The 66,155-nt window shown below is 42.3% G+C and overlaps 1 protein-coding gene and 1 long non-coding RNA gene across 2 annotated transcripts; both read right to left on the minus strand.

The window, feature by feature from the left end:
- Positions 1–11,525: 11,525 nt before the first annotated feature.
- LOC115032759 lies at positions 11,526–23,135 on the minus strand. Its single transcript, XR_003838358.1, has 4 exons — positions 22,837–23,135; positions 15,125–15,337; positions 13,601–13,708; positions 11,526–12,611 (listed from the first exon to the last, which is right to left on the minus strand). It is a non-coding gene; the product is annotated as an uncharacterized LOC115032759 (long non-coding RNA).
- Positions 23,136–23,944: 809 nt separating this feature from the next.
- Positions 23,945–51,873, minus strand: Ddx1 (DEAD-box helicase 1). Its single transcript, XM_021178799.2, has 26 exons — positions 51,766–51,873; positions 48,660–48,711; positions 48,320–48,383; positions 47,595–47,624; positions 46,490–46,586; positions 44,924–44,971; positions 43,466–43,549; positions 43,174–43,257; positions 42,231–42,307; positions 41,846–41,918; positions 40,469–40,545; positions 39,955–40,069; positions 38,565–38,703; positions 36,639–36,699; positions 34,070–34,168; positions 32,941–33,030; positions 31,898–32,086; positions 31,746–31,797; positions 29,980–30,126; positions 28,051–28,142; positions 26,569–26,641; positions 26,420–26,492; positions 26,300–26,342; positions 25,380–25,475; positions 24,994–25,114; positions 23,945–24,277 (listed from the first exon to the last, which is right to left on the minus strand). Exons 1-26 carry the CDS (start codon positions 51,779–51,781, stop codon positions 24,147–24,149), a joined length of 2,223 nt encoding a protein of 740 aa, XP_021034458.1. The 5' UTR covers positions 51,782–51,873; the 3' UTR covers positions 23,945–24,146.
- Positions 51,874–66,155: the final 14,282 nt, after the last annotated feature.

The raw sequence follows: 66,155 nt of genomic DNA on the forward strand, positions 1-66,155 counted from the left end.
TCTTACATTATAACTGAGTCATTCATAGCTTTGAACATATACAGTCATTGTTTGGCTTTGGGCCCTTGAAATGAGGCTAAAGAACAAAATTTGAGGGGCTGGAGAATTGCTCAATGGTTACAGTACTGGCTGCTCTTCCTGAAGACCCTAGTTCAATTCCCAGTACTCACAGGGAAGCTCACAACTGTCTGTAATTCCAGTTCCAGGGAATCCAATACCCTCACGCAGACATAGATTCACTCAAAACAACATGCACATAAAATAAAAATAAATGTCATTCAAAAAATCCAAAAATGATAAATTTAATTATCATAGACTTACAAGTAACATACCACATATGACTAGTCACTGCAGTATTGGATGGGACAGAGTATGCTTGTGACCAGATCCCTCTGACTATGACCTCAACAAGAAGCCTCAAAGTAAATCAAGATTTCCCAAAGTTAATCATTTGGATGGAGCTTGTTTGGAGACAAAGGATATGGCACAGGAGTGCCCCTTTCTAGGTACTCTGTGTGTGTGTGTGTGTGTGTGTGTGTGTCTGTGTGTGTGTTATTAATTGTCTACATGATTGCTTTTGTAAAGGATCTACTTCTCTGAGCCCAGAATGAGGAGCTCAGAATTTGAAGCCATTTATTAGGCTTAAATTTATGTGGTGTGAAATCTGTTAGATCATTTGCTCATCAGTAGGTTGTCTAGAAGAAAGGCCCATCTACAAAGGGTTTGTGGGGTGAGGGTCACTGGTGTAATCAGAAACATACCAAGCCTGCCCTGCAGCTAAAGGGTCTGTGCTTTCAAGTAAATCTTGAGTTAGAGAAGTGGCCTTTTGAAGACCTTCCTATTGGCAACATTTCCTTTCCTTTTTTTAAATAAAAAAAAGAAGAAACTAAAATAATTATTTTTCATAATTGTTTAACTTAAAAACTGAAAGGTGGAAGCCACTAGAGGTTCAAATCTAAAACCATAGAGCCAGTGAAGCTGCCACAGTGGAAGGAAACTTTCCAACCTAATAGGCAGGTGATGGGATTAAAAAGGCTTGAAAAGGATTTGGACAGAATGGTAATAGGACGGACCAGCCAACCTCAGCCGTCAGAGGCATGCACAAAACTTCAATATTCCAGAGGAAATAGTCACTGTTGGTTTGGAGGTCAGCTCATTCATCTTACAAGTGCCAGCCATGGGCCACACAGGTCCTGAGCTGCAGTCTGGGAAAAGGGTTAAAATGTAGCCGTTGCTTGGGGATTCACAATTCTAGGATAGCCCAATGGGAACCTGCAGTATGTCGTCACTGGGAACCGTGTGCCTCAAAGTCAGCTGATGGAAGCATCTGAGCACTCGGTAGAGACCATGTCTATCATGCACAAACCAAACATGTTGGCTGCTCATACTTGTAATCCCATGTTCAGAAGGTACAAGGGGGGTTAATAGACATTCAAGTCTATCCTCAGCTATAAGAGATTTCAGGGAAGCCTGGACTAGAGGCACAGTCTCAAAAGAAATAGACGAAATTAATTTTAAATAATGAATAGATCATCTGAGCAGCAGTTTGAAAAACCTGGTCGGTCTCTCTCTCTCTCTCTCTCTCTCTCTCTCAAATGTTCTTATTTCATAGTTCTAAGGCAGCCCAGAAAAATCATTAAGAGTTATTTGGCCTTTTTATTTGTTTTTGTTTGTTTATTTTGAAAGAATAGGTTTTTGGCATATAGCCTGGCTTGTTTCTAGACCCATTCACGGTCTTTTGCTAGAGCCTTCCAAATGCCAGGATTACAGATGTGTGTCACTATGACCACCAATAAGAAGAAATGCATTCACACTAGGAGCATTCAGATATAAGAAGCTCTCAGAGGAGTCTTAGTATGAGACATCTTGGGACAGAGCAAAGGCACCATTTCTCAATGCTCATCACCCCAGTTGCTTCAGAAAGACTCCTTAAACACCCACATCAGCAAGCCCAGAAGTTTTGTTCCCCTCTCCCCGTTCCTTGAATCCTTCCTTCAATACATTTTACATGGAAGGCTGCTGCCGTCTTCCTTTCTCGTCTCTATTTTGTTGGAAACACATCTTGGAGCTCTCATGACTTCCCCACACATGATATTGAATGAGCTTAAGTATTGCTCATAACCATTCTACAGCCCTGACTCCTAAGGAGCAAGCTTCTGTGAGCTGGCTCTGTGCTCTAGACAGACCTTTCTGTGGCCCCTTCTTTGCATGTTTAAGAAGAGAATGAGTCTCCCTCTTTCTGAACCCACCAAGAGCCATCACCGATGCACGATCCCTATGAAGCCCCTCTGCATCCTGTCAGGTCATGTCACTTGCCCTCCTACCTCTGCTGGTACATCTGCCTATTAGGTCTGAAGGTTTCATTTCATTGTGAGAATATCTCTGCAAACGGACCAGGTGGTCAAAACATAGGTAAGGGGATAGTCCCACCAGAACATGATCAGACACATAGAGTAAATTTGAGTCACAAAGAATGCTAAAAATGGGCATAGAGTTGATCTCATTCTGTAGAAATGGGAAAGGAATAGACAGAGATGAACTCACTTGAAAGGGGGACTAGACAGCCCTAGACAGTCCTCTGGCTATTATCCAATGACTCTTCCTATTTTAAATTTTGAAAATTGTCTGACAAATATCCCAAAGTAGCCCAAATACTATAGGAAACTTCACTGTGAATGAAGAGTGAACCATTCCACTCGTTCATGGGATGTGGAGCCTCAAGTATGTATGTATTGAAATCCTTGTTGATGCCCAAGCCCTGTCCTTCCTGCCAGCTCTATCTATTTGTGACTGACATCTTCCCCCCAGGCTCTCATTCCACCTAGCAAAAGCAGCCCGTGGAGAATAGAGAAGTACATCCGGTCTGAGGAGGCTATCATCATCTACACTATCCGGCCAAGCCAGTGAGTCACACGCCGACACCGTCACCTCCTCAATGATCATTTAGTGTGGGAAGTTTGAGCAGAATTATATACTGAGAACATTAAAATAGCGGTCATTTCCATGAAGCTAGAGAGGGGAGGAAGATTTGAAACCTTGATGCCAAGCAAGGTATCTTGGAGGCCATGGATAGACAGTCCACAATAGGCTGAGATCAGCAAGATTTTCTGGGGACAGGTGACATAAGAATCAAAGCAGGTAAATGGGGACATGGTAGATCCACACCAAGAGCCCCAAGGCTCTCATTGATGACTGGCTGAAGTTTGGCAGTCAGCTAGCAGTAGCGGTTAGAGTCAAACCTCCAGAGTCAAGCCCTTGCCCCCCACAGCCTTTCTATTAATGCTAACCACCTGGTACCTGCCATTTGGTGGCCTGATGCTGGCCAGACCTCCTCGGGCAACTTTCATGTGACATTCCTCTCTCCTCAGCTTTCACAGGACACAGGGTTACTGCCTGTAGTGCTGGGAGATGAGAAGCAGGCCTCAGGGGTGAGGAGGCGTCTAGGGTGATGCCCCAGGCCTCCCTGAGGTTCCCACAGAGCTGGCTTTCAGAACTGCTGGGACAGTGACAGGAGGTGTGAAGTCCATAGAAGGCCCAGGGCTTATCTGCAATGAGACCTCAGCGCAGGAGCCCAAAGAGGCTGCTGCTCCTCACCACCCTAACTGCAACCACAGGCATGTCACCAGCAGGATAGGAGAAGGGTTTCTCCCATGGCCTTTTCTACCCACGCTGACAGAGGAACCCAGGACAGGCACTGAATGGCCATTGGTTCTCAAGGCGCTTTTCCCATCCAAGGATGGGCTTTCTCTCTACAAAACATATATGCAACACTGCCTGCTCCCCAGAGTCTCCAGATAGCTAGGGCTCAAAGTATGAGGTATAGTTGTTAGTGATGTTCCTGGTGGGCAACAAACAGGCTTGGAGGTTATTAACAATCTTAAGCAAAGATCTCTTAGAGTCAAAGCACCTCATGAAGTAGGCAGATCCCTTGTGGAATCAGGCAGAGCTGTCCAAAATCTCAGCTTAGCGTGGGATCTCTGTAATTCCTCCAAGGAAGGAGATAATACCTATTTTGACAAAGATTCTTCAGTTTAAATAGGTAATGTAGAGAACATACCAAGTACCTTATGACGAGCTGGAGCAGGGACAGAGCTTGTGTTTTCTGTTCATGTGTCATGAAGTGATTCTGTGCACTGCTAAACTAGGTCTTCATGGCCACCCCTTTATTACTGATGGACATGATACTTACACTTTTCCCACCTATGTCCAATTTACCCACAGCATCTTGTAAAACGATGTGCGTATGTTAGGTCCTGTAGAGACCCCGATCTGAGATTTGGCTGAGAAAGGCACTTCAATGGGGCAAGTAAGCCTGTGAAACCTCTGGGCAGATGAGTCCCAGGGTGTGCTCACCCCCCACTTGTGAGATAACAGGGAGGTTTGGAGTGTGGTGTAGGGTGTCCATGGGAATCTATGTTTGCTGGTCATTTGGAACTGTTTGTCTCTAAGGGTGATTTACTCCTCGTCCTACTGGCTGTTTGATCTCGAGCCTGACGGCTGAACACATTAACGTGTCCACTCCACCCCCACCTCATGGGGCCCCTGTGACCAGCCTTGGATGGTGTGGCTGGCATGGTCTGAGAGCAATGGGTGTCTGCTCAGGCCTGACTTAAAGCTGCCGTGGACAAGCGAGAGAGCTTGCAGGAGGGATGCCTATCAGTGTTCTTTCCAGTAAGGCAAGGTGGTACACTGGAGAGCCAGAGCACCCTGGGTCAGAGACATGGCACTGCCAATCCAGGGCCTGGGCCATTTTCCAGACTCTGAGCTATTGCATAACTTGTCTGAGCCTTCATTTCCTTGTTTGTAAAGTGTCGGCAGTACAGCCTCCTTGAGGAGATCAGGGGAGGCAATAAAGATAGATAATGGGTCCAGAACCCTTGGTTTAGAAAAGGCACTCATAAAAAACCCTATAAATTGTGTTGTTATTTAGTTGGGGGAAAACTGAGCCTATCACAAGGATCCATCCCTCAACATCAGCCTATGTGTCAGGCTCATACTAGTCACCAAAAGGGAGGTGACAGGGGGCTTTCTTTCCAGATGGACCCTAGGGGTCTCACTGCTGAGAACAGCAGCAGGCTGATGAGGATGAGAACTGGGGAGGTGGGCAGGGTATAGGGAAAGCAGGAGGTGGGGGAGCTGAGGCCCCAAGTGCCTCTTCTGCTCCGTGCCTTAACTGTCTGCACCAAGCCACAGTAGAGGTAGAGAGGTTGGACCAGAAAGAGTCTTAGATGAGACAATGCTGAACACAGGCTGCAGGGATGTTCCCACCCAGAAGCACTAGCAGACCCTGTGAGATTCTTCATCATTGCCATTTATCCATCACGGACACAGTGATTTCTAGGAGTGTATTTGGACGTGGTATTGAGCCTGTAGTGCTGACACTTGGGAGCTGGGGCAAGAGAATCTCATGAGTTCAGGAGTTCAAGAACACCCCAGCCAACTTAGAGAAGTGTCAGAGTGACCTAAGAAACTACAGATGCAGAGAACTTTTACAAGGAAGGCTGGGAGAGCTGGCAGGGATGCTCCCTGGGAAATTAGCCTTTGTTTTTAAAAGGAAGAAAAGCAATGGCTTAGTGGAGTAGGCAAGGCAGGTGTTACAAAACCACAATCTACCTGGACAGAGCTCTACCCTCAGGAAAGGCAGCACAGGATGCTTCCTCTCCATCTGGTGAGCATCAGAAGCTCCACCCCCACCCCCCTGCTCCCTCACAAGGAAGTAGGAGGCATTTACTGCGATTTGTCACCTCCTGTCCTAAGTGAGGGTCCACCAGTCCTAAGAGTCCCTGTTGTATACTTCGCAGCCCAGGGTGCGCCAAGACTGGCGCCTGCCCTATATATGCTGAGGACCTCCTAAGAGGTGTCATGCAAGTCCTTCTAAGCTGTTGCAGCTTTCTGTGACTGCAAGTGAGATGCTCATATGGAGATGAATTAGGGAAGAGAAAGACCACCCCGCCTTCGCAAGTGGGTGACTAGATACAAGGACAGTGTTTGGTTACTGAGCTAGGAGAAACAGGTAAACTATGGAGGAGGGAGGAAGAGGGAGGACAGAGAAGGGGAGGAGGGAGGACGGAGGAGGAGGAGGCAAGCATAAATGAGAGCAAAAAGAGTAGGTGAGAGAAAAAAGAAATAATCTTCGTCTTACAGAGGAATAAGGTAACCCATGCTGTAAGGCCTGTGTATTGTTTCACTAGAAAGCCCACAGGACACCTCGAGCCTCAGACCCTGATCTCATTTCCAGCTGCTAGGGGAGGCTCTCAACATTGCATGGCCCACCATTCTGGGGCTACAAACTACTGGTGATCTTAGGGAAGATGAAGTGTGACCCTGAAAGTCAGATGATCAGAAACTGCGAGATGATCATCATTTTTTATTCCAGCCTTTCCTATGAGTTTATTTTTCTCCCTCCAGTCATAGTAATGTGACTTTGGCTTCTCTGACAGGTCTGTAAACACAGGCTTATCTCTCCTACTTTCAGGCAAGACAAATGGTGCTTCTTGAGGTGGTCCCACCATGAACTCCTCTGGTCATCCAAACCTTCTCACCCCTTTGCCTGGCTTTATCTTTGCTGAAGCCACTTCAACAAATCCCATCTAAGACTTTTAATGTTCCATGGTTTCCATGATTTTTTGTATCTTCCTTTTATACTGCATTGCTACCATCGGGGCCCTGAGACTTCCTGAGAGCAAGGTCACTCCGAGAAGCAGCATCTTCTTTCCTCCACTTCTAGAACCACTTTTTCCCTTGGGTGAATCTTCTTAGCTTTCTGTTGAACTCTCAGCTATCACTATCATCCTTTGTGAGCTTGAAGCCAAACACTAGAAAGAAAAACAAGAATTTCGTTTCTATTGGAGTTTTGTAGCTGTTAAGACCGCAGAATCCCCATCGTGCAAAGGTAATAGAAGTCAGATGTCCATGTCTGGGCAGATGAGGACCCTACTTTACTCCATATCTGCCAGACCCAACTTGGGGTACTGGGTTGAGTATGGGTTCTATCTTTGATTATTTTGACCCAAGAAGAGGCCTTGAATGAAGTCACATTAAAGAGGCAGAAATCAAAGGGTAGGTGTGGAAAAGAGAAAACTCAGGAAGTAGGTTTGTTGGGGGGGGGGGTTGTGAAGTGCTAGGAGACTCTCTGGTCTAAAGGAACAGAGAGTGAGAAGCAGAGAGAATAGGAATTGTTAGTGTGTGAGCACTGACCTGCCCATGGAATCAGGCCTATACTAACCAGGCCTGTGAAAATCTAGCCCCAGAAACCTGCAAGATGACTTCCCCTCTGGGACAGCTAGAGAAGGTATGTTCTGTGTAGGGTAGGAGGTCAAGCCCTTCTTTTCCCCCTGTGATGTTGGCATTCTATGGTGCCATGAGATCTTCACTCGTGAAGCTCTTATGTTTCGACCCTGGCAATGCCTGTCCAAGTGTAGAAGTGTGGCCCAAATATCCCCAAGCTCAATGCAATCTGCAGTTGTTATGTGTGGGGTGTGGCTCCCACCAGGGGTGATGTCACTGTGAAAGCATGAATACCATGCCCCACACCTTTCCAGGTCACTGGGCTGTTCCTGTAGCAGGAAGACAAGTTTCCTGGCTCTGGTCTCCTCTCAGGGGTCCCCAGTCCCAGTATCCTGTCTCTGAGCTGTCAGGGCATCCTGTGCTAGTCCCTAGACCTGCTGGATTCTTGCAGGGGCTGCCTTGGCTGAGCCTTGGTGTCAGCCATATGAGAATATGGTACTTGGGTTAGCAAGGTGGGGGGATTGAAGCAGCCTCCCCATGAGCACCATCTGAGGTGGCACAATTCCTGAAGGAGCAGGACCACAGCAGTGTCTACAAGGCAGGGTCAGCCAGAGCTGCGAGAGTGGTCCCTTTGCCCTCCAGCCACTGCCCCTGTTCCTCCTCAGCGGATTCTCTCATAAAATCTTCTTCCCGATGTTCTCAACACTTTTAGGAAAACTGTTCTTATCACCTTCCATAGGCTGGACTTCACTAGTGTGAAGTCCTAACAGGGAAGGCTGGGATGCAGGCTCTGTCAAAGTCACTCTAACTTTCTTCTCAGGTAATACTCCATGTGGAATGACCCTCAATCCTGGGGCCAGAGAAGGGGTGTTTGTCTCCTCAGAATGAGGCTGGATGAAGACTCAGTGATAAAGTCCTCACGGAGACCGTGGATAAGACCCTGGATTCCACCCCTCGCTCTGCCACAGAAAGTCGGAGGCGGGGGGCACGAGTGCAGCGATGGAAGGTGGACTGAGCTGGGGGTTTCTGCTGTCTGCCAGGCCCTTCCCCAAGAGACCCATGATCTGTGAGCTCTGAGATGAGAGCAGTCAGGCCTAAGGATTGAAGATGCACAATGGAGTTTCCCAGGCTGGGAAGGTGGAGGTGGAGACAGACAGGCAGGCAGGCAGGCAGGCAGGCAGACAGACAGACAGAAGACAAACACACATACACAGAGCCGAATGGACGGATGGACAGACAGAAAGAGAGAGACAGAGACAGGGAAACATCAATATGTAGGAAGTATTTAGGCCATTTTTGTTTCACTGGAGAAGCTGAGGCCTTAGTCAAGCTAACTCCAGAATCACTGGGCTTCTTGCGGGTTAAGGTTACCACCCCTCCACTCCCACTCCAACCCCACCCCGCTTACACAAAGACCTAGAGTCACCCTTCCCTGAAGTATGGTTTTACTCATGGGGGGAGAGGTCACAGTACTTGCCTTCCCACTTCTCTCCATTGCTGAGCCCTGGGATGTCCCCTGGGAGGAGCAACTACTCCTGGGTGGCCATTCTGTAAGAATGTAGTGGGGAAAAAAAGTGCCAAAGCCTAGGGGATGCTGTGTGCTGGCCCAGCATCCCATGCTCAAGGCTCATTTCCATAACAGCTTTGCTGAGTGGTAAAGCACATGCCCTGTGTGTCACCCTGATCTGGTGACAACTCAATGTCTTTTAATAAATTCACAGCTGTAACCATCCCTGCTGCTGTTAGAGCGTACCCATTCTGATGGCTCTTTGGGAGTTTGCTTGAAACTTTCATTTCGTTTTTACTTTTTTTTTTCATTTCATTTTGGTTATGTGTGTGTGTGTGTATGTGTGTGTGTGTATGTGTGTGTGTGTGTGTGTGTGTAGATATATAGATATAGATAGCTATTGTGGATAATGCTCTTTAGGATCACTGGTGTATATATGTCTGTGTTCCTGTTTTCAATATGCTTGGTTGGTCATAGGCCTAGACATGGAATTGCTGAACATGTGAACATGTTGTGGCATTTAGAAAGTACTGACAAGACAAGCAAACCAGTAGTGACCGAGTGAATAGGAGATGAACAGGATTTTGACCACACAGGACCTTGACTATTACATGCAACCGGGACATGGATGGCCACTAGAGCAAGGGGGTGCCTCTTATCTCACTGCATATTATAATAAGGACAGCCACAACCGCAAGAAGGCTAAAGCACAGGAGACAGAAGTAGCGAAGGTTTGAGATCTCCCCCATCAGCACCCACCATGGTCCCACTGACAAGTGCTGAGGGAGAGAGATGGCTTAGGAACTAAGAACCCTGGCTGATTTCCTGAGGATCCAAGCAAGTTCCCGGCACCCACATGGAGACTCACAACAGTCTCTAACTCTAGTTCCAGGAGATCTAATGCTCTCTTTTGGCCTCTGCAAGAACTGCATGCATGCCATATGGCACACAGGCAAACATACATATTGTCTTAGTCAGGATTATTATCGCTGCGATGACACACCATGACCTGAAGTACCTTGGAAGGGGGAGGGTTTATTTGGCTTACACTTCCACATCATATTCCATCACTGAAGGAAGTCAGCACAGGAACACAGACAAGGCAGGAACCTGTAGGCCTTAGCTGATGCTCCAGGGGGCCCTGGAGGAGTGGGGCTTCCTGCCTTGCTTTGCATGGCTAACTCAGGCTGCTTTCTTATTGCACCCGTCCAGGGATGGTCCCACCCACAACGGGATGCCACCCCACTCCCATCAATCACTAAGAAAATGCCCTACAGCCGGGCGGTGGTGGCGCACGCCTTTAATCCCAGCACTTGGGAGGCAGAGGCAGGTGGATTTCTGAGTTCGAGGCCAGCCTGGTCTACAAAGTGAGTTCCAGGACAGCCAGAGCTATACAGAGAAACCCTGTCTCGAAAAACCAAAAAAAAAAAAAAAAAAAAAAAGAAAATGCCCTACAGTCTGAGCATTTTCTTAGTTGATGGTCTTTCTTCTCCAGTGACTCTAGCTTGTGTCAAGCTGACATGAAATTAGCCAGTACAAAGGACCCCATTTCAAGATGGCACACAAACACATTACTATTAAGCCACAACCCTTTCTTTCTTATTCATCCCCAAGATCTCACAATAAAGACATAAATAATTCTAAAAGTCTCACAGTCTTCACAAATTCAAACAAACTGTAAAATTCAGTCTCTTTAAAAATCCAAAATCTTTAAAAGTTCAAAATCTCTCAACTGTAGGCTCCTGTTAAAAAAAAAAAAAAAGTAAAAGTAAATTAAATACTTTCTTACTTCAAGAGAGAAGAGCCAGAGCACAGAAACAATCTGAACAAAGCGAGACTCAACTCTACTGTAAGTAATGTGTAAATAATTGTTGTCCAATGTCTGGGATTTGCTCCCCAAAGGGGTAGGGTCACCTCTCTGGCTCTGCTCTCTGCAGCACACATAGCATTGTCTTCTAGGTTCCAGATGGCTTCAGGTCACTGTTGCTGCTATTCTTGGTGGACATCCCATGGTACTCACGTCTTCAAAATACTGGAGTCTTCTGCTGCAGCTGGGCTGCTCTTTCACCAATATCTTCCTCTGAGCTCTCTTCAGGTTCTCTGGCCCTGTCACACATTGCCAAGCCTCAACTCTTCTCCATGACCCCTTCATGCCTTCAAAATCAATACTACCTGGGTGATTCTTACACTACCAAGTTCAACCACCAGCAGGAAGTATAACCTTGGTCACTTCTGGAACACAGCTTCTTTGGACTGACTCCTAGGAAACGCTTCCTAGAAAGTTTCACCTAATGATGCTGGCCTCTTCCTAATCACAGCTGATTCTTTAGCTCCAGCATCCATTATCCCAGCAAGACAAAGGTTTCACTGTAGTGGTTCTTGTCTCTTGCTAAGCACAGCTCATTCTTCATCTCCAGCTAACCAGAATCACAGATTCTTTGCATAAATAGCCTGGTGGAGTTTTTGCTTCCCTCTGAAACTTCACAATCCAGGCCCTCATCATCTGTGCTGCTCTCAAAATTATCTTCCAAGCTCCTACAGAACATCCCACAGAGCTCTCAACATTTAATCATTTTTCTAGCTCAAAGTTCCAAAGTTCTTCCACAATCCTCCCCAGAACAATATGATCAGGTCCGTTGCTGTAATACACCACTATTATCCTTGTACCAATTTCTGCCCTAATTAGGATCACTATTGTTGTGATCAATCACCATGACCAAAAGTAAATTGTGGAGGAAAAGGTTTATTTAGCTTACACTTTCATATCACTGTTCATCACCAAAGAAAGTCAGGACAGGAACTCATACAAGACAGGAACCTGATGCAGAGACCATGGAGGGGTGCTGCTTACTGACTTATTCCTCTGCTTCTCTATAGAATCTAGGACTCCCTCCCAGGGACGGCCCACCCACAATGGGCTAGAGTTTCCCCCATCAATCACTACTTAAGAAAATGTCCTACAGCTTAATACTATGAAGCTATTTTCTCAACGGATGCTCTCTCTTCTCCAGTGATTCTAGCTTATGTCAAGTTGATGTAAAACTAACCAGTGGATACATAACATTTTAAGATAAGTAAGTCTTAAATAAAAGACAGACTACAGAAGATAGCTTGGGAGTGTTGAGCCCTAAGTAGGACATCTATCACACACACATACAAACACACGCACGCACACCCCTTGGGAAATATAGAAGAGGGGACACAAAGATCCTAAGAGATATATATCTTCTGGGTATGGCATAGCCATTGCATTGATGAGCTTGCTCACATGAAACAAGATCAAGTCCTTCTAGCAGGGATGGAAAAAAAAAAAAAAGACATGCTAATCCCCACTCCTACCTGCAGAGCTTTGGCAGTTAGAAGCTAGTGGTATCAGGAGACTTACTTTTCTTCAGGAAGTGAGTGGCCTGTGTGCCCAAGGATGGTCTGACACCTGTGCACCCACAGACAGTGCTGACTGGACTCGGTGACTTATGAAAAAACGGACATGAAATTGGGACCAGGGTGTAGTGAGGGGAGTGTGGGCTTGATGTGATCAAAATACATTGTATCCCTGTGTGAAATTATCAGAGAATTAATAAAAAGAATGAACTCAGAAAGGTGAAAGGTCATTACTGAAAGTTTCCAGTGCTCAGTGACAGCCATTGTTCTTAACAAGCTTTATTCTCCGGTCTCCTTTGTAACTCACGGAGGTTACAAAAGCCATGATAAACTTGTGATTTCCAACTCTGCAGCCCGCTGGGCAGCAGCCAGCACAGATCAAGGCAAGAATCATTATTTATTCATTTTAAAGTGATGTATTGAGCGTCTATGTCATGCCAGGAGTTAGTTACCTTTGGTTGCCCTGGCAGTAACTTCAGTTGAACCCAAGCAGGACCTGCAAGCACCAAACCAAGAAGCTAAGTAGCATCCAGGGCAGGATGCTGCCAGGCAGCAGTGGTTAACAAAAAGAACTCAAGCTTTGCAGCTAGAGAAATCGGTGCTCAGAGCATAGCTTGTCAATCACAACTATGCATAGCTACCTTATCCTATATTCTTACTGTTATCAGGGTCCTGACAGCAATTCCTTCTACACCTTATTCATTGTCTTTGAACCCCCTGCCTTCCGCTCTTAAGTCCCACTGTGAACGAGACTCAGTTTCCAACAGGGACTCCAGTTCTAGGGAGGTTGTAAGCACACAATCCAGTCTCACCAATCATTACTAAATCCCCTATCTAAGTGTCACCACGGGACCGAAAATCTGTCACAATTGGTTGTACTCTATTGTGGTTCTTGTTCAAAATCATCTCTATTTCTGCTGGACCCAGGGGCCACAAGCCTGGGACTGACCAGCATAAAAATGTCAATAAAGCCACCCAGAGGATAGCAGAGGCTAGGAACTCAGAGAAACCACATCCCATTGCCATCTCACACATTCCTTCGATAGATTCCTTCTAAGGCCACTCTCCTTGGTGTTCCCTCAGATGTGAGCTCACCCCTTCTCTTTTGTGATTAAGCCAGTTTAACTGCTGCTCATCCCTCCTCCGAACCCCTGGGGTGGGCTCCTCTGAGACAGCAGCTGCCCTGAGTCTCTGCTCCTTCTGCCATCCTCACACTTGTCATTCTCTCGTGTACCCTCTCTCTCCTGTACACCTCCCGCACTGGGAGGAAGGCGCTGCTCATTTCTGTGGCAGAGGTCAGCGTCAGCATCTTCCTCCATCTCTCGCTCTTCATCTGATTTTTTGAGATGGAGTCTCCCACAGAACCCGGAGCTCTTGGATTCTGCTGCTTGTCTGGGAGAGAATGACAGGGATCCTCCTGTTTCTGCCTCCCCCAGGGTTGGCCTTACAGGACTGTAGTGCCTGCTTCCAAGCCCAGCTTTTTACCTGGAGGCTGGAGCTTTGAACACGGGTCCTTACACTTGCGTAGGCAGCACTTTGCCCACCGAGCCATCTCCTGCAGCCTTAAAGTAGCTTCTTTGAGGAAGGCACAAGCTTAAGGAGAGTAAAACAGAAAACCAGAATGAACCTGAAGAGCTGATGACAGAGTGTCAACTTTATCAGCTTCAAACTAACAGTTGCCTCTGTACCTCTTTTCAAGAGAACATACAATGAGTCCTTTGTGCCTGGGCTCCTGTTGAGAGTACAGTGGTATGTGACGGCACCTAATACTGATGAATCTACTAGTCACATCAGTATTCATGGGTTTCATTGTCTGTCTTTCCAGTCTCACCATTCTCATTATAAAATGAACCAGATCCACGCTCAACATTTTGAGCAATGGATGGGAGCCAGATACTGAGGTAGCATAATCTAGGAACCATTTTACAACTGATCAAATACAAATGTCTGTTCATCACTTTCTTGGGGGCAAAAGGTGGATTTTTTTCTAACTTTTAATATAGGAATTTGAGATTATTAATTTCAAAAAAGAATGAAAGCTCCTTTTAACGACAAGCTAAAGACCTTCTCTGCACCCCATAACGGCAGGTGGGAAGGTTCTGGGGATCAGGGCCACTGCCCTGCGCCTTCCTGTCCAGAGCCCCAGGGGATCAAAAGGCCGAGAGAATGGGAGGCGATGCTTCTGCAGAAAGGCCCCTGGCTCTTGAAATGAATGACCAACTTCTTTAACAGACTTCTCCCTCCCGGCTCACATTCCCCATGGTTGGTGAGGCAGAAAATTCACAAGAACAAAGCTCTTGCCCTAAAAAGATCTTTTCAACTTAGGGTCAATTCCACATCTGAAGCTTCCCCGGGAACCACCTTTAAATTGAGACGAGGGGGAAAGCAGCTGTTGCCTTTGCGCCTGGGAGAACCACACACGAATGTGCACTAGTGTCTGCCTGCCCCACACAAGCATTCTTCCTGGGAAATTCACACATGCGGAGGCCCAAGTAGCCTAAGGAGGTGGGGGAGTGCCCAGAGGACATGGGTGTCCAAATCCCTGGATTCCTTGTCCTACCATGGTGAGTTCAGGGTAACTTCTAGAAGCCTCCGAGTGACCTAGGCTCCCCTCACAGCTCCTAATCAGCCAAGGAGATAATATGTGTGAAGACCAGACCATCTTTCCTGGTCCTGGAACAGGTTACACTTCACACCAGTTTGAGCATGTGGCAGCATCTGTCCCACTGAGTATTATCAGGGTTCCCTTCTCTTCCAGCCTCTCAGGATCCAGAGTTCATTAACATCAATATTGTTCACATTTTACTCACAGGGAATGGCAGAAATCTATGTTCTACATGGAGCTAGGACCTTGAACTCTGTTCCTAACCTATCACTCTGGGGGCTGGGGAGGGGCTGGGTCTGGGGGCTCCCTTTGATCAGATCCATCTGAGGAGGGGCCAGTCCTGGCTATAAGCAGTATCCATCGCCCTGGGAATCCAGACAGGGACAGGGCAGATGAGTTCTCACCTGGTGCCCAGGGCCAGGCTAAAGTGATCAAGTCTCTCTCCAGCCAGAAGCACCATTCCTTTGGCTCCAGGGTAATAAACTGAGTGTCAGGGCTTAAGCTGTAACCCGGTTCATTTCTGGGCCAAATCTCTGAAGCTGAAGGGTTTATTTTTAAGGACTAGCAGTTTGCTGTTTCCAGCTTCTCTCATCAGAAATTGTGCGATTCAGCTCGATCTGCATTGGAAGCATAATTTATCATTGTTCACAGATGGTGGCGAAGGATGGGGAGGAGTGTGCTTTTCATTTTAGTTCAGCAAACATTTCCGGAGCCTTTCTTGTGTGCCAGGCTCAGAGTAAAAGCACTAGGGATGTGCAAATGAGTGACAGGAGTTCCCGCTCCTTGAGCGCTTACAGGCTAAGTAGGAGCTAGAGGTGCAGCCTGAACATTGACACTAACTCTGCCTTCCTCCAGAATCTCCTTCTGATTTTCCCTATTGGAGTCACCTTGGGAAAATGACCTCATCTCTTCCTAAACAGAGCTTTGCCAGCTTTGTCCATCTCTGGGAAACACCACTCTCCGGTTCCATTGATTTTCTTCTGTTGTTTCCATTTTTTTTGTTTATTAACATTTGCTCTAATCTTTATTGTTTCCTTCCGTCTGCATGCTTTGGGATTTATTTTTTCTCTTTACTCCCCCTAGTTCCTTAAGATGGGAATTTAACATGAGATTCTCTTTTTATCTTGAATTGAAAAAATTATGTGTATGTACAAGTGCCTGCATGTATGTATGTGTACCATGTGTGTGCCTAGTGTCCTCTGAAGCCCAAAAGGGAGTCGGATCCCCTAGAGCTGGAGTTATGAGTGGGTTCTGGGAACCACATTCAGGTCCTCTGCAAGAGCAGCAGGCACTCACTCTGAAGCCCTGAGCCATCTCCCTAGCTCCCCTCTTTCCCCATTTAATACAATGATTCACAGCTATAAATTTCCCTCTAGCCACTGCTTTAGCTTCTCCCCCTAGCTGTCTACCATTTCTGCTTTCACCTTTCTCAGAGAAGTTTCTAACTTCTCTCAGGATTCCGTCTTGGACATGGCGGCTCCATCTCTTCCTTGTGCTTGTTTACTGTTATGATGCTCTCTGTTGTTGACTTCCAAGTTCGGTCCAGTGTGTTTGGTGCCCGGGTAGCTCGAAGTCTTTTGAGCAGACTGAGGCATGTCTATGGACTACCATATTCTGGGGGAATGCTCCCTGTGCACTAGAGGGATATGTATTCTGTTGTTGGGGCCTCTAAAGATTGAGTCTTCTCAGTTTATATTCTGCCAGTTATGATTAAGACTTTCCAGTTCCGGTTGAAAACCAGGTATTGAACTATCCAACTAGTATTCTTGAATTTTTACCTTGTTACTTTAAAACCATAGTTTCCTTAAAGGACAATAATTATTCCTGCTTTACAGAGGGGTAAAGAATTAAAATTACACTGGGTGGTGGTACATACCTTTAATTCTAGCACTTGGGAGGTAGTGGCAAACAGATCTGTGAGTTCAAGGCCAGCCAGGTCTACAGAACAAGTTCCAGGATAGGCTAACATATTCTAACTTGTCATCCCAACTCTGCTAGCTGGATCCTCACAGAAGGGTCACGAAACTTGCCTACTCCTCTCTCGTTCCTTTCTTTTCCCTGTTTAACAAATCAATGCTTACTAGCAGCTGTGGCTGGGCCACACTGTGCCCTGGCCTGCTTTAAATGCCCTTCTCTCTGCAGCAAGAGGTAGTAGTGTGTCTAAGCAGGTAAATAAAATGCAGGAAGCATATACTTTGGTGGGGGAAGGAACAAAAGGTCTAGAGCTCACATAAAGACAGAGGTGAGCTGCCTAGTAGGGAGGTCGTGAAGGAGCAGGAAGAGTGGTTCCCAAGAAAGCACTACCAAAAACTGACAAGAAGTGCAGTCCTCAACAGCAGCTTGAGTTTCATAACCCTTCCTGCCCCTGCCAGCCCTCTTAGGTGGGAGGGGGCCCGGGGAGGAGGAGGAGGAGGAAAACAAGAGGATGTTACACTAAGTGAGTCATCCAGCCTCAAATAACCGAGAGCTGCTAAAGCAGAAAGTTCTCAGCTTGGAAGTGTGCCAGCTTCAGTGCTGCAAAAATAGCCACGATGAATTCACATATTTCTCTGGGAGTGTTGGTCCATCGTACCAGTGAAATCTCAGCCATAGCAAATTGGAACTTGGGGCCCATATGCTCAAAATCATGCTCAGATTTTGGTTAAAGGTTTTCTTGAGAAGGCTGAAAAAGCTGGTTTTTTTGTTTTGTTTTGTTTTTTTACTGAAAGTGGTCTATTCTTCTATCCTGTTGGGGTTACTACACTATGGGATATTGTTTCCTGCTTGGAGTGAAAAGTCTTGGTGTTTTTCTGTTGGAGTTCTCCATCATCTAAGCATGATAGTCTCGTTAGTTGGAAAATGTCACAATGTAAGAATGCCTGCACACTGTAGAGGGAGAAGAGGCATTGTAGCCCAGAAGCCTCTCACTAGAGCAGTGGTTCTTAGCTTTCTTAATGCTGCAATCCAGTTCTGCATGTTGTGGTGACCCCCAACTATAAAATCATTTCATTGCTACTTCAGAACTGTAATGTTACTACAGTTATAAATGGTAATATAAATATCTGATATACAACTCCTTTGGTGGCCCACAGGTTGAGAACCACTGCTCTAGCAGCACCTTGACCAACCTGGAATAGGTATGTGACAGTTTTAGAGAGTTTAGAGCTAATTTATAATGTGTAGGGGAGACAAAGAGATGAGCTGAGGTTTTCCTGGAGGGGCACAGCAGGAAAGCCCACCTTCCAGGGCTTGACAAACTCAACATCCAAGACCCTTGGGCCCCAGGCTCCTTACCTGAAAAAGGATAGTGCTGGCTCTTACATGAGTCAGAATCCAAAATATCTGGCTTCTGGGTGGCATTCCAGAGCAGACTTTTCATTCAAGGGGGTGGGAAGGATGACTCAGGGCCCTGACACTGGGTAAGATCCTGACAGTCAAGAAGGAGGGAAGATCTCCCAGCAGGCAACAGCATAAGAATAAAGGCAGTCCTAGCACCATTACTTTCCAGCAATGTCATCTTTAAACTAGTAACTACCCTCTTGGTGATGCTTGGGAAATATGAAGGTAACCTAGCTTCTGGGTTGTTAGGACTGAACCAGGATGGGTACTTAGAATGATGCCAAGTTCACGGTATAGACCAATAAATGATACTTATTGTTTTTACATGGGGGTTGGTGGTATGAATTGAGAGGATTTAAGGAGGAAGGTTGGGAAATAAAGGATTTAAGCGTCTATCTTAGTTTGGATTTAATAGAGGCCTATCTCATTTTCTTGGGTGGGTTTGACACAGATGATAAAACTATATAACACTGAGTGTATGTTTAACGGTGCACTCAGTGGTAGAAACCAAATGAATTCCTGTCACAGATTTAAATGGCCCCAGCAGAGGATGTTCTTGAGCTGGTGACTCAGTTCTGCTTCCATCACCTAAGAAGCTGTTCATTGGTAACAGAAGGGGTACAATTGGTGAGATGGCTCCCACTTAAGAGCATTTGTTGCTCTTGCAAAGGACCTGGGTTTGGTTCCAGCACCTATGTTGGCTCAAGTCATGTATAATGCCAGTTCTAGGAGATACAATATCATCTTAAGAGCTCTACAGGTACCAGGCACATAAAATATGCAAACACATCAAGGAAAGTTTTAAAAAAAAGATAGGAAGGAAGAAAGGAAGAAAAATACAAGTTACTTGCTGAGAAGGGAGAATCTGAAAGACCATCCACATTTTGAGTGTTCACATAAGTCCCCTTGAGCTGCCATATGAAGTGACTAGGCTCATTGTCCGAGCTGTGCAAGCCCACACATCCTGCCCTTGTCCTCACCCATACCCACCCACAGGCAGGCAAGTCCACCAGGGCCATTCCACAAATTTCTAGCATGCTCTCCAGGGGCAGTGGTGTAATTCCTAGGATCAGCTGCATAGGAGGCAAGAAAGGCGGTGGGTGTCAGCAATTAGTTAATGTGATACCCACCTCCCTTCGCTCAGAGCTGGCCTTTCAGAGACAGGCAGAATCAAAGGAAATGATTGAGAAAAAGCACTCCAAGTTCTGGAGATGTTAATGAGCACAGCAATTAGCATAAGCACAATCCTGACATGTATGGAAAATCTTTATATGGAGAAGTCTCCAATGGTGGGCCCAAGAGAAGGCTTGGGGTGGGGGGTAGTTCACCATACTGTGACAGGAGGAACCACCCAGGCACTAACCATGTGGGGCCAATTCGCTAAGGAAAAAAATCCCAATTCACACTTCTTGGCCTTCAAGATCTAGGTAAAAAAAAGCCACAGACTCTGACAAATGTAATGGGGAAATAATTCCTTGGAATCTGTGATTGCTTAGATGGGAAAGAGGCAAGTCAGGTAATCCTTAAGTGACCCCAAGTGGTAAAAATACACCAACACATGGGATCAGACCTTTGTGGGTATTCACAGCGCGACACTAGCACCACCTAGTGTACAGAACTGGGAAGTGAGCCACAAACCCACACACCCTGACTCTGGTTGTCTCCATTAGCATATCGGTTTTATTCTACAGTGTTTTCTTGGTGCTGGGTTGTGAGCCAATAGCAGTGGGAAAACGAGTAACAATTTATGGATGGACACACATTACAAGATTTGTTATTACAGCCTACAGCACTAATACCAATATTTTAAGTAAACAGTACGTAATGATACGGATATGATCCAATTTCTTCAAATTGCCTGGCTTTTAATGCCAAACAAAATATCTCAAACTGTAGTCTGAGACTGTAAGCTGGTCCATGCTCAAGCATGTCTCAGGGTTCTTTAGCAAGCGCTTGTAAGTCTGACTGCGGCTAAGCCTGCCATCTCATGAACTTTAAATGGCTTCTACAGGGCTTTCTTGCTAGCCCCCTTTACAACAATTCCTCACAGTACAGGATCGGAACCAGTTCCCACCACTCCAAGTACCACTTTGTCTGAACACAGAATCTCCCACAGAATGTCCAGTCAGACTTTAAGCAGCTGACATCTGCGAGCAGCCAGGGAATCACAATATGCACTACTTCAACACTCAAGTAGTAGTCTCTCGTCTAATCAGTTTCTCTCCCAGATTCTCTACACAACCCTGAATGCACACACTCACGCACATGTGCATGCATGCATGCATGCATAGGGATGGATCAGGCTCCACTTAAAACAGCTTGCTAACATCACCTGGGACACCCAAGGTCTACTCCATCCAGAGCAGTCAACGCAGAGTTCCTGGAGGTGAGGTATAGACTCTGCACTTCATTTAAGGAATCTGGCTGTCATGTCTTTTGAGTCAATGTTAGGGTAAAAACTTGTCATGAGAAAAGCTCTGAGAGCTACTTCTGTGTTTCTCTCAGTGGTCCTGGGTTCCGTCCTTGAACTAACAGACTCTGATGTGAGTAGGTTAAAGAGAAGTCTGTAACTCTTATTGGGTCCTGCAGACCTCCTAGATTGCAAAATCTTTCAGATTTCTCTCAACAGTTTAACCAGAACTGGAATATCAGAAACAAAGAAACTAAGGCTTTAAAGAATTTTAAATGAATCTAAAGCAACTGAACAGAAATTGACAGCAAAATACTCAATCTTTTCCTCCCTTACAGGAACCAACCCCTATAGTGCCCTCTCTCTCCCTACCAGAACCCTATAAATCCCATCCCTTCCTCCCTCCCCCCCCCCCCCCCCCCCCCCCCCCCCCCCCCCCCCCCGCAAGGAACCCTCTTTAGTTCCCTCATCTCTTCCTCCCTTGAAAGACATCCTTCACAATAGCAAAACAGTATCCCTCCCTTTCCTTCCTGGACCATTGCATTTTTGTTCCAATATTCCCTCCTCCACTCCCACAAAACCAGATCACTTCAGGACTGTTACTAGTCCTTTGGAAAATGACATTATCTAGTCAAACGATAAGATTGCTGTAAGGAAATCTACCCTGGGTTTCCTTGTGCATTTACTCTTTTTTCTTTTCTTTTTTTATTTAATGTATCTTATTCAAATGACAATGAAGCACATAATTTCTCTAAGTCAAAACAAGGCAAGGAATATGACGAAATGGTTCTGCCCATTTCCAATTGGCCAGGAACCAATTCTTTTCTTTCTTTTTAAATCTGGGGCAGACTGAGTCATTGCCACATAGTTCTACCTTGAAAAGGGAAAAAGAAAGAAATAAAGACTGACTTCAAGCTTAGATCTTAGTTTATATTTAGCTTATAACCCATAATATAGTGGCCGGGTGGGGGTAGGAAGGGTGGGGGTGGTGGCAGTCACAGGGAAGGAGCAGGGTACAGAGTCAAGTGGGAAGTGCCTGCTGTCTGCTTCTCACTAGCACTGCTCTACACTCTATAAACACACAGCAAGGTTTAGGTACAACAAGTTCTATTTTAGTTCATAAAATATATTCCACAAGGCTCGTCCTGGGTTGTTAACGTCAATGTCAATCAGCACAAACCCGTCAGAAAGCAATCTGGCACTGGCGGTCCTGAAAAATACCCAGGGTTCAGTCTTGAGTTCAGTGTTTAAGACAACATTCTGAGAAGGTACGCACTGCAGCACTGTACAAGGACAATGGAAATAATGCAAATAACAAGAAATACGGGACGAGTGCCCCTCACCTACTGAACTTTCGCAGAACGCCTGATAGGCTGCTGAATAATGCAAATTCTTTTCCTTTTCATGAAGGAACCACAGCTTAGAGAAGCTGTGACCTTGAGCTCTGATATACTGAAGCATGGGCGCATGCAGATTCCACCCAGGCCACAGAGAATGAAGGTCATATGCCTCTAAGTTCCCCTCAGTGCTCATCAGCACTTCGGGAGCATTATCACATAAATTATCAATGGATTGTTACAAGCTTATTAAGAGTGGAAATACATCCCAATTCCTCAAGCACAAAACCACTCCAGTCACTATGCAGGGGTGACCCTCAAAAATCAAAGCCCAAAGCCACACCCATCGAGCACTGAAGTGGAGTGAACCATAGCATTTGTTTAGAGAGAAGAATGACCTAGACCTGTGAGCAGCATTTCAGCTCCTGTAGAACTGAAAAAACCAGGGACAATAAGGAAGCTGAGTCAGAAACACTACCATTTACAAGTTAATATTTAACATGTTCTAGCCTTTTCAGGGCCTCTAGTGCTCTGAGGCAGACGCCAAAGTTCTGTGACCAAGATCTGACCATGCAACAGCTCAGATAAGACCCTGTTACAGTACCAGACAATTCACAGAGAGTGGGCCGCTATTTCCTAGGGTCAGCCAGGTCCCTTATCAGGTCTTTCTGCCATTTCTCAAGAATCACACTAAACTAGTAGTATCGACTGGCTCACTAGTACTGCACCCATGGCCAAGTGAGGGGAAGGACAGAAGGAGGCACAGAAGTGACAGCCATTCTTCTTACTCACACCCCACTGATGGGATGCTGGGAAGGAGACCCTAGCAGACTCAGGAGTTCCTATTTGTAAAAGGAAAAAGGATGCAGTAGCATTTCTCAGGTTCAGTCATCAATGACAAGCAGGCTTAATGAACAACTCATAGGCTCACCCCTGGCACAATCACTAGGAGAGCATTAGTGGGGAGGCGGGAAACGAGACAGCAGGTTAGGTCAGGTCTCCACACTTCACACATGTACATCCCCCAAACCCCCACCGTGGGTCGGTTTACCTGAAGCTTTCTCCTGCAACAGCTCAAAATTAGACAGTAACCTGAACCACTCCTCAGCTGTCACTCAGCTCAAGTCAGCATTGCTCTTAGCTGCCCCATCACTATTGGGTTCAAAGGTGGTTCAGAGAACAAACAATGAAACCAAGGAATTCCAGTGCTGTTTGCAGTCCTATCATCCAGTGGCTCGGAGTCCAGTTCTTACGCCTACAAAACAAGCCTGTGACAAGAGGATCAGTGGATTCTTTCTGGCTCCTAGTATTTAACCAATGCTAAGTTCAGTACTGAACTTCAGTGCTATATTTGCTACTATGCATGTAAGCATGCATTTCTACCTACAAAGAGCAGCCCTCCCATGGCCATGAGATGCGAGAGCAGTCCTAGGACATCTCTATAAAGAAACTGGTCTCCAAGTTAACTAATGGCCAATGACCGGCATTGACAAATCCCTTTGTACAGAGTTCTGGAAGGGAAGCATCAGCGGTGGCGCTCCCATTAGTGTGCGCCTGTTTCTACGGAGTTTCCCTTGAGATTTTGCTGGACGATTTCATTGCTCTTGGGCAATCTCTAGGTAGAGAACACATCTATCCCTGAAACTACTTCCTTACCTAGGAGTCCAAAGGCTCAACAGAGCAATTCAATTATATGTCTCGAAATTTCTCCTTGAGGTTATTTTAATCAAAGGACAGAAATTAACTGATTTTCGAACACAGAGACACAGCAAAGTCATTTTGTCCTTCTGTGAATCAACTGCAAAAAAAGGTTCTTGAAAAAAAAAATTCAGAGACGCCTTCACTGTCACCAGCATTAGTCATCAATCCATACTGAATTTTCAAGCACCCTCCTAGTTTCCAAACCACCTTGAGGTCCTTGGCTTTTGTTTTACAGCTCTCCTCCAGCTTCATAATGTACCCAGACAGCCTGAAATATCTGAAAATCACTTCAGCCTAGCATCACTCCTGTGGAGAATTTCACTCAAAAGATATTCGGTCTGGGTTTGATATGGGTCCAGGGTCATATTTGTACATCCATAAACTATATTTCACAAGCCCACAGTGTTCTTAAAAGAAAATAAAAAAAACAAGTATAACTTTAAAAGAAAACACAAGCCTTCATGAAAATATAGTTGTCAAATTTATTTTCATTCGGCTGCCATTTTATGAAGAATTGCTAAGGTCTGTGTTTCCTGACATGCGAGAGTTAGCAGTGATAGCTCGGTTACTATAAATACTGCTGCTCAGAGAAGCAGCACCACTGGGTTAGAGTTAAGACTACAGACTTTATGACTCCAATCCTACTCCGGCTACATGAAGTCAGAAGGTTCTGAACAGCTGGTTGGGAAGGTAGCCAAGGTGTAGGAAAGATGTCTGTGCTTCCTTTTCAAGGGCAGCCAACTCTTGAACGGTAGGTGCCAGGATATCCACATGGCCTTTATAGTTTCCACCTGCGCGAGCATACAAACCAGGAGCAATGTAAGTGGCATGCTTGAAGCACTTGTCAGGAAGCCCTGCTCTCATTTTACCACTTCAAATATTGTTTCTAGCAGTAAAAACTTACCAACAGACAAGTTATCTCCAGAACATTGAGCTTTAAGTTTTTAAATCAAGAATTTCAATATAAATTAGTAATCAAGCTTCATTAGTAGTTGCCTAAATGCCCACATCTCCCACTCCTTTAGTATACCCTGAATCAAAAGATTTCGGAAACATTCTGGGGAAAGAGAATACTAACCGAGGTTGCCACTTAAAGACTCCTGACTCTTTGTTCAAAAATTATAATACTGATTTCCTAATAATTCTTTAAAAGTTCAAGTACTCTTAATATGAATACTTCAAGACAATCAGCTAATTGCTGCCCCTCATTCACATACAGATCACACAATAAAATGCTGGAAGTCAAATAATAACAAAGCACTGGAGAGCAATTAGGAGAGGACAATTAATATGCTAATAATATACTGTTAGCATAATGGAACAAAATCATGGTCTTCATAAACTCACACTCAAAGAGGCAAATTTAGCTACGTGTGCTGGTGGATGTCTATAATTCCAGCACTTAGAAGGCTGAGGCAGGAGGATCTTGAGTCTGGGATAGGAGAAACAGCGGGTGCAGTATAGGGAGGGAGGGAGCCAGAGCACACTGAAGCATCTGAGAGCTTACCGCCAGCAGCCCTTTTTTGACCATATGTAACTTTCCCATCAAACTCATCCACTGGAACCTTTATATCTGGCTCCACCTGGGAAATGGTACAGTTCAGGTGCTCTTCTATCTCGGAAAGTAGCTAAGAGAGAGTGAGAAAATTCAAGTATTTTAGATAAAAATTTCACTTTGATAAGAGTTTCACTGTAATAGCATGAAATAACACTACACAAGCTGAATGCATAATATGGAGGCTAGATCCCTGAAGTCAAGTCACAGCTTACAGACAAAATGATTAGCCAATTACCCTTCTCTTATCACTGACAAACAGATGAAAGTAGACATGTAAGTTTTCTAGATGAATGCAGGCTGTTTATCAATGTCAATAAAGTCTCTGAGAGTCTTACCTGCATTTCATTGTACCAGATAGTACAGCCGCCATCTTCCTTGAGTCTAGTGTTATAGCATCCCTTCCCACGGTTGCTACATACATGATACCAAACCTACATTAAAAAGAAACAAACATGACCATTTATAGAGATGGAAATTAAATACTGTGCTCTACATTTGTGTATGTGTGTTTAACATTTTATTTCCTTAAAACACTAGAAAAAAGATTATGCATTTTATCAAACAGCTATTACTTGATGGCTCATTTAATAGATCTGGGTTATTTTGGAAATAATACAAAAGGATGTGAGTTAAAGAAATTCTCAATCCAAACAAACCCATAAACTGACACCATAGCCCGATGTTTAACGAGGCGCATGCAGGCAGCCAGGTGTGGTGGTGAATGCCTGGAAACCCAGCACTCAGGCTAAGGCAAGGAGAGCAGAGTCTGAGGCCAGCCTGGACTATAAAAAGGGAGGCATGGAGAGGGGATAAATTTTGGAGAATGTCGTATCAAAACTAATATTTTAATAAGTCTGTTTATATCCAAAGGAAAATAAAGCAGATAGGGAAAGTATGCACATAAATTTGAGAAAAAACTTTGCACAGGAGACCTTATAAAAGTTTTTCTACAAACCATAATTATATATTTAAGTATGACCCCCTAAGTGTCCTATGGTATCATACTAAATAGTATTTAAATAGTTTTTGTTGAAAAAACCTATATTAGCGCTATTAGTGCTATTAGGATATTTTACTCCTTTCTTTGTAAACCACATGCTAGTATTTGACTACTCAATACATAGAGAAGGAAAGAATTCTATAAAATGTTCCCTTCCATTTGTGACTGATTCCAATTTCAGTGGGGAATTAAACTGCTTTCACTTCCCATATCAAATGTAACTCACAGTGACTCTAACAGAGGCCAGAGGGTTACCTTTTCTTTCTCTGTTGCCACCAGGGAAATAGCCAGGCCCATCCTGAAAGATTTCAAAGCCTGCATTAGACGTTAGTTCTGAAACATAGGAGCTCAAAGGGGGAAGAACTTGAGCAGTACCTTTCAGCTCGTCCCACTCTGCCAATCCGGTGCACATAATTCTGCTTCTCATCAGGCAGGGTGACGTTTATAACTGCAAAGGAAGACAATGGTTAACAGCCATCGTCCATTTGTAAGGTCAGTGTGCTAAGTAGAAAGTTTCTTCTTACCATAAGGAACACCATGGATATCAATCCCTCTAGCAGCTACGTCTGTGCAAATCAAGAATCTTACGTCTCCTTTCTGAGAGAACCAAGACAAGGAGGTGTCTGTCAGTAAATGCATAAAACATAAAAACAAACACTCCACTAAGAAAGTTCAATGGTACTTTCAGATTACCTGTTTGAACATAATAATCTACTGGACCAAATCCTGAAATTTTACTCTACGGTCTGCTGAGATGATATTAATGGTTGTATTGTTTTTCTTATACCAGTGTATTAAGGCATTGCTAAACTCAGGCTTTATCTTTCGTCTTTGGAAATATTTTTGGAACACCAAAAATATATAATAAATAGAACAGAACACAGAAGCAGCATAGGTGTTGTCTTTATTCTTCCACTAACATAAACCTAGGGAATGGGGAGGGGCAGAAATGGTTCATTTCCCATGGATGTGGTTAAGCGCACTGACTGTTCTGCCAGAGAGGACCTGGGTTCCATTCCCAACACCTATATAGCACTAACAATCTGTAATGTCAGTTCCAGAGGATTCAACACCCTCTTCTGACCTTTGTGGGCACTGAACACACACCGTGCAGGCAACACACCCATAAGCATCAAAACAAAACAAAACAAAACAAAACAAAACAAAACAAAACAAAACAAGAGGCAGTAGAAAATAAGCCCCTAGAGCTTACAAAGGAAATACAAATTAACCCTTTGGATGCCATTGTGCAGAAGAAAGTTAAGGTTTGGAGGTGAGGGATGCATACTGACTCTAGAGCTAGTGTAATACCCAGGACAAATGGCAGTGAACTTGGTGAAATGAAGCCAGAACATTGGTGATACATAGCATGCAAGCATATAAGCCTGACATGTCCCACTTTTTCCAAATGACAGGAAAAAACCAACTATCCTATACACGGCAGTAAACATTATGGAATGATGGTGAGAAGAAACTACTGATGCTAGTTCTAAATGGCCGAGGCCATCTACACACTCCAAGGGCTCAGAAGGCCTTCAGAATGCAAGCATCTGAAAGGGTGCACTCCAAAGAACCATAAAGCCAGGCACATTTGCTTCCACACTACCAAACTCTAATGCTCATCTTCATTTCAGAATAAAGTAAATCCTCTACACGTATTTGTGTACTTTTCAGAAAGGTTTATAGACATGGTTTACCTAATCCCATATTCTACAAAGTGTCTACCTGATAAAACTATGTATGAATGTAAGAATGTACGTGTGTATGTCAGTCAAAGAATACTGTATGGAGTCTATTGCGAGGGAGCAGTGGGCTACCTGACAGGGTGCATGAAAAGTAATTATCTGACTGTCAAACATGACCAATTCCTGCCACAGTGTATGGCTAAGAGTAAAATGCTTTAAGTCGCTAGGAAAAGAATTGTTTTAATGATATTAAGTGGCATGAGGAACACTAGAACAGCCCTTTAAATAAGAAGGAGATGCAGGTAACTAGGCACGCTGTACCTTAAATCGTTCCAAGTTTTGCTTTCTCTCATGAGGCTTTCTGTCACCATGAAGACATACACATGAGAACTGGTGTCCTTTTTTATCAGGTCCTAGGGAAAAACATATTTAACATCTGACCTTGAAATGCATTATGCCAAAGACTATAAAAACACATGTTTATAAAACTCTATACTCCACAATCTGGCACAAATGAAGGCAGCACACTTTCTGAAACAGGCAAAAATGCCATTAAAATAAATTCCATCGAAGACTGGGGAGATGGCTCAGGTAGTAAAGTATAAGCACGGAGATATGTGCTCAGATTCTCAGCACCCAAGTAAAAGCTGGGCAATGTTGGCATCTTTAACCCCAGCATCTGGCTCTGTCAATGTTGGGTTGACAGGTGGACCCTAGACCTCACTGGCCAGCAAGCCTAGCTGAATCTAGTAGCTCCAGGTTCTGTGAGAGTCTCTTAGAAAGTAAGGAAGACAGTTCTGACCTCCACAGGCATGTGTTCACATTCTTCCACTGACACACACACAAACTCCATAAAATATTAACATTGATTTGCTTTTAAGAGAATTCTAAATTCTATCAAACTTTTGTATTAACTTTCCAAGAAGCTGGGGTTAGAGGCACACCCCACTATGCCCAGCTTATTGTCCAACTTTATGACAGAATGTATAGCCCTTCAACTGAGATGGCTTTACTGCTTAATATTCTCAACAACAAATTAGAGTACTTAGGTATGTTCCACGGCCTTGCCAGACTTGGAGTTTCATTTTTTAATACAAAGTAAGCATTTCTATACTGACTAAGAATATCTCCATATTTGATAAGAAACAAAAAGTTACCTAAACATAAAAAAAAAATCTCATGTGAAACCACCCCATTTCCATTCTAATGTCGATTCTAGCTGTACAGAAACTCATTGACTTGTATAGATCTTGGGTCAAGTTAATTTTAGTGTGGAATGTCCTATTTATTTGCAAAGTTTGGGTCATATTTTCACAACAGTAGTGCCCCTTTATTTCTACTAATATTTTTGTTTAAGGTCTATTTCATCTCTTATTAGATCTTTAGATTAGCATTTCACCATATGTGTTTATGTGTGTTAATCTTTATATTAAAATTCAAACTATCATAACCAGCATATTAGAATGTGTATCTTGCAAAACCAAATGTTTTTAAGATCTTCCTTGGCCTTTTTTTGGTATGTTGTTTTTAACAGCTATAGCTAACACATCTCTAGATTAATACTCTATGTGAACTTAGCAGAAGACTTCGGTTCACTGACTCATAATATATATTCAGGTTTTTTACAATACTGATCTTATTCTGTGATTCCTAAGATGTATTTTTCCTCTAAGACTAGAATTTGAAGCAGGAGTCTTACGCATAACCACTGAGTTATATTTCCACCACTGAGCTATATTCTCAGCTCTTAGATTTTGAGATCCTATCTCACTATGCAGCTCAAGCCAGCCTAAACTTGGTTTGTGACTTAGTGACCTCACCATCCTCCAACCTCTGCCTCCCAAGTGCTGCGACTACACACGGGTACCACAATACTTGGCTTCTTTCTTCCTGTATTTAGGGTTTCTCCCTTACTCAATTTTTCCTATTTACCAGTTTAGAAAATTAATAATATAATATAATAATAATGACTAATATTTTAGTCATTATACTTTAGATTTTAGTTGTTAATCAATAATCTAGATGAGTGGCATTAGAATCCTGTGATTCAGGTTCATGCTAATGACAACTGTAGCACTGTGGAAGAAGTTCCCATGTTTACCCCAGGACTTATTCCTAGAAAAGCACTGGGTAGATACAGATAGGCTACAATGTGCCATCATTGCTTTAAACTCTGTACATGTATTCTAGCTCTCATCAATGTGAGGGTAATAGTCTATGAAATAAAGAAATAAGTGAGGACAAATTTACCTCCTCCTTGCTGCATAAAGTACTGCTCCAAGTTATCACAGTCAATTTTAGTTCTACAGAAGATAATTGCTTGATCCATCTTGTGTTCCTTGATTGCTCGGACAGCATACTCCCCCTTCAGTATTTTAATAGCTTCAGACCACATCTCTTGATTACCACAGCAACAGAAAAAGCAACAGAATGTCAACTTGAAGCTGTCATGAGCACACATTATCAGTCAGATAAATTGCTTAGCTCTAAACATCCCTGCAATACTATCCACAAGGCACAGTATGAGAGTGAGGTACTTAGTTAACTCATTGCTTCATTTATTTGCAATGAATAATTCTGTCAGTGACTTGTGCGCTATTTTTGGGTCTCGGTCTCTCTCATACACACAAACACACCCCCACACACACACACACCCATGCAGCACACAGGCACACACATGCACGCAGACATACAACCATAACCTTTTAGGAAGAAACACAAATATGTAAACATCCTAACAAAAGAGCCCGGCACCAAGACTTGGTACCTTCCTCCTCTCAAGCATTAGTTAGAATCTGTCTGTCCTGCACTGACTTCCATTTATGCTTAAGTCCTGATTATTGGATTACCATAACCCTTCTTAAAGAAAGTACTAAGTCTAACCAATCTAATACCACTCCACAGAATGAAAACCTGGTTAGCAGCTTTTCAGTCCTCTCTTTCCTGGGAAGTAGTGTTATTCTTGTTTCTCCTCTGCTGACACATGCTTTTAATCCAACCTATTTCTAAAGGTTTTCTGTTGTCTCCAACAGTAGTGGAGAGTAAGCAAAAGCTTTACAAAACCATCATCACGGTAAAAGCTGGTATTTTATAAAGTGCATTCCCTAACCATGGGTTAACAATTTGTGCTTAACTAGCAGTTTCTCTACTTCAACAGGAAAAGTAAGTGAGTATGGATCATGTCAATCTGGTGTTAGACATAAAACCAATTTCTAAGGAACTTGAAACAAGACTTCAGTCAATCCACCCTTGAGACATGTGTCAAACTGCTCAGTGAATTCAACCAAAAAGTAAAAGCACTCTGACCTAGTCTAAGGACCCACTAAGACATCTGACATCAGACATGCAGTCTAATCGGTTTAAGATCCAGTCACTTAGGTTTTAGTTTTAGCACCTTATATCCTCCTGTATCTTCATACAATTTTGAAATGTTGTAGACATGAAAGAAATTGTCTGCTAGGCTATCTTCACTGCACTCAGACTGTTAGGCTTTTTCAGAACTGATCAATGAGCATACAGTTTCTGTTTGAGAACAACAAGTGCTACAGACAGTACTAAGGCCGAATAATATAAATGTGTTTAATGCCCTGAATCATACACTAAAGAGTCAAGACAATCATAAAAATAATTAAGAAATCCAAACTATTTGTCTTTTACCATTTCATAAAGGCACCCCCAACCCCCAGCATCCTTCATCTTTATTTTTCTGGAGTTTCAGGGTCAATATAACTTTGTCTCTAGACAAATTTGCTAGTTTTCCCATCATCTACATCAATGATCCAGAAGACTTATGATTTTGAGGCCACACAACTAACACCGAAGTTCAGTGGTTAACACTGCTCCTCTAAGCTAAGTGGGATGAGCTTGCCCCACTTCATGATTATTCTTATTACTTCTATTTTCCCTATTCTAACTTTGTAGGTCATATCTCCCATCTTTCATGAGAACACTAGGCACAGAAACAAACCAATCATTTCCAAGCTATATAACACTTTCTACTCACTCTTTCATCTTACCTGGACTGTTAGCACCAGGTCTTGTGTTATCCTTTGCATGTACATCATCAGTCTGTTGAGAGGCAGAGATAAAGAAGGGATGAGGGATGCTAAGGAATGACTCAGCCTGAGGAGACTAGCTCACCACAGTGTCCATACCTCGCAGTACTTACTCGAATGTGGTTCTTCCCCAGCCTTTCCCAAAGCTTGTCAGTTTTGGGGTTCACAGGGACAACGACATGATGCACAGTATCTGGAACAGAATCTTCTCCTTTCAAATCGACCCATGTGGGAAAATGCATTATCTTCTCAGATAGCTTCTTTACATCAAAAGAATGCAGAGTAGCAGAGCAAACAATCACCTAGACAGAAAAACCAACATTCAGACCAACTTTTATAACAGTCAGCTTTCTATCACACGAGTTTTTTAAAAATATTTGTTTTGTTTTGAGATTCACACAAACAATGGATAATAAGAGAACACAGAATAGTAGTCAGGGAACCCAAAACACATCTAATTCCTGCCTCCATGTAGTAACTAACAGTGTGACCTTGGCAGGCTGTCAGTCCTGACTGTCTCACAGAAACCATGCCATCTCTCCCTCTAAGAAGGTTTGTTTTTTTGTTTTTTGTTTTAAATCAAAGGCCACAAATTGTTATTCATTCCCTTTTCTCAAAAGTCTCTCCCTCTCAAATGTTTCCTATGGAAGGATAAAACAAGGGCAATGTTTTCAGAAATTACTACTACAAAGGTGACTGACAGTCAATAGCCAATGCTCTTCCCCTTTGCACAAGCAGCAGCACCCACTAGACTGTAAGCACCCAGGGCTCTACAGAAAGAGCCACTGAGACTATCTGAGGGTTATCTGTAACAACCAAGAAATTACCCTGATTTCTAAAAGGAGCCTCCCAACCCTACTTTCCACCAAAACAGAGCTTCCCTGAGTAACAGAGTCCTGGCTATCCTGAACTCACTTTGTAGACCAGGATGGCCTCAAACTCACAAAGTGCTGGGATTAAAGGTCTGCTGTGTGGCACCATGACCAGCCCTTTAAGATTATCAGCTGTGTGTGTGTGAGTAACTAGATGATAACAAAGGAAATGTACACAATGAATGGAATCATAACACCTTAAAACAAAAGCGTCTCTCTGACTCTACAACACTGAGGAACAGCTGTCTCCATGTATTTTGGGCTGCATTTGGGTCACGTGATACCTGAAGTCTTTTCCCATCAGAGGTAATCTGAGGAATCTGGCTGTGCATCCTGTTAATGAAGTCAGAATAACCTTGAGAGAGAAGCCCATCCTGCAGAAAAAGAGTTTCCATCACTATGAAAATCCTTTAAGTTTTAAATTTAAAATACAAGGTAAAAGAATTAACATATGCACATATATATCTCCCTATATTTACAAAATAATTATAATCTGCTGCGTAATTAAAGGAAGTTATAAATTTAACCTTAGGTCCCTTGTGACTAAAATATGAAAAAGTATAATAAATAAATCCAACTACACTCTAGTATTCTAGCATGAATACAACAGTTTATAACACATATCCTTAAGATAATGATTTTAATTTGAAAACTGAAAAAGTTCCTGTGCTGGAAAATTAACCCAACCATCTTTAGAATAATTTGAAAGAGGGTCTCAAAAGCCTCAGACACATTTCTGTCCTTCCAGATGGCCACAGTATACATCTCAAGCATAAAAAATGATTTGTTGAATAAAAAATAATGCATGCACAGTTATTTGGAATAAAAAAGCAAACTACTTGTGTCACTAATTGGAGAGTAATTAAAGAAACCATGACGTAGCCATGCCCATGTAACATCATTAAATAGCCTTCAGAGAATAATCACAAATAATCAAGTGAAATATTTGAGATATAATTTTTTTAATAAAGGTTTGCCTAAATTCCTCAAAGTCTGATTTCAACTCCCTAAAGTAATCCCTAACTTCTGTGTCAGGGCCCCGGCTGGATCCCTAAATCAGATGCTCAAGTCCTTGGTGCACAATTATACATTCACCCCATCTACCAATCACACGTAGATTCTCACTCCTTTGTGGAATGTAAATGCTATGTAAATAGCTATCACACTGTATTATTTAGAGCGAGTAATAAAACTACATATATTCAATATAAATGAAAATTTTCAAATATTTTAAATTCAACATTGACTTAATATGCAGGTAAAAAAGTGAACTACATGTGTGTCAATATAGTAAATGAAAATGTGTTTAACTGTGATTTTTAGGTAATGGGATTAAGGATCTTTTTTTCTTCACGTTATAAATCTTATCATAAGTATACTCTCTAAAGAAAATATGAACGTATTTCAACCCACTGCTTCATCCAGGACCAGGAATCTAACTTGAGACAAGTTGAGCTTTCCAGTCGACACCAAATCATCCAGTCTTCCTGGAGTACCGACAACAATGTCAACCTGAAAAGACATAAGCAGCACCCAAGGCAAACTAAAAATTAATATAATTACTTTAAAACAGCAAAATGCCATTTTCTACTTCAAACACGTGAACCGAAATAGTGCCCATCAGTGCAAAGCGTCCTCAAAGTCATTATGGACACATAATGCTGTACAGCACATGCTGACTGTAGCAATTCATCTGGGATATCTTTAACGTTTACACATAATCGAATATGTAATATCTGTATTTTATTAAAAAAAAAAAAAAAAAGAAACCAAGTGAGTTTCCATGAATTCTAGAATGAAACAGGAACTCCAGTGCAAGCTGCACTATTATCCCACGGTGGGGTATCTATCATCACACATCAATTTCCTCATCATTCCCACAGAGGAATAGCTTTCTTTTACAAGATAGTTTTGATAATTCAGAGAAGACCCAACGAACCCTGGATGCCCAGTATGCTGAGTGCTCACTGTATTTGATTATAGTTTAACAGTCACTGCTTAGACTGGCCAGGAAATTATTATAGTGTTTGTTGATACTCAACTATTATTATTCCTATTTTTAAATCAACAGATTAAAGTGTAGTGTAGACTTACACTGAAATCATAGCATTTAGGTATAGCACTAGTAAGCACCCACACGGACATTCGCCCTCTGCACCGACACATAAGAGGGTTATGGGGCTAGAACACTGGCTCAAGTTATGAGTACTTGTGTTTGCAGGGCACTTGTGTCCATGTAGCATCCCATCTCTATCCATAACTCCAGTTCCAGAGGACAGAACGCCCTCTTCTGACAGCCACATATACTAGCCATGTACATGGTACACATACATACATGGAAGCAAAACACTATACAAATAAATCTAAAAAACAAAATATTTAAGGGTCAAATTGAAATGATAGAAAGTTTAACTTTTTATCATAAAAAATTTCAAGTACAAAATTCGTACACTTTGCATTCTCCCTCACATCTCGTAGCCAAGTCGACAGGACAAGTTGATTAGGAACAACTTTTAGTCTTTGCAGTCAAGTTCTACAGGTAACTTTTTCACTCTTGGCCAGCTATGAAATTGTTGGTACATGCCCAGTTCCTAATATGTAAAACCAGGGATGAGTATCATGTTTTCATACACTGTAGGGTTCCTGGGGCTAAGATGTATGCACGGACTGCAGCAGCACAGCGCCTGCAAGGACGGACACAAAGAACCCAAGCCAGAAAGCCCCACAGACCCCTTCTCATGTTTAAACTCAGGGAGGGAGACTGATAAGCTACAGAATACCTGTGAAACGTCAAAGTTAAACCTGTCCAATGAAGTAGGACTCTACTATATACACCAATCACAAGGACAAAGTCCACTCTGACCTGTGTGTAACATCTCTTTGGTTTACAATTCTAACCAGCTAAGTCTCCTCCCTCCTGAGTGGCAGGAGGCAAAGGGATGTAAAAACAGATCTACGTTACCACAGGCTTGAGAAGAAGCTGCTGGGCAAGTTTGTAAGTATTTATTGATATGGCGTGTATAGCAGCACATGGTCCATAATGCAGCACCCTCGGAACTTGCAAGCTAAAATAACTCTACTCTCTACCTCCAAAGCTAACTTGGACTCTAGCATAAACAGCGTGATGGCTGACTTGAGGGATGTAGAGATGACAGTGGAGAATGCAGGGTGGAAAGATGCACAAAGAAAATAGAGGTGCTCCTTTAAGAACAGACAGAATATTGCCAAGAAAACAATGAAATAATACTGCCTTTCCTTTGTCATTGGCCTCAGTGAGCATCATGTGTGTGTGTGTGTCTGTGTGTGTGTGTGTACATGTGTTGTACCTGTGGGTGCATATGCATGGGAAACCAGAGACTGTCTCCATCTGTTTGGTACAGATGGAAATGGAGGAAACTTGACTTAGTATAAAATGGTTTAGATTTCAAAATTAAATATTATGGAAAGGAAGTAAGAGAGATTTGTAAGAAGTTCATTTCATATACATAAATAAAGAACTTTATGAAGTCCCAAACAGCAGGGCCCAGAGTGTCCTAGTTTGGCCCTACACACGGCATGTATATCTAAGCAGTCTGTAAGACTCCCCTTACATGTGTCTGAGCTCAGAGACTGTCTCAATACTACTCATCATTTCCAAGTACTGCAGAGACTTCTACTTTCTCCAAAATCCACTTTAGTCCATACTTACACTCAGCATTGGTTTGTTTACTCAAAAATACAGGCATGCATGCACAAGAACCTGCATGCATGCAATGACTTTTAATCAGAAAGGCTAGAAGAAAATTCTCAAGAAGTCAAAGGGTAAACAACTCAGAATTTCAGATGAATTTAAAACAAACTACTGTTCTCTAATCCCAGATAAAGAGGTGTGCCCACACAGCATCTTCCAGCAAATGTACTCTTCTTGTCTGGTGCTAATTTTACCCCCTTTGACTTTTATTGGCAAAACAGAATGTATTCCCAAGTTAAAAGTACAGCTTACCCCATTATCCAGGACAGAGAGCTGATCCCGAGCCGCAACGCCACCAATTATGAGAAGCTCCCTGAAACCAATGGCAGAGTGATAATGGAGAAAGATGAAAGTCTGTCCTACAGTCTGATGTATACCAGTCTTTTCATGTGGAATAAGTCACTAAGAGCTGTGGCAGTATGAGTGTACAGTGCGTACACAGAAGGCGGGAAGCAAAGCACTTCACCTCCACAGCCAGAAACCCCGGATGCCGAGGCGAGTGAGCTCAGAGTGAGGAAACCATCAGTCTTCACTCACTCTACCCACCCTGCCGTAGTGAAAACTGCACTCCACCTTTTAAAATACACTCGTTTCCAGTATAAAGAATATTTTTAGACAAATGGGTTGAAATCAGGACCAAAAGGTTGTTTTCAGGAGGGATAACCAGAAAATGAAGATGAAACTTTATTTAGTGTTATTCACAGCTCTTTAAGGAGAAAAAAGTGATCTTGTAAAAAAAGAAAATTAAGATTTATGTGCACGAGTGTTTTGCTTACACACATAATATATGTGCACTACATACATGCCTGCTGTCTATGGGAAGGTAATTTCAGATCTGCTGGAAATGGAGTTCCAGATTGTGTAAGCCACTATGTGCATGCTGGAAATTGAACTGGAAGAGCAGTGAATGCTCTTTACCACTGAGTCATCTCTCTAGCTGCTTTTCCACCCCCCCCCCACACCCGTTTTTTGAAACAGGCTTTCCTTGTGTAGTCCTGGTTGGCCTCAAGCTCACTGTGTAAGAATAGTTAGGCTCGTTTCAAAGATAGACTAGGCTTCTTAGTAAGGTGAGGGCTTACTTGTATTAAATACCAATGAGCAAGCCATAATTTCACCATTTTCACCAGTAAACTGTTTTTATCATCCATCTCCCCTTGCAGTCTTTGTCTATGGTACACTAGTTTTATAGATAATGATAGCAATGAATCACATCATACAGGTATTTTGCCTGTTTCCAAAACCAGTCCTCAGGAAGATGTCAGACGCTCATACTAAGCAGGGACTCTGTCATCTCTCTTAGGAGATTCCTTTTCTCATGCTCAAGTCACTTCCCCAAGTAGTTTCCTTACCTCTCCCCCTTCCACACCATTCTACAGCTCCATAATGGACTCTGTTGCGGGAGCCCAGTCTAGATCCCAGGCCTACATTTTACAACACAGGGTATTTAGTATCTGCCAAATGAGTAACATGCATTAATCCATTCAAAAAATTAAGGATTATTTTGCATACTGTAATTTACAACTAAGTCAGTTTGCTTAACGTGTAAGTGAGGCCACCAGAACCTCAAAGCTTCTGGTTTTAAGAAGGTGGCAACAGTCACATAATATTGTAAATGTACTAAATGCCACCTAGATGGACATTTCCACGCAGTGAACTTTATTGCCCAAATTGCTCCAATAAAAAAAAAATAATTAAAAGCAAAGTAACAAAAGTCAAGTGTGAGATCCACAAAAGTCTCCACATAGGATCCAGCTTTCCACCAATGAAAATGGTTCCTAGCTGAATGTGGTGCTCACACTGTCATCCCAGTACTCAGAGGCAGGAGGATGGTGAATTTGAGGCCAGTAAAGTCCTATCTCACAAAAGAAATAAAAGACAAGAGAAAATCTACTCAGAACTTATGGTCTCCCTCCATGGAATGCCCAAGAGGGAGAGGACCAGACCTGTGGGAGTCTTAGGTTAACCAACACCCTACACAGAGCTGCACGTTTTTCTAGACAGTGAAGAGAAGAAATTAATTTATCGCTGAATGAAATCAACCTCTGTCCAAAGAAAGGAAACTAGAATGGAAACACTGTTACTACATAGTTAAAGGTTTATCCAGTACACCACCAACTCTGCTGGTTTCTACTGCATTCGTTCAGACCACTAACATCTGAGCACAGAAGGAAGGCTTACCGCAATTTAGGATTATCAATATACTTCTTAAACTGCTTCACGTTGTTCAAGGTTTGCTCAGCTAACTCTCTGGAGGGTTCCACAATGAGAGCTTTTGGAGCATTCGGGAGAAATTTTGTTTGTGATACCTGTGCATTACCTTAGGAGAGCAGAAAAGATTGCAGGTCATGGAAAACACACCCGAAAATGCCATCAGCTGTAAAACACAAATGCTAATGTCCCAGTATCAAATGTTAGGTAATAATTGTAAAATACAGAAGATAATCTAACAAAATAAATCTAACAAAATAAGTTGGGATTTTTAAAAGACTAGTTGGGATGAGAATTGATTGATACAGTTGTAAAAATAGCCTATTTCCTTTGTGACAAGCCAAAAAATGTACTTCAATTGTGTAAACTTAACTATAGCAGGCAATAATACAGAAAATGGTACGAGCCTTCAGGTCAAGCTTTGAAGTGGATCTAAATTCAGTTCTACCTGGCATCTGCTCTGCAACCTTGGCCAAGTTGAGTATTCTGGAATTTTGGTTTCTTTAAAAAACACAGAAATGGGCTGGTGAGATGGCTCAGTGGGTAAGAGCACCCGACTGCTCTTCCGAAGGTCCAGAGTTCAAATCCCAGCAACCACATGGTGGCTCACAACCATCCGCAACAAGATCTGGCGCCCTCTTCTGGAATATCTGAAGACAGCTACAGTGTACTTACATATAATAAATAAATCTTAAAAAACAAAAAAAACACAGAAATATGATAATGTGCTTTCACTTTAATCCAGGTGCAGGAATGTGGCTATGACTGGCTTTGGGCTCTAGCAGAGGCATGGTTTTACCAGCTGCAGATCATTTCTGTAATCATGTAACATTTGGAGTTTTGGGAACTTTTCAGAAGATACATAAACAAGATACCCCAAGAGACAGGGTGGGTGGTTGTTGTGGAACTTAGATTCAGTGATCTCTCTCCCCTGTATCCTTCTTTGTATCCTATTTAATGTAAGGGAGAGAAACAGGGGTGGGGGTGGGGTATAAAGAGTGGAAAAAAGAAAACCCTACAAGTAGCAAAGGCCAGGTACACCTTGTTCCTCAGGCCCCTGTAAAATATGAAGAGTTCTTTCTCAGGGTGCTGTGTGAAGACTAAACAATCCATGGAAAGCACTTAGCATTCTGCTATGGCATTTCACAAGCACAGGAACCAAGCATACCACTGCCATCAAGACTGAGGTAGCTTAAGAGCCTTAACAGAAACAAAAATAGTTCATCAATTAAGTTTTCAAACTGAAGTTCATTAATCTGCTAACCAATGAGGTGGAGGCAAGAGGAACTGGACTCACTGAGAGAAGTCCTGCGCACTTGTCCTATTCCAGAAACCCCACCCTCTCTGCTGCAATACATACCTGTGTGCTGTGATTTGACGATGTAACTATCTGGGGCCTTGGAAAGAGCAACAAAACCATCTTTTGGTGGAAACTTAAATTCTTCTTCACCAAAGTTAAATTTCAATTCAGCATTCTAGCACCGAATAAAAGAAAACAAAAGTTTAACCTAATGGCAAACTGCCCAGTAAAACAAAAATAATGAAAAATCAAACAGTTTAGATTACAGCAAAACTTCTTCTTCTTTTTTTTAATGTTCTTTCTTTCTTCATTTCTTTCTTTAAAGTTCAGATTTTATTCCTCTCCTGGTCCAACCTCTGACTGTTCCACATCCCATACCTCCTCCCCACACTCCTGCCTCCACGAGGATTTCCCCACCCTTCACCTTCACCCCAGCAGACCTCTAAACTCCCTGGGGCCTCCAGGCTTTGGAGGGACGGGTAGATCTTCTCTGAGTAAACCCAGACCCACAGTCCTCTGCTGTATATGCTGTATATGTTGGGGGCCTCATAGCAACAGTAAAACTTCTAATTACCTTCAAAACACAGGCAGGGAAGAGGGCTTGGTTTTTTATATGTGCTGGTATTTCAAATGCCAGACCAAGATCTTTTCCTTTAAAACAAATAAACAAACAAAACCAGAGAAATTAAAATGAAGATTTTCCACATACACAACAAAATCTCCCAACCTGCCTTACTTTCTCATTCTTTCTTCCTTAAGAAACCCATGGATGAAGTGAGTTGCCTAGAGCCAACCTAGTTACCGTGTGACTTCATTAACGCCTCCCTACTCCAGTCTACATATCTGCAAGACCTCTGCCTCTGGAGACTTCATGGCTCACACTCTCACATTACAGACACACAAATCCTCCCTTGATTCAACAGCCCCATTCATTTACCTTGCATTCTCCCTTTCATTCGTGAAGTACAACCCCTGGTTTTTATTTTTAGGATATCGTTCTTTCTCTTCATCTGGTTGTCTACAGGTCTGACTCATGCTCACCCACTGCCTTGTCGTACCAAAACAGCCATCAGGTACCAAATCCTGAAGTAATATGTCACTCCTGCCTTCTTGACAATCCCTTCAGCAGTACTGGTCGCAAATTGACTTCTCCGTCCTCTGGGACACACTGTCTTCCTTTGGTAGCCAGAGATCATGCACCCTTGTTCGCCCCTTCTCTTGCCTCTCTGCTGGATTCTTCTTAGTTAGCTAGATTTTAGCCATAGGAAACCAGACCTCAGATCTTTACTATTATTTTATACCTTACTCCATAGGTGATTTTAACTTCCTATTTCCTAGTGTTTTCAACACAGTTGGCCAGAAGCTGTTAAAGAGAAGGCACTGCTTGGCTCAGAACCCCAGAGTGTTTCCATCTTACCCAGAATAAAAAGTAAAGCTGATGCTACAGCCTACCTCACTGAGCTAGCCCTTCAGTCCCTCCCTCCAGCTCAGGGCACGTGACACGTGCATCTCCTCACTATTACTAAGGCAGTGCAGACACTTCCATCCCGAACCTTCACTCTGCTCTTCCCTCTGCCTGAAATGTTCTTCAGTTCTTAGCATAAGCCAACCATGACTTTGTTTTAAATGTCTTCTCTTAGCAGAGCCTTCCCTGAGCACCGTCTGGAAAGCACATATCCCACACAGCAGCTCACCCCATGCCTTGCTTTCCCTTGCTTACTACCTCCTAACGTTGTATTTGTAAATACTGTATGACTGCCTCTCCTCACCAGTATGAAAGCACCAGAGCTACCTCTGCCTACTACTCCATCTTCTCTAGTAGTGTGCACAACACAGAGCAAATCCACAACCAATAGCCAGTGAACTGAAAGGCAGCTGGATAGGGAGAGGACTGAATGAGAGAATGAGAGAATGACAGGTTTGTTTTTGCTGATAAGATCCGAGAGCTCACCGTTCTTAGAGAACTTCACATGCCCTTTATCGATATCCAAGTAACATCCAATGGTGTCATGCATAGTGAATTCCTAAAACCCAGAAAGTGAAAAGCCATTAACACAAAGTGGAGTCACAAATGAACTTGCAGACAGTAGGATCAAAAGCAGACACTGGTATTTCAAAAGAATTTCTCTAAATAGTACACAGGTATCAAAAATGTCTGTCACAGATGGGCATAGTGGCTAGCTCCTGTAATCCCAGCACCGGGGGGCTAATAAAAATTTAAACTACTATCTATTTATTTATCTATGGTTTTTTTCAAGTCCAAATCAGAACTATCTTTGGAAAACACTTGTCTTTAAGAAGCCCTTCCATGTTAAACAAAGAGCACCATAGCTTACCTCTCCATAATTATCAAATTGTTTATTATGAGATTTCTTTCCTGTTCCACCGAAGCCAAATCCAAACTTGTCAGTACCTAGATTTTAAAAGTAGTTTAAAGGTTTGAGCTTAATTAAAAGAATTGCAGTGTGGGGGACTACATGAGATAAAACTCCCTCTGGTTCCCAGGTCTGCAGTATCTGGGCACCGTCAACCTATAGCAAATATGCAATAGCATGGACACAAGTGGCACTGCCTCACTCTTACTCTGGTCACTAACAAACTCACTAATTTGAGGCATCTGTGCACTAACGTATGCTTCACGCATGTGAATTTTAGCCTCATCTTCAGTCATAATCCTATAGTCCCTATGTGGTGGTCTGAGTAAGAAAGGCCCCCACAGACTCATGTGTCTGAATGCTTGGTCCATACAGAGTGTCACTAGATGTGGTCTAGTTAAAGTAGGTGTGGCCTTGGAGGAATTATGTCACTGTGGGGGAGGGCTTGCCATGTTTCCCTCTATGACAATAATGGACTAAATCTCTGATACTGCAAGCCAATTCAATGGTTTCATTTATATGGATTGCCATAGTCAGCTAGGAGATGGTGGTCTACCCCTTTAATCCCAGCATTTGGGAAGCAGACGCAAGCAGAGATCAGTGAGTTCGAGGCCAGCCTGATATACACAGCAAGTTCCAGGACATTATACAGAGAAATCCTGTCTTGGGGTCATGGTGTGTCTTCATAGCAAAAAACCCAAACACTGTCAGAACATGGGGCGCAGGTGCTAACAGGGAGCACGCAGTATCTCATTTCAAGTCTTTTCTGGAATCAGGTGAGGTACAGATAAAGGGTCTTGTGTCCATAAAATTAAATTACAGTAAAGCCTATTAGTTTGTCTCTCAATTAATATGCTAACATCCTATAAATATAAAGCAGTTCAGGTTTTTTAGAAACACTTACCTAGGTCTAAGGAAGCCTGCATGGTAGACCACCCAACTCTGCACAGCCCTTGGTCATGACAGGACACCTCATAGTAGTGCTTCCCTGTAAAGGCCAAGTTCCATGAAATTTACACAAATTGCATACACATGACTCATATTCCAACTTCCACTGAGTTACATTTGTATGTGACAGAAGACCTGTGGATCGTTCTGTGTCATTAAGACTGTTCAGGTCTTTGCTTTAAAGCTCCTGTGGGAAATCCATAGTGACAGTTTCAACACGTAGACGGACATGAGCACTGGCCAAGTACCTTTCAGCAGTCCTCTAGTCGCTCTGCATCCATGCCACTCCTTCACTTCTCTGCTTTGACAACACAGACCATCTGACCCAATTGCTGCATTGGAGAACAAGCATACAGAAACGGGAGTTAGTACAGGTTTTACAAACCATCCTTTATGAAACAAAAGCCATTCATTCTCACTAATAATGTTGTTACTTGTTAGAATGTTCTTGTTGACTCCAAGATAACAGCAGTTCTTCCTCTTTATCCCTACCATCTCCTTGGCTATGCTGGTGACCAGGGTCTACACTGTCACTGTTAGGACAAGAATACACACCAACAAATCTAGGAAAGATGAGCACAGACCCTAGAGGGTTTTGCTGGAATAATAGGCTCATGGCCCCCACACACTGGTCTAGAAGGCCATACTCCAGTGCTGTGAAACAAGGGTACTAAGGGAAGGCATGGGGCCTATTCACCACACTTTGCTGCCCTGACTTCGAGAAGCAAACAAATGCCCAGTGTGTGCTACTGGCTAGTATCAGGGCTCTAAGAGATGAAGTTTTACATCATACACCAGTCAGACAGGTGCTTATGTAAATAAAGATTTAGCTTTTGTCTATACTGGAAAGAAATTGTATATTCTGCTCCTTTCATGTTTCAAAGTCATAGTCAGTACCGGGTCAAAAAGAAACTTGTAAAATATGTCTTCACCAAGCATCTTAAGCTCATTTTTCAAAAATTCTAAGTTCTTACTCATATGATAATGAATAATATAAAACTTTGTAAAAAGGTTCTCTAGGGAAATTGCCAACACTTGGGAAATACTGAGGCAGGAGAAACAAGACTTTAAGCAGGGGATCAAAAGAAGGAAGGTAGATGGATGCATGTAATTAAAACACAATGTCTGCACAAATGGAACTCCCACGTGAGTCCTACTAGTTTATACAATTAATGTGTTAATTAAAATAATAAAACAGTAACAAAACCGAACATTCTATCTTTTCTTTTCTAATTTCTGTGTCTTCAATTTGGGTTACAAAAGTTTTTCTTCTACTAAATTATGCATGCTAAATTATACATATACATCTACACTTAAACTTTTGTATCTTATACATGCACAAACACACATAGGCAATTTAAACCTCAAGTACATGTGAAATTTATTTCTAGTTATTATATATAGAAGCCAATTTTTCTGTTGCCCCAGATGGATCACCATGGTGCCAGAGTCTTTTACTGAATCAATCTTCCTTTTCTTTACTGAAATAACTTGTATGTGCACATTAACTTGTCATATAGGAATTATTTCCATTATTTTCTACTGTCTATTTCTAGTTCAGTACTACACTGTTTATCTTCAGTAACTAGATCCAAATTTGTTAATTAAATCATGTACAATACTTTTCCATCATTTTCTTGGTATTTGTATATACCTTTTTAAGTTTCTGAGTTATCAATGAATAGATCAAATTGTTAACTACTTACCAAAAGCAGACCCTCTATCATATGGGTTCATCTGCCACTTGTTGAGCACTAAGCAAATTAATATAAGAAAAGTGAGACGTAGCCATGTGAAATGCACAGCTCTATAGAAACAGAAGTTTATATTTATATCTCAATTCCTTTGCTTTGACAATATTTTGCAAATTATTTGCAATATACACATATATAGAGTTGTTTTTATTAAGGGCAAAATTAAACCTGAAAAATCAAAAGCTGTTAATGATAGGCACTGGCCCACTTGGGAATAAGACCTAACCCCCTCCCTGCTTCAGAGCACTTTGTATATAGGACACTGATCTTTGTCACTGATAAAGTTTAGTGAACTGAGCAACTTAACCATTAACACAAGGGAAATAAATGACCTCATCACCCAGTCCTCTAGGTGAAGTTCTCAAGTCACATTTTTACTTCTCTTCCTGTTTTTATATGATTGGCATTTTTCCTTTTCTAAAGTATCTTAATAGGTCATGAAAAATAAAAACTTATAGTCACAACAAGCATTTTTAGCCCATCTTCATGCCCAAAGCAGAAATCCTTTCTAGATCATGCCTGATGAAGATCTATCTGCCAAGTTTAAATATTGTGAAGAATGGATAAATATGCTCCGTAGGATTCTCCCTTCTTGGCTCACCCAAAACATAAGCAAATCTTAAGTTAAGAGACCCTGCAGATTATGTGTAAGCTGTATCCTACTCCTCACATTTCTTTGGTCATCAACCATCCCTATTCTTCATGTTTATTAATCTAGGTTTCTGTTTTCTCACCAGACACATGTTTCTTAGAGCCATCCTACTTCTCCTAAGCTATCTCAGAAGCATTCTTTTCTAGCATCGTTTCTCATAAATGATGGCATACAGCTATTGAAAGTTCCAAGGGTATTTTAAACTAGGCCAACAGTGTTAATAGTTACATTCATTGTCCATCACACAACCCATTTACTAAACTAGTCTATCCTATGTCATTAACACTTTTCTATAGAAAAAAAAAAGTTGATATAGCAAGTTCAGACAATTGAAACCTGCTATTTTATCTCAATTCTGCTTTGAAACATAAAACAAGTTACTTCAAAATATATGATGCATTTTGTTAAAAGTGTAACAGGAACAAAGATGATAAATAAAATTTAGAAACTAAGTAAGAAAACAACTTAAAAGATAAGGAATGAATGTAAGATTATTCATAATAATGGTTATGGATTATTAGGAACAGAACGCAATAAATAGACAGACCTCCATGTAAGGAAGACAAACCACTTTTGTACAATGTACCAATTCATCCTTACAGTTATGTATATGTATGGTGAAGAAAGGCACAGAAACACCTAAAGGTAAACGCCAATCATTTTTTTCCCTCAACAGAAGTATTATTTGTATTTTATGGTGGACAGTTCACTCACTAATTCTAATGTCACTTGCTTTCCCTGTTTCAGGATACAATGCTGCAATGTTATGTTGCATACATGGGCAATAAAATGCATACCCCAAACTCAAACTTGCAAACCAAGACAATGACTAATTTATAGAAAGAAAATATCAATATAAATATTACCTGAAGCACCAGTTTTAATAGTTGTTTTCCCTTTCTTTCCTTCCTGTTGGTCTTTCAGAGTTTCATACACTATCTGGATAACGGGAATACTAAATGCCTGTCAAAGGACCATTTCCTGTGTTAGTCATCAGAGAGTGATATTAGTCAGCATAATGCTAAGGCTATGCATGTACATTACAAACTATCCAGATGGCTGTTCCCATTTCATTACCTACAGCTAAATAATAATCAGATAATCCCGAGCTGAAAGACAAAAGCCAGCTGTAGGCCTGGATGTAAACAATGAGGACCTTCAAGATGAACTTAAAGCAGAGCAGGAAATTACTACAACTCACACTGTCTCCTAGTCTAGGCCAAAAGTGGATGTATTTAAACGCCTTTAATCCCAGCACTCAGGAGGCAGAGGCAGGCGGATTTCTGAGTTCGAGGCCAGCCTGGTCTACANAGTGAGTTCCAGGACAGCCAGGGCTATACAGAGAAACCCTGTTTCTTAAAACAAAACAAAAAAATCTGAAATGCCTATAAACATTACAGTATATATGCCTCCTCCTGTAAGACCTCTTTAAACAGCATTCCTAAAAGCATACCCTTTATAGACCTTCACAGTTTGCCAACAAGATAACCATTACTCTCAATGGTTGTGCTGGCTAGTTTTATGTCCACTTGAAATAAACTAAAGTCACTGAGGAGAAGGAACCTGTAGGGCATTTCCCTAATTAGTGTTATGGGAGGGCCCAGCCCATTGTGGGGGGCACCCCCTGAGCTGCTGGTCCTGGGTGCTATAAAAACAACTAGTCTGTGAAAGCCACGGGAGGAAGCCTGCATGAAATGCTCCTCAGTGGTCTCTGCATCAGCTCCTGCCTCCAGGAGCCCACCTGTTTGGTTCCTGCATTGTCTTCCCTCAGTGGTCAGGGACTCAGGATATGTAAGTCTTTCCTTTGGTTAGAGTGTTTCATTCCAATAGTAACCCTAACTAAGACAATGGTAAACCACCATTTCTTACATATTAGAGGAGATTGTCTTAGCTAAGTATTTCAAAATAAATGCTACTGTTCAAATACACTTTAAAAATTATATTTTAATGAAACTTAAATGTATTACTTACACCAGTTTTTCCACTTCCTGTTTCTGCAGCCTGAATAGGAAGAAAATTAATTATAGTTCAAATTGTGACTTAAAAGAGATCAAAGTCAGCATAATGCCATGTAGAGATCTTGTCACACTTGACTAGCTAACTTTACTTCAAGTGCCTCAAGACAACTCACACTGCCCCAGACAACTTTGATTCTTGTGTATTGGGTCACCTCTCCCAATTCAGGAAACATGTGCCCTCTTCTTTTCTTTCCCATTACTACACCAAATTGAAGCCCTCGTTGTTTTAATCTAATTATTAGTGTGTCTTAAGAGTCTCTAACTACAGATCTATACTACAATTTGCTATACTATTGGTATTAACAAAAACCATAATTCTAACTGATACTTATTTCTTAACCTTCCATGTCCACCACTGCCAGCAAATGCCCAATCTACCTACTCTGAGGAAGAATGCAACCTGATTCGATATATATTTCTCACTGTACCGCAAGTTATTCCACCATTCCAGGTATATATACTTTATGCTACCACCCACCACTTTCCTGCAGTAAAAATTAAGAAGTCTCCCCAGGCCTATTCCCACAGCTTCTATAGAATACACTCACCATAGTACATGTGTTATCAAAGCTAATGAAAGAATAAAATGAATTTGTTAAAGCATTTCCACTCTTAAGTGTCACACACAGCTCCAGAACATGTGTTTTCCCTCAACCACCTTATTAAATGTAAACATACCATGAGTACATCCCCTCCTCCTAGGATCAATGGGATAGATTCTGCCTGGATATCAGTTGGTAGACTGAAAGAATCACATGTGAAGAATTATAGTTAGTTATAAATAGAAAATCATCTAGGCTACTTAAGTCATGGTAAAGCAACCTAAAACAAATTGTATGTGGTAATCCAGCCATTTTTTCCGGCTAGAAATAAAATTTCAAAGGAAACAATCTATGATCTAAAGAATCAGCATGAACTGAAATTCATTTCCTAAGCTAGACAGAAATATATTTGATAAAATTTACTGTTCACATTAGGAAAGATATGTCACAATTGCACCTGAGTTCTCTGTACTTACAGCCAATCCATCTCCTCCACAGCTTGTGCAATCTCGGGCATAACACCCATTTCTGGGGGGGAAAAGAAGTCATTTTAATAATCAAACCTATGAATAAATCAGATTCTCTTAGAGCTGCTTCCACAGAACTGGGGAAAAGCCTTGAAGTCTGGCTTTCCTATTGTACCTTTGTACTGCTGAGAGTGTTGAGCTTTGGGCTGGAGAGATGGCTCAGCCGTTAAAGGCTCACAACCAAAAATATAAGAGTGTTGAGTTTTGGAGACAGATTTAAGTTCTCTCCAAGGTTGTGTTTATAGAAGACCTTGGGACAAAACTATGTATTTGTTTTCTTTGCAGAAAATGGGCCTTGTCACACCTACCTGTGGGTACAGGGAAAGGGGAGGCAATGTAATGACACTGCTGGTATAGTGTCATGAGCACATGGTAGCCACCACGGCACGTTTAGCTCTTAAAGAAAGGAGTAAAAATCTGACAGTTGGGTTCCTAGCCTTGCATTCCCACTGTTTCTCTGCATAATGTAGCAGTTCTCTGTCTTGGCTAGTCTAAGACGATCTCTACACCCTCTAGGATCTAAGGAAAACACACAGCCCACATTTAATGGCAGCCATAACCAAACTGTTGCTAATAAGGCACTGTCTCAGACTATTTGAGAGGTTTTTAATTTCCTTACTAGAGAGATATGGCAATTTTAAAGTAATGAACATGCTATTTACCCTTAGCTGACTATTATGAAGCATATTTGAGGACCATAGCTTCACACTGTAGCCTATAACTACAAGCAAATACTATGTCCAAATAAAAAACAAAAAGTTCAAATAAATCAGAAACTTCCAAATATAGGAAATAGGTAACTTTTGGCCATGTGCTTCAGAATTGATTACTATATTCAACCTTGGTATTGGGGTCTTTCTTGCTAAGTTTACACAGCCTCTCAGCCAATCTCTATGCCCATCTCTACACTACGCCCAAGGGGTGTGAAAGTGTTTTCATAGTAACAGACTGTTTTAAGGTAGATTTTGTTTCTCTAAGGTTGAGAAATAGTTTTTATTTTTAACATTAAAAACAAATTCTAGTTAACTGAAGGGGGGGGGGTCATGCCAATGGAAATTGTCAGGTGAAAATATGCTATGTCCCTTTGGTTTCTTTCTCTCTTCTTTCCTTTCCTTTCCCTTCCTTTCGCTTCCTTTCCCTTTCCCATCTTCTCTTCTCTTCTCCTCTCTTTTCTTTCTTTTTTGGTTTGAGACAGGATTTCCCCTGGCTGTCCTGGAATTCAATCTGTAGACCAGGCTGGGCTCAAAAAGAGATCTGCCTTCCTTTGCCTCCCGAGGCCTGGGATTAAAGGCATGGCCACACTGTTTATTTTACATGATTTTGCATAAAGGTCAGTCATAAATGGATGGCAGTTCCTGAGTGTTCTGCCATTTTATCATTCAAGTGAAATCAGTTATAGGTAGATGCTAAACCTTCCCTTGCTCAGACAAACTAATTGAGCCATAAAGATGAACAACAAGATTGACTTGCCTAACTACTATGCCATTTAAGAGTCTAGTTACATTCTGTCTCCTAGAATGAAAACTACTGGAAAAAAGGGGGCAATGGGCCAGGCTCAGTGGCACTTGCCACCAAGCCTGAAGACCCAAGTCCCTGGTCCCACAAGGTGGGAGAGGACCAACTCTAGCAAGCTGACTTGACCTCTGCTTGGAAAGACCCCTGTTCCCCTGACATGGAGATATAAATAGCAATGTAAAAAAAAAAAAAAAAAAGTGATGGTCTAAAATATGCTACATACAGAATATTGCAAGGTGCGTACAAGACTGTCACAAACAGCAACCACGGATTGCTTGGCAAATTTTAGGCTGTATCTTACAGGATCCTGGTCATTTGCTAGGTCTATTTTCTACAGAAAACTTGTCTTTCTCAGTTTAACAGTTAAACTCTTTAAGGAGAAACAGATACATATTCAAATTCTTCTGCTTTTGTTCATATCAGAATATTGTCTTATCCTTAAATTTGTGCATTTCTCCCAAAAATGTGTACCTATAAAACAATGACCTACAACCCCCTGACAGATCTCGGGGCTAAAATTGTGTTAAGTGAGAGAATTTCTCTCAGAAGTGACTTTAAAAGAAATGCTTTCACCTGTAGCCTGCGAATTTGGAATTCCTGATATTCTTACAGGAGAAAAAGGAAACAGCCAACAATAGTATAATATTGTCGTTTAAATAGGTTAATAACACAAAAAGATAGTACATTTAATTTGATCTGTTCATTTACATATGTGTATGTGTACATAGATATGTATATACATATGTATATGTGTATGTACATATGTATATACATATCTATGTACATATGCACATATGTGTGTATGTATTGAGAAGGAAAGACGATATTTAGTATATTCAAGGCTGGTTGGAACTTTCCAAATTATGTGTGGGTGGTAAGAGGTGAACAGAGAAAACGAGAAATATTAACTGGTGGGTTCAGTACCCCATCCCAAATCTTGTTTGGTATCACAAAGCAAGTAACTAACTCTCAAAAATTATAGTTAGTCCGTGAGGAAAAAAAATATTTTTCTTTAGCTTTGACATTCAATGTTAACTCTCGAAGTGTCCAGCTTCCCGAATGTCGATCATTTTTACTATCAGCAGCTTTATTTATTTATTTATTTTGTAAAGACCTAGGGGGATAAATCCAAGCAGGACATCATCTTTGCCCCAAATGTCCCCTTCCCCCACGCTCAGCGGCTGCTCAGCCTGGCCAGGACCCGAGACAGAAAAGGGTTCCCCAACAGTCACCGCCACGTCAGAGAGGCAGAAGACCGGACCAGGCGAGCGCAGACGCCACGGGACGTGACAGGTGAGTGCTCGGCGGGAAAGCCGAAGGCAGAAGGGAGGAAGGAGAAGCCGCTTAGTGAAGACTCCCAGGCGCTGCCCGCGAGGAAAAGCCCGGCCTGAACCCACCGTCCCTGCCCCACCGCGCAGGGCCCCAGGCGGAGACAGCTCTCCCGCCATCCCACCGACCCCACTGCCACAGCAGCACACTCCACCCGCTCCCCGTGGGTCGAGGCGACTCGCTCGTAACCCTTCAGCTTCCCACCACGAACCGGAGAAGGCCGCCATCTTCCCGCACTCCTCCGCTGCCGGCCCGAGCGATTCCCTCCTTCCAGACACGCCGGGGCCGCGGCGGCGCGCGCTTCCGGCTCGAGCCCTTCGGCGTTCCGACTCCGGACGAGGATACAGACCTAGGAGAAAGGTTCCGAGGACGAAAAGACCCTCCGGGTGGTTCACTCAGGACCTTATAGACTTTGCTTTCCCTAATAGCCAAGCCCTGTTATTGATGTCCATCTTCAGAGTTACAATGTACCCAGAGGAAGTCGTGTGCTACTGAGATCTCAAACAATGAAACTGTTTGTTTCATTCTCACAAGGATGAGCAGAGCCAAGCAGTTTGGGAATGACTTAAGAATACACTGAATTCATTGTCCAGCCAACCAAGACTAGCGAGTGTTCGTAACCCACAGGACCTGTTAAATATTTTTATTGGAAAAATTAGTGGTATATGTTCCTTTCATTCTACCATGTTTAATGTAGCACTGACATTTCAGGCATGACGGGTGAGCTATTTTAAGTCCTTTTAGAGAGCTGGATCAGTAAAGGAATTATGGCTCATCTCCCTTTTGTAAGGAGTGTGTTGGAGTCATCAGATGAACAACTAAGATTTGGGGATGTTAATAGATTATGTAATGCCACAGACGATGGCAATCGGGGATCTACCTAACTCTAAGGACCATTCTGTGCTCTCTGTAGCCTGTCCAGAAATTGGGGAGAAACAGAAAACCTTTAGGCAACTTAGGGCTAGACTAAGCACAAACTTGAGAGTCAGATATCATGGGTTTGAATTCTAGCCCTGCTACAGGCTAGCTGTGGGATCCTAAAATCGTAGCATTTCTCTGCACTCCAGTTCATTCATCTATAAAATAGATGATAAATATTAACATGAATGGATATATCATGATGGATAGATATGTGATAAGCTTGTGGTGAGTACTAAGTAAAATACATAAAGTGGATGAAAATAGGGCATGCCTGCTCCAAGGTATAGTTAAGAAGAAGGGTTTTGTTGTGGATATGGTAGAGAATACAGCCAAAGCATTTAGAAAAGTCCAGAGTAGAGAAAATGGTGGAATGAAGGTGGCCAGCAGAATAGACTTGGCCATGAGAGGAGAGAGGGAGGGACACCGAGAGAGGAAGAGAAGAGAGAAGGGCAAGAAGGGATCTAGAGAACCAAGAACACCAAGAAGGCAAGAAGGACCAAGAGAACCAAGCCAGCCAAGAGAGGAAGAAGAACCAGGAGAGCACATGGCTAAAATGGCAGAGTACATAGCTAAAACAGCAGGGGTTGATTTAGAAGCTGGGGGGAGGGAAGGGAAGCCCATGGGTTGGAGAGGTTTAGGGTAGGAGGGGGGCAGGGTGAGAAGAGCAGAGAGGAAACACAGGTGCTGAGTGAGCCTAGAGGCCATTGTGAGCTATGATATTCAGCACCACAGTTAGCCTTTTGTTCCAGGGTCGTTGGGACCTGACACAAAGCTCTTAGAAGTATATTTGCTGTTCTATTACACATAGTAATAATGGATATGTTGTTCTAATTATCATTATTACATGTAACCGTGTTGATCTGAAGCTCCAAAGGAAAAGGATAATCCATTTAGGCCTGCAGCTTCCCACTGTTAGAAACAAGCAAAAAAAAAAAAATATTCTAAGTACTACCATTTCACTTTTGACTCCATTTAATCATAGAAATTAAGTTCAAGGTCCTAGGCCTGAGACAAGCTGAGGACTTCCCAATAGCTGAATTGCTTCTATTACAAGGAAACAGTTATCTGACTCCAGACACTCCAGGGACAACTTGTCAGGGAACAGTTGTATGAATTGGACATCTCAAGGACAACTTCTCCATCTTGCTGGCAGGGTCAAACTAAGTTCATGTTCCCAGGCCCAGAAACCTACTTCTGATAGACAGAAACTCCCTTGATCAACCCCTTTTGTCAAAATACAGTTGAACAGTTCTATAGCCCACAGTGCCCTCCTTTGCGTCATGGTTTCATCCTTTAAATATGCTGTGCAGGGTTTCTTCGGGATCATAGTTCAGCTCCTGAGTCTGTTCTGCAGCCCTGATCATTGAGTAGCTCCTTGATTATAATAAATTATTGTCATCTACATTTACCGGTGTTTCATTTATGTTGAATTTAAGCAGACCTCACAACAACTCTGCCAGAGGTTAATATTCACATTTATATTTTGTATTATTTACATTTTTATGAAAATGATACTCTTGAAAGTTATTTAATGTGGCAGTTGTGAGCATACACTAAATATGCCCATGGTACAAAAAGAATTACCAGATTGTACCACTTGCTGAAGTAGAGTCTGAACCTTGGTATTTGCTCTAGCTAGCACTAATCCACAAAAGTATCAAGAGCTGTGGTGATATAGGTGAGAAATGTGCCCACTGGTGAGGGTGCTTGAGGATGTGGTTGCCAGTTGGTGGCACTGCCTGGGCAATATTCAGGTGCTATGCCTTCCGGAGAACAGACTTTTGAGATTAAAAGCATTTTACCAGTTGTCATTCTTTCTCTGCGTTGTGCTAGCTGTTCAAGGTGGGAGCTCTCTACTGCCTGTTCTTGCTGCCATTCCTCCACCACTCTATCATGGACTCTTAGCCATGGAACTTCAAGCCAAATAAAACTTTCTTCCTTAAGTTGTCTTAACAGAAAAGTAATATCATAGGCAAGTGGAAATTTTTTTTCTAAAATGGAGTTGTTGATGTCCTGTTGTGTTTACTTTCTCAAAGGAAAAAAAAAGTGATATCTAGGGGAAACATTAATCTCAGAAGATTGCGTCTTATAGTAGGACAAAAGGGAAGAGAAGGCTGCTGGGAAAACAAATTCTGATAACATCCTGATAACTGTGGAAGAAACATGAAATTTCCCAATGGAGGCCAATTGAGCCCCTGGGAAGCAAACTTCAAGGGAGTGTGTGTATTTAAATGAATTGCCCACAAAAGCTGCCCAACAGATAAACCCTCAAGGTCCCAGGTTGTTTCCACACAGTCCGATGGGAGCAGAGATCACCCATGAAGAGTCACACTTGTAGGAGCAGTAACAAGATTTGCCAAGATGCTCTTTGAGGGAAAGAATCAGCCTTTGTTACCAAAGTTGTTAGGAGTTTGGTAGCCCTAACCAACTAATATTGGCTACTAGTCCTCAATAGGGCAATCAAACATACAAGTAACAGTGAAAAGTAGAAAGAAAAGTGATGTTCAATATGGATGCAGTGGGAAGAACAACAAAGGAGCCTGATCATGTTCCCTTCAAGGCCATCTTTGGGGTCCTCACATGAGATCCACATTCAAATAGAGAGCTATATAGAACTAAGCAGTTCTTGTCAAGGTGTGGTGCTGACTCTCACCATAGTCTCAGCTCTAGTCACTCCAGCAAGATAGTCTGACAAGTCTTCAGGGCTGGCTGAAATCTGTTTCCAGGATACAAATTCTTCCTCTGCAGGCCCCAGAGCCTCAGTATTTTTTTCCTTTCTCCATGAGATTTCAGGTGACATTGCAGTTCCTCTGAATGCCTGTTTAATTGGTCTCATTTCCAAAGACAGGGACACCCTGTGTCTCATCAGAGTGTTTCTATTCCATGCCCCTTAAGCAGGACTGAATAAGAGTAGCAAGGCATTGCCCGAGGAAACTACACTTTATCCTTACTTATGGGTTAGAAACAAGACTGTGGTGGTTTGAATGAAAATGGCATCACAGGCTCACAGGGAGTGGCACTTCCCTCACGAATGTGATTAAAGCTGTATGAAAGGGGTTTCAGCCAGCGCCGGGGTCTTGCCTGTCCATCTCCTGTCATGTAAGCACAGAAAAGAGGAAGGCCTGACCAGAATTTATTCTTTTCCTCCTGAAAAGCTGACACGATACAGGAAAAAAAAGGACTCCCAATAATCCCGTTGAAGCAGAATGTAAAAGGAGACGAGACTCTTCATGATGCTGATGAGTTAAGCTACCAGTGTAGGTGTCTACCTTGAGGCCGGTTCTTAATTTTATTTTACTTATTAATTTTTAAAACATTTATTTGTATATGCATTGTTGGAGAGTATGCCACAGCCTGTGTGTGGAGATCAGAGAAGATCTTGCAGAACTGGTTCTTTCCTTCTGGTAAGTAGGTCCCAGGAACTGAACTCCGGTTGTCAGACTTGGCAGCAAACACCTTTCAAGCTAAGCCATCTCAAAAGGTCCTGCAAGATCTCTTGTGGCTTGAAAATATTTCCATTAGTTAAACCAATTAAAAGTTTCCTTTCCTTGGTTAAACCATTTACATTTTTCTTTTGTCAGCTACCCAGCACACTAAGAACACTAATCATTTAGGAAGCTGTATAACGAATCTATGGAGGAAAAAAATCAAGCCAGGGTTGGGAAGAGGGCTCAGTGTGTAAAGTGTTGCTATGGAAGCATCACAACCTGAGTTTGGATCCTCTGCACCCAGAAGTGTTGCGGCCTGCCCGCAGTCCACAACACGAACGGTTCAACTGAGAATGGCAGTTCGAACTGAAAAGAGAGGAATCTAGACGGGGCGGAAGAAACAATGGAGCCAAGACAACGAACATTCTGATCAAGGCTCAATTTTTCTATTTTCAGACACTCAGTTATAAAGGAAGGGGGAGGGAACCCAATATCCCGCCAAGTAACTCAGGGTCCAGTAGCAGGACGAACACGTGTGTGCCTCCAGGCAGCAAAGGCAGGTTCCAGCAGTAGGCGTGGCAGGACGAATGAGCCGGTAGCTCCACCCTTGAGCAAGCAGGTTCCAGGCTGGGGGAAGGGAGGCCACACAGAAGTATGCCAGACATGGTGCTGTGCACCTATAACCTCAGCACTAGAGAAAGAGACAGGAGGATACTGGGGAGCCACTGGGCAGCCAGTCTAGCCAAGTCAGCAGTCTCTAGGTTCAGTGAAGAGTTTATATCTTCATTGTCATTGTCACCATCATCATTCTCATCATCACCATGTAGGGAAAGATAGAGGAAGACACCTGACATCCACCTCTGGTCTCTACATGAATATTCATGGCCCAGTGCAGATGCAAGAGCAATCTATTGTGAATCCGAGGAGAAGCCGACAGGTAGCTTGAGTTGCGAAATGATCCTTAAATATTTGGTTCTTTCTTTATAACTAAAATCAAAACCAAGACCAAAAACAAAAACAAAAACAAACAAACAAACATAAAGGAAGTGTGCTACATCTTGTGGGAGCTGTGATTCTGAGCCCAGCCTGAGAAATATGAACTAAGACGGTGTTTGCTTTTCCTTTTATAATTTATTAACTCTCTCCCTGGTTCCTATTCTCAGCTCTTTCTTGGAACATGAAAGCAAGCTGCTAAGATCCTGGAGATTTAGCCAAGAAGGAAGCAGCAAAGAATGCTGTTTTAATCTAAAACAAGTCCAGCAGAAAATGTCTCCCGTACACAATTCCCAGTCCCTACTCATAGCACCTGATACAAACATATCTATCTGTCATTTCACAAGATAAGAGCAATAATCTCCTTTTTAAACACTGCCCATGAAGACAGCCCTCAGACACATGTGTTGATAAAAATGGACCAAGGGAGTCCTTGCTCTTCATATTGAATCTTGACCTTCCCTCAGCCTTTCCCCCTTCATACAGGTCATGATAGACAAGGCTCTTGAGTATATGTGTGTGAGAATGTCATACAGCAGATCTTTCACTTCTAGCCTCTTCCTGACTTATGACCTGCCACTGTCTTCCATAAATTTTACTTTCCAGCCTATCAAACTGTGCAGAATCCAGTGCACACAGCAGACTGTCTCGCAGCACTGTATATTTTCCTATGCATGCTGCTCCCCACCCCTAGAATAGCCTTCCTTTCTAGTTCTTGATATCTACACAGCATTATAACTATTAAAAATTTAATGGCTTCATATAACAACCAGTTTCTTAGATCACAATTCTGTAGGTCAAAAAAGGGGCAGGGCTTTGGCTGTGTATTTCTTCTCCTCTATGTGAGACTCCTACGACTCACTGTGCCGTTGCATTTCAATGGTGTCTTGGGCAGGCTGAGAGGTAGATGGTGAGCTGTGAATGTGCTTCAGCATGATGTCTTATGGCCTTTGCTTTGTGCATGAGGTCAGCTTGGACCCTCTCACCACAGGATCAATACCACGGATGAAAGACTTACTGCTTCCTAATTGGGTTGCACCAACATGTGTTCCTGCAATACAGGATGCCTATCTCTTGATCCTATATGATGTCACATCAAACAAATTCTACTGGCCATACAACCAACCTTTATTCTTGGAGCAGGGACATAAATACATTTTACCCCTCTTTGTAATAGCAAAGAATCTATAGCCACTTACAATAAAAATTATCTTCCATAACTCATTGGACATATTAATAAATATCTTCCCATTATAACACCTATTTTTCTGGACAATCTCCCAACTGTCATTCAGATTCAACTAAGCTCTCTCTTTGTGAAAATTCTGTTACTCTAATATTTATTTCTCATTTCTCTTAAAATTTGGACTTTTATCTATACACAAGGCTACCCATGATAAAGACTGCTTTTTCAGTCCACTACTTCCAGTACCTAGACATGGCTGTATTCATCTACTCTGGCTAGTGATGTATAAACACCAGTGTTGTGTGAGACTTCTGGGAAATACCTTTAAAGAAGGTATCACATGATTCTTCCTTCTTGTTAGCTGGAAATGACATATGATGGCCATATTGCACCATGTAAAGGGAGCCTTGCATGAAGTATTTACTACAATAGGAGAGGCATAGTCTGAGTTCCAGGTACCATGGAGCACCATGCTGGCCCAAAATTACAACTGTATATTCTCTCATAGGAGACAATAAGCACCTCTTTTCACTTTGGTGTTTCTGTCCCACAAATTGTATTTTATTTTATGGACCTCCAGCAGTTATTTATTGCCACAGAACAAATCACCTCCAAATAGAGTCACTTAAAACAATATGTGTGTATCAGTGCTCAGTCTCTGTGGGACAGGGATTCAGGAGCAGCTTCATTGGACATTGCTGCTGTGGTCCTGTTTTCAGTGACTGTCACTGACAGGAATCGTAACCATCCATCTAATGGTCTGACTGGATCTGGAGATCAGCTTTAAAGGGCCATTAAGCCACATGACTGTTCTGCTAGTTTGCCCAAGCCCTCTGTGGTCCACGTGTACCTGGGCTCTTGTGATGTCATTCTCGGACTGCTGTCACCTTTCCCTGCCTTCTCCACTAAAGCATTCCTCCCTAGAGAACAAAGCCGAGTGGTATCTCTTGTGACAAAGCTATCACAGTGGCATGCAGTCAACTTTGCATTAGTTGGCCCACAGTCTTGATTAGTGTGGAAGTGGACATTACAAACAGTTGGGATAATTGCCAAATAAAAATTTCTCCTGGGCCTTCTGTGGGTTTTCACAAAGACCCATTTCCCTAGCAGACGCCCTGCTGTGATCACTTAGAAGCAGTAATGCTTCCGTGCTGGAAAGAGACGTGCGCAGGACATCCTCTGCAGTAACTCCCGCTGCTTCTAAACCTTCTGTAGTTACTAAATCTGTCGGTTTATCTTTCCATGCTTTTCACAATTTACCAAAGTCAGCAATGTGGATATGGGGTAGGTTGCATTTAAATCTTCTCTTTCTTTCTTTTTCCTCTTTTTAAACTCCTGTGTTTTCTGCAGCTTCTGAGCTGAGCAACAATCATTGAATTTTATGCTTTTGTCAAAATAAGCTGTCAGAAACTGGCCCAGATCTATTAGAATGCAACATTATTCTCCCTGCCCCGGCATTCACCTTATGGTACAGGGACCAGAGGGGGCCTGGCAAACACACATAAATCCAGAGATGTAGAACTCTGTACCCCCTGAAGAAGCGGCCATAAAGTCCTTCGCTCCAGATATATGAAGGGAGGGAGACAAAGGGCAGCCTGGAAGAGTTGCAGAGGGACTGTAAAGCAGAAAAAGAGATCTCACTAACTGTCCATCTCATTACAAGTGAGTCTGGCAGGGCCATTATTTATGACTGGGTGCTGACTGGCAGGCAGGCAGAACTTCAGCTCTCTCTCCTCTGTCTAGCTAGTCTGTCTAGCTAGTCTGTCTAGCTAGCCCACTGTCTAGCTAGTCTTTCAGGCTCACCAGCCCCTATGGGTGATTCCGATGACTCCTGGGGAAATGTGCTGAACTTGGAGTCTGAGCAGAACATGTCCTGGAAACTTTGAGTACTTAAGAACAGAATGTGTACCAGACAGACATCCTAAATCCCAGCACCCCAGAATCTGCCCACATCTCCCTTTTCTTGTAGAGAGCCATTTTGTACCAGCAACATGGAAACTGTGCCTTGCTTTCTCCTTCCTGAAAACCTCATCCCCTGCACCTCCTCTGTACCTGTGGCACTGGTCTCGTGAGCTGTGTGTTAACTTAGCTTGTGGTCACTTAGAGGATTGAAATTAGTTAATCTACTTGTATCAAAAAGGGGGTACGTAATAAATAAGACGATCACCAATACTTCAAAATATTTAGCAGAAATAATTCTGAATATAGAAATTCACCTTGCCTCATCCTTAAGCGACTATAAGAAGAATGGGGTTTGCAAAGGCTGATTCTAGTGTATCCCTGAGTGGCAACGTTCCAGTTACTGTGCTGCATAGTAAGTCACTCTGTGTGGCTTAGCACATTTATTTATTTTGCTCATGGATTCTATGGGTGAGGAAGGCAGTCATGCACAATATCCCCTTTGTTCCACAACAGCTAGCAGCTATACAGAAAGACTCCATGCCTGGGCTAGACTCATGACAAGACTCAGCTGTTACATCACATAGCTGATGTTTGTGTTTATGTTCATGTTCATGTCCATGTTCATGAGCTCCTGGCTGGGGCTGTGGTTATCTATAGCATTGCACATGGACCAGGCTACATAGTGCTTTTGTTCCAAAAGTATGTGGTGCAAATATCTCCTCCATGTGGCCTTTTGAACTGAGCTTTAGAAGTTAAACAGAGTTAATTCTCCCTGATTGTATTAATTATGACAATTATTAAGGTCAGCCCAGTTTCAAGGGAACGATCTTAATTCCATTTCAGAACATTAGTCCTATTTCCTCTTGGTAATCAGGAAAAAAAAAAAAAAACCACTCTAGCCAGCACAATGACTCCCTTCTTTGCCTATTGGTTCATACGCATAACTCTCCAGAAGTGGGCATATGGTTACGTTAACTTCCTACTTGCTGGACTCAAGATAGCCATACTTACACAGGCAATACAATTTGTTCGAGGTATACTTTCAAGTTGAGTGTACAGAGACTAAAAAGCTGCTCTCAGCTAGATGTGGTGCACTCCTCTAATATCAGCACTTGGGAGGCAGAGGCATACAGATTTCTGTGAGTTATAGGCTAACCTAGTCTATATAATGAGTTCCAGGCAAGCAAAGGCTACATCACAAAACAAAATATCTAATCCACAAAAGTGCTATCTTATTTTTATAATTGCCCATTGAATTTCTGAGTTTCTGGTGTTATTTTAGTCTCCCTAGGCATCCCCACATGTGTGACACAACTGGCAGTCCTTGTGATGGGAAACACTGTAATTTCACTGATTGTGTTCCCTGCTGGGGACATGTGACACTCTGTCATTCATAAAATCCCTTGCAAAGTGCTTCTGGGGGAGCTCCAGAGGTGGCTGGTACATATTGACAATTGGTTCATTCCTTTTGGACTCTGTCAACCGTCTTCTTTTGGAGCCATTGTTGGTTTGTTCGGTCTGTGGGTCTGGGCGCTGGATGGCTGTTTGCGGTAAAGCCAAGAAGCCAGCTCTTCTCCTCCGCTAGGTTTAGTGAGTCTTCTTTCATGCAAGCTGTATAACAGGAAAAGAGTAGAAACTAAAATATAGAAACAAAATGGGAACCTTAAAATGAATGAATAAGAAGGAAGTCGCAGGACTTGTTCTGCAACAATGTAGAAACCCTGCTTATCATGAAAGGAAAAGAGAAAGAAAGGAAGAGAGAAAGAGAGAAAGAAAGAAAGAAAGAAAGAAAGAAAGAAAGAAAGAAAGAAAGAAAGAAAGAAAGAAAGAAAGAAAGAAAGAAAGAAAGAAAGAAAGAAAGAAAGAAAGAAAGGAAGGAAGGAAGGAAGGAAGAAAGAAAGGAGGAAGGAAGAAAGGAGGAAGGAAGAAAGGAAGAGAAAGAAAGAACAAAAGAAGAAAAGAAAGGAAGGAAGGAAAAAATGTCTTCTAAGAATCTGCTTGCAATTGATACCCTACCTGTTGGTAAAGGGAAAGTCAGTTTTCTCCAGTGGAGTGTCAGTGGCTATATGAACCATGCATACTCCAGGGTAGCCTCCATGCCCAAGAGTAGGTGACCAAAAGAAAATGAACTTTGGATTGTTTGTGGGCTTTTAGTTTTGGTATTTTGTGCATGTGTGTGTGTTATTTTTTGTTTATTTAGTTTGGTTTTTGATAGTTTTGTTTGTTTTTGAGAGAGAGATTGAAAGCTTAAAGGTTTAATGCTTTCCGTCAAAATTTCTTCTTTATACTAGTGCCTTCTGCCACAGCCTGCTCAAATCGACACACATTCTTTATTTCCCATTATCCAGTCCATATTTTTTGGAAATCCATGTTATATTTTTTTCTTCTGTAGAAAATATATGATTATCTGTTTATTTTTTCTTTGTTTTTTAAATTTAAATTTATTTTTTTTTTTACTTATTCACTTTGCATCCCACTCACTGCCCCTCTCCCAGTCGTTCCCTCCCACAGTCCTTCCCCCCTCTCCCCTCCAGTCTTCCCAGACTCTCTTTTCTTCCCCTCTGAGCAGTGGGGCTCCATAGGCAGCCCTCCCCCACTCACCTTAGCTCTTGAAGTCTCTGTGAGGCTGGGAACTTCCTCTTCCACTGAGGCCAGACAAGGTAGCCCGGACACTAGAATATATCCCACATACAGTTTTTGGGATAGCCCTGTTCCAGTTGTTCCAGACCCACAGGAGATTAAACTGCACATCTGCTACATATGGGTGGGAGGCCTAGGCTCAGCCCTCGTATGCTCTTTGGTTGATGGTTTAGACTCTGAGAGCCTCAAGGGTCCAGGTTAGTTGACTCTGCTGGCCTTTCTGTGGAGTTCCTATCTCTTTCCGGACTGCAATTCTTCCTCCTATTCTTCCATAAGAATCCCCAGGCTCCATCTACTCTTTGGCTGTGGGTGTCTATAACTGTCTCAGTCAGCTGCTGGGTGGAGCCTCTCAGAGGACAACATACTCCTGTCTGCAAGCACAGCACAATATTATTAGGGATGGTGCTTGCCCATGGGATGTGTCTCAAGTTGGGCCGATTATTGGACAGCCATTCCCTCAGTCTCTGCTTCTCCCCATGCCTGCATTTCCTGTAGACAGGATAAACTTTGGGTTGAAAGTTTTGTGAGTGTCTCTATCACACTACCAAGGTTCTTGTCTGGATACAGGAGGCGGCCTGTTCAGGTTCCATGTTCCCAATGTAGTGAGTCACAGCTAAGGTCCCTCCCATTAATTCTTGGATGCCTTCCTTTTCTAAGGTCTCTGTCTCATCCTGGAGATGCCCTTTACATCCTCACCCGCACCAGTGGCAGATTTCCATTCATTTTTCTTGCCATCTGCCCATCTCTCCTGTCCTGTCCTCCCCACACCTGATGCTGAACTTCCCATTCCCCTTCTCATCTCCTCTTTCACCCAGTTCCCTCCCTTCATCTGCCTCTTATGACTATTTTATTCCCCCTTCTAAGTGAAATTCAAGTTTCCTCGATTGGGCCTTTCTTCTCATTTAGCTTCTTTGGGTCTGTGGGCTGTAACATAGTACAAGTTATTTTTATGGCTAATATCCACTTATGAGTGAGTGCATACCATGAATGTCCTTTTGGAGCTGGGTTACCTTACTCAGAACGATATTCTCAACTTCCATCCATTTGACTGCAAAATTCATGATGTCTTTGTTTTTAATAGCTGAACAGTATTCCACTGTACTACATTTCCTTTATCCATCCTTCAGCTGAAGGACGTCTAAGCTGTTTTGAGTTTCTGGCTATTATGGATAAAGCTGCTATGAACATAGTTGAGCAATTGTCTTTGTGGGATGTTGGAGCATCTTTTGAGTATATGCCCAGGAATGGTATAGTTGGGTCTTCCAGTAGAACTATTCCCAATTTTCTGAGAAACCACCATATTCATTTCCAAAGTGGCTGTACAAGTTTGTACTCCCACCAGCAATGAAGAAGTGTTCCTCTTGCTCTACATCTTTGATAGCATGCACTGGTCTTGAGTTTTTTTTTTTGTTTTGTTTTGTTTTGTTTTTTTAATCTTAGCAATTCTGACCAGTGTAAGATGGAATGTCATAGTTGTTTTAATTTCCATTTCCCTGATGACTAAGGACTTTGAACATTCAAGATTCCTCTCTTCAGAATCCTCTAGTTAGTTCTGTACCTCATTTTTAATTGTTTTTTGGGGGGATTTTGGTGTCTAACTTCTTGAGTTCTTTGTAAAATTTGGATATTAGCCCTCTTTCAGATGTATGGTTGGTGAAGATCCTTTCCCAATCTGTGAGCTGACGATTTGTCCTATTGACAGTGTCCTTTGCCTTACAGAAGCTTTGCAGTTACATGAAGTCCCATTTATCAATTGTTGATTGTAGAGCTTGAGCCACTGGTATTCTGTTTGGAAACTTGTCACCCATGCTAATGCTTTCAATGGTATTTCTGACTTTCTGTTCTGTGAGATTTAGTGTATCTGGTATTATGTTGAGGTCTTTGATCCACTTGGACTTGAGTTTTGTGCAGGATGATAAGTATGGATCTATTTTCATTCTTCGACATGTAGATATTCAGTTAGACCAGCATTATTTGCTGAAGATGGTTTCATTTTTCATTGTATGGTTTTGGCTTCTTTATCAAGAATCAAGTGTCCATAGGTGTGTGGGTTTATTTCTGGGTCTTCAATTCCACTCCATTGATCAACATATCTCTTTCTATACCAATATCATGCAGTTTTTATCACTATTGCTCTGTAGTGCAGCTTGAGGTCTGGGATGGTGACTCTTTCTGAAGTTCTTAGATTGTTCAGGATTGTTTTGGTTATGCTGGGTTTTTTGTCTTTCCATATGAAGTTGAGAATTGCTCTTTCAAAGTCTGTAAAAATTGTGTTGGAATTTTGATAGAGATGGCATTGAATCTGTAGATTGCTTTTGGTAAGATGGACATTTTCACTAAATTAATCCTATCTATCCATGATCATAGGAGATCTTTCCATCTTCTGATAACTTTTTCAATTTCTTTCTTCATGGACTTGAAGTTTTTGTCCTATAGATCCTTCGCTTGCTTGGTTAGAGTTATACCAAGGCACTTTATGTTCAAGGCTACTGTGAAGGGTGTTGTTTCTCTAATTTCTTTCTCAGCCCATTTATTATTTATATAAAGGAGGGCCACTCATTTTCTTGAGTTAATTTTGTGTCTAGCCACTCTGATGAAGGTGTTTATCAGTGGCAAGAATTCTCTGTATCTATGTATACTATCATATACTGATACTTTGACTTACTTCTTTCCAATTTGTATCCCTTTGATCTCCTTTGTTGTCTTATTGTCCTGGCTAGAACTTCAAATACTATATTGAATAGATAGACAGTGGGAAGCCTTGTCTTGTCCCTGACTTTAGTGGAAATGCTTTAAGTTTCTCTCTATTTAGGTTGATGTTGGCTACTGGCTTTCTGTATATTGTGTTGATTATGTTTAGGTATATGCCATGCATTTCTGATTTCTCTCATCCCTTTAAGATGAAGGGGTGTTGGATGTTATCAAAGGCTTTTCAGCATCTAATGAGATAATCATGTGATTTTTTCTTTCTTATGTGGTGGATTATATTGATGGCTTTTCATATGTTGAACCATCCCTGCATCCCTGGGATGAAGCCTACTTGATCTTGATGGATGTGTTCCTGGATTCAGGTTTCAAGCACTTTTTTTTTTGTTTTGTTTTGGATATTTTTGCATCAATGTTCAAAAGAGAAGTCAGTCTGAAGTTCTCTTTCTTTGTTGAGTCTGTGTAGTTTAGGTACCAGGGTGACTGGTCTCATATAATGAGTTTGGCAGTGTTCTTTATGTTTCTATTTTGTGGAATAGTTTGAGGAGTATTGAAATTAGCTCTTTGAAAGTCTGGTTGAATTCTGCACTAAAGCCATCTGGCCCTGAGCTTTTTTTGGTTTGGGGTTATGGGGCTGTTTAAATAGTTTACCTGATCTTGATTTAACTTTGGTAAGTGGTATCTGTCTAGAATATCATCCATTTCATTAAGATTTTCCAATTTTGCAGAGTACAAGTTTTTGAAGTAAGACCTAAGATTCTTTTTTACCATGCACTCTCTGTAATGTGCCATCTTATAATTAAAAAAACAAAACCAAAAAAAAAA

The sequence above is a fragment of the Mus caroli genome, chromosome 12, assembly GCF_900094665.2.
Source record: "Mus caroli chromosome 12, CAROLI_EIJ_v1.1, whole genome shotgun sequence".
Classification (NCBI taxonomy): domain Eukaryota; kingdom Metazoa; phylum Chordata; class Mammalia; order Rodentia; family Muridae; genus Mus; species Mus caroli.

Bases quoted from the DNA above. Each gene is read 5' to 3' on its own strand.
- Ddx1 (XM_021178799.2), bottom strand. The intron at 31,798-31,897 runs GTAAGTACTGCG...GCCTCTCAACAG, and splicing joins TGGGGAAGAACCACATTCGA to ACTGATGATGTACATGCAAA. The intron at 28,143-29,979 runs GTAAATTTGTCC...GTTTTTCCCTAG, and splicing joins CTTTATGCAGCAAGGAGGAG to GACCTGATAAAAAAGGACAC.